The sequence below is a fragment of the Grampus griseus genome (genome assembly GCF_964374135.1).
Source record: "Grampus griseus genome assembly, chromosome: 15".
In the NCBI taxonomy this organism is placed as follows: Eukaryota; Metazoa; Chordata; class Mammalia; order Artiodactyla; family Delphinidae; genus Grampus; species Grampus griseus.
Window position 1 is genome coordinate 8938952 of NC_139009.1, and position 72089 is coordinate 9011040.

At 45.9% G+C, this 72089-nt stretch overlaps 1 protein-coding gene across 1 annotated transcript; it reads left to right on the forward strand.

The window, feature by feature from the left end:
* The first annotated feature begins 16789 nt into the window (after nt 1-16789).
* TRIB2 (tribbles pseudokinase 2) lies at nt 16790-41915 on the forward strand. The gene is made up of 3 exons (XM_082672858.1): nt 16790-17526; nt 22384-22676; nt 39492-41915. Exons 1-3 carry the CDS (start codon nt 17257-17259, stop codon nt 39958-39960), a joined length of 1032 nt encoding a protein of 343 aa, XP_082528984.1. The 5' UTR covers nt 16790-17256; the 3' UTR covers nt 39961-41915.
* The last annotated feature ends 30174 nt before the right edge of the window (nt 41916-72089 follow it).

The following is a 72089-nucleotide window of genomic DNA, read 5'->3' on the forward strand; positions in this document are numbered from 1 at the left end:
TATGAAACATCACTATTACCTAATGCTACACAAGGCAGCACTGACTCATATCCAAAATGATTCTTTTGTCAGTTTTGTCATTTCAATAAAATTGATCCTCTTTGAGTCTAATTCTTTCACTCACCAAACATTGACTGAGCACATTCTCTGGGTCATACACTAGGGTTGCAGTCAATTAGCACAATCTCTGCCCTTAATTACCAAGTATGTTATGCTTCTGTATTTCCCAAGGTACCCAGTTTAATTCTTGTCTATAAAGAGTTTTGAAATATTCATTGATGGCCAAGAACTTTACTGTGCCGTACCTTGAGCATATAGAAGAGGAACAAAAGAGGAAAGGGAGAAAGAGGAGATGGAAGAGAAGTAGGAGGAGAAAAGGAAAAAAGAAAGAAAAAAAGGAAGGAAGGAAGAAAGGGAGGGAGAGAGAGAGGGAAGAAGGAAAGACGGAAAGAAGGAAGGAAGGAAGGAAGACTATTGACTAGTCCCTGAATTTATTAGAAAATGTATATTCTAGTTGGACAGACATACAAACAAATTATTTCAATATAATATGACAGATGCCAAAAAGGATATAATGACTGACTGCTAGAATGCACAAAGGAAGAGCACTTACCTGAATGTAGGGATCCCAGGAAGATTTTCTCAAGGTCATGATGCTGGAGCAAGGTTCCTAAGGCCAACAGAAGTCAACCACTGGAATAAAGAATAGGTACAGATTGAATAAGTACATACTGAATTGACTGAATAAATAATGAATGATTGATTGAATGGATCAATAAGTAAGGGGATGGAAGAATCAAAAATGTGTAACGTGATTCTGACCTCTAGGCTTTTAATTAGCCACTGGAGAAAAGAGATGGGAACACAGGGACTCAGTTATTTTCCCAGAACAAATCTAAAGAGAGCTACTCTGTTCGAATGCTTTCGGCTGCATGTAAGAGAGTACATGACAAAACAAGGCATAAACAGTGTTTTGTACAAATGCTTGTAAGAGAATCTCTAAGGATGCAAATGCTTAAGACAGGAATTTGGTTATTTCACAGCTCAATTTCACAGGCCTCTGGGCAATGTCTCTCCAGTTCTCTTGTATAAAAACAACATTCCAGGTGTATGTTTCCTTCACTCTCACACTACTCCACTACAACACTACTCACTTCCAATGTGTGGTTTGGAAAACCCACACATCAAACAATTCTGTGACACCTGGATGTCATATTATTTAACTTAATTCTGACACTTTCTACCTGGAGATACTGGAGATAGTGTCAGACCCCACAGGTTAAGGGCTCCATCCCACAAGACTACACCCCTCACATACACACACACACACACACACACACACACACACACACACACACACACACACACACACTTCAGACGCCAATTGCAAGTCCAGGTTGTTACCTGTGCTTCTGACCAATAGTCTATAAACTAGAGGCTCCCACCACCCCCTCTTAGGGTTTGATTAATTTGTTAGTGACTCACAGAACTCAGGAAACCAGTCTACTTACTAGATTACCATTTTATTACAAATGATACTAAAGGATACTAATAAACAAATAAACAGCCAGGTGAAGAGATACGTAGGGTGGGGTCCAAAAAGGTCCTGAGCACATGAGCTTCTGTCCTCGTAAAGTTCAGGGTACTTCAATTTCCAGGTACACGGGTGCCTCCTGGTTCAACCTGGAAGCTCTCTGAAACCGTCCTTTTGGGGTTTTATGGTGGCTTCATTACATAGACATGACTGATGCAATCACTGGCCATTGGTGATTGAAATCAATCTCCAGCCCCTCTCCCCTCCCTGGAGGTTAGGGGGTGAGGCTGGAATTTCCAATCCTCTAATCAAGGTTGGTTCCCTTGGCAACCATCCCCCATCCTTAGGGACTTTCCAAAAGTCACCTCATGATCATAAACTCAGGTGTAATTGAAAGAGGCTGGTTACACCACACAAAAGACATCCATTTCACATGTATTACTCAGTTTCAGGAACTGAGGACCAAAAGAAATATTCTAACAAAAAACGCCCTTCGTTCCATTTGTCATGATTTTATCACATGACCCTGCTTAGATACAAAGAAGGCTTAAGAGAAAAAGCATCTTCCATTTCAGGCTCTTTAAAAGGAATTGGATTTGACCATCATAGAAGTGCGGGAGAGCAGTATCAACACACGAGCTAGGTGAATACTAAAGAGAAGACCTGCCAACACGTACCTGGGATGACCCTCTATATCCTAAGATGACACATGTGAACACCAGTTCCTAAATACGAACAGTAAGGGATCGTCATTTAGATGTGTTCTGTAACTTGTAATATGTCTTATGCTTCTCTTATGCATAGGACTGTCCCCATAATAAAAGAAGTGACTTTCTGTTAAAGATGATTTAGATAGCAATGCAGAAAACATCTCTTCTCATTGCTGGTCTTACACCTTATGTCAACTCTAAGGAAATCAATGCCTCCACTAGAAAGATGGAGCTGAGAGCAAGGGAATATCGATTCCATGCCCGGCTTTCTACCAGGAACTTGACACCCATCCTCTCATTCAGTTTTTACACTGATCCTAAGAGGCAGCGTTAAACCGGAACTGAGGTTCGCTGGGTCAAGTTTTTGTCTCAACTCAGAGAGCTGAGTAATGGTAGAGCTGGGTGTCCATCCATGGCTCGTTAAAGAGCATCCCTCTGTTAGAACATGTACATGTCAGGAGGTGATGCCACGTGTACTGAAATATGATAAACATTCTACTTTTGTAGATTCTCCTGCTGGGAATCTCAGCACTGAGGAAAGCAGGAGATGTCTCTTTGAAGCCCCTCTTGCTTATTCATTTAATATATCATTGGGTCTCACAACGTAGGGTCCATTTTCCTAGTCCAGGACGTTTATACAGCTTGTGCCATGAGAACCATCAATCACATTCGAAACAGCTACGGGAATGCCAGTGGTTCGGACTCTTTGCTTTCACTTCTGAGGCCCAGAGTTCAATCCCTGGTCGGGGAACTAAGATCGCACAAGCCACACAGCGTGGCCGGAAAAAAAAAAAGGAAACAACTACAAGAACAAAAATACCAAGGGTTTGCCTGAGCTCTGCAGAACCTATTATCCGAAAGATTATGTAATTTGTTTTGAACCCACACATTCATTATTCACTCAACAGATATTAACAGACCATCATGCCTTGGACACCTGTAGATGCTTATAAACGTGGATTTGCGGTCGGCCTTTAATTCACCAAATATTTCCTGATTATCTCCTCGGTGCCAGGCATTGTGATAGATCCTGATGGGTTAAAGAAATCAGCAAAACCTGGTCCCTGCCCTCAGGAACTCTGTTCCTTGACTTGAGAATTATTCTTCAATCTCTCCAGAAAAAAAAAAAAGATGTGTTCTGCCCTTTTCCCTAATGTAGGCGCATAATCACATGTATAAAGTCGTAGATTATGTGCCGGCTTTTGTGTTCTCGCCCACTCTAGATGCATTCTCTAGCCTTCTCCACACTGTTCCAGTCTCTGTGGCCTGCTTCACCTGGCTTCCCTTGCTTCATGACATCCAGTTGGGTTTGCCAATGAGAGGCACCAGTGGGAAACTGGAGGGGGGAGGGGATAAGATGCAGTTTATTTCTTTTCTGCTCCCTCTTTGTGTCATCATGGTGTGTGTGGGAGGGACTATGTCCCCCCGGGGACTCTGGCTCCCACTGGGTGCCCTCCTCCAGAGTCCTGGGTGGGTTTCTCCAGAGTTCCAACTCTCACTGGGCTTCAATAACACTGTTTTCCTTTCATTCTTTTGGCCGTGGGAGTGACAATGGCTTGTTGCCTTTACTGGTCTCTGGGTGCCTTACTCTCTCTTATTTGTTCTCTTAACCTGGCACAGACATCTATAAAAAGTCCCTGTGTTAAAATCTCCTCATTTGAACCATCTGGGGCAAATGCTGTTTCTTAACTGGGACTCTAGCTAATCAGAATATCGAAGTTGACAACATTGGAAAAAATCATCAGATCTCTCCTTTTCGTTTTACAGGGACAGAAATCAGGTCCAGAGAGCACGGCACTTGAATGAGGTTGCTTCATCCACGGGAAGAAGAAATACCAGCTCGCCTGCCTCTCCAGCCCCTGCTCCTGGGACACGCACCCCAGACCACCTCCCAGCCTGAGACATGTTTCCTTTGTGGGGTCTGATCTTCCAAGCTTTGGACAATGTCCGCTTCTGCCAGCGTTTAAGCCTGCAAGCTAAGGACATGAATGAACTGAGTCATCCCCACAGAGCTTCATTAATTTCAAGGCAATTTAAGATTTCTGAGTCACAGGTTTCAGCCACTTAGACTTTCCCAGCTGGTACTGCACTTGCCCACACACATTTTTCTTTCAAGATTGCATCTGGGTCTAGCTGCGTGGCTTGCCCACTCTTCATCAGTTTGGGAAGAGAAATTGACCTCCTAGAGTGATCCGTGCCGGGCTATGCTTTTTCCATTTGCTGTGTGCATTGGAGTCTTTGCATGAGGACTTAACGGAATTAGCTGTCTGCAGCTCGATCCAGACTCAAACCACAGGAGACACGCACATTTCCACATTCTATATCCAACACGATATTTCACCCAGTCTCCCAAGGAAACTCAGTTATACCATATGGTGACTCCACTCTCTGAATAATATTTAGCAACTTGATGAACAAAGACTGAATCACATCTTAACTATCTTGGCCAAATATTGTTTTATATAGCCACCGTATTAGTAATATATATGTTTTATTTTTTACAGTAGTACTTCCTGCGAAGCCCACTGGAAATGAAGAGCTAGACCTCACTGGAAGGAGCCTGCACGGTCAAGGCATTCTTGCTTATTAGCGATCTTCTATTCAATATTGCATTGTATGCATGATACATTCAGAACCTCTGCTTTTTCTTTTCCTCCAGAACAGCTGCTGGATTGAGCAACAGTCTCCCTGAGTAACACAGCAGGGAATCCTGGGGCATTTCCCAGACGCAGAAAACAAAAGATGTGTATCCATGGGGAGGATAGGGCTGGAGCTGTCGCCCTCCCACCAGGGAGAAGTCCTATAGTCTCAGGATGTGGGGAGGAATCTTAGCAAGCCTCTGTGGTGGGTCCCTGTGGTTAGGTGATCTTAAGGAAGTCACTTTCCTTTCTTAGCCACAATTATACAAGGATAATAATGAACACCTTTGATAAACTGGTAGACAGTAGGCAAGGCCTACGTCAGTCACTTATAATGTGCAGGCACTGTTGAAGCCTTCTATGTGCTAAAATAGATAACCAACAGGGACCTACTGTATAGCACAGAGAACTATATTCAATATTTTGTAATAACCTATAAGGGAAAAGAATAAGAAAAAGAATATATATATGTATATATATGTGTGTGTGTGTGTGTGTGTGTATATATATATATATATATAACTGAATCACTTTGCTGTACACCTGAAACTAACACAACATTGTAAATCAACTATACTCCAATAAAAACATGTAATCAGAAAGAGCAGCAAAAAGAATGTCTTATATGTACAACCACAGGTAAGATGCAATCTATACTTTCAATGAACTAACCAGTTGAAAATAGGAATATGCAGGGATCATTTCAGTGAAATATGGCTTGGCTAAGATAGAGCTTTGCACAGTGGAGACTCTTAGCTCAACCTGAGAATTCCTGAAAAAGCTGGTGCTCAATGTGGATCTTGTCAAAATTTATGGAAGTGAGAAAGGTATTCCAGACAGTCAAGAGCCTGAATCGCAATTACTGGAGAATATGATGCATTGCACAGAGTGGTGGGAATAAGGCCACATTTATATTATTAAGAAATATTTTTTATAATTATTAGAGCATTGGTGGTTTTTGAAAATCAAGAAAGGGATTTCTAGGGGAGTCCTCAAGGTATGATAATACTCTCCCCATATCCATGGCAACTCTTGGGCCCATCTTCATGGGAAATTGTTTGCTCTAAAGTGCTGACCTTCTGAGAATTAGGAGACAGGAAGCAGCCTAATCCATTGTTTTCTGAATGGAATCGCATTTTCTCAGCATGCATATGTACCCAGCACTGTGACAAGTACAGAACAGAGGAGAAGGGAGAAGATGTGGCCCTTTCCCTCGGGGAGCTCCCGATCTATTGAGACAGCCATGTTCACGTCATATAATTATAGCAGATTAATCAGAATTCAGTATATAGTCATTGCCCAATGATGCCATGCCCATCAGGAAAGAGGATATTCTCTAAACCAGACGCATCAGAAGAAGGAGGGCTTGGGAGTCATTCAACCTGTGTTTATTAAGTATCATCTTACAATAGGAATTCTTTTTGTTCCTCTGGGTAAGACTTCATAGAGGAACTGCCTAGCAGACCCAGAAGGATGACTATACTACCTTGTTCCAGTTTTCTATTACTGAGTGAAAAACTGACCTGATACTTAATGGTGGAAAACAACCACCATGGTATTATACAGTGATTTTGGGCAGCAGGTATTTGGGCAGCTGGCAACTCGGTGGTGTTCTGTTGGGGGCTGGTCTGGTCTGGGAGGATCGAGATGGCTTTCATTCTCCTGCCTGGAGCTTTGTCAAGGTTTGGCCAGAAGGCTTGGCTCCCCTGGGCCCCTCTCCCTCTCCATGTCATCTTTTGGGCCTTTCTGTGAGGTTTCTCCAGGAGGGTAGTTGATTGGATTTATTTGGAGTCTCAGGCCTCCAAGAGACTAAGGAAGAAGCTTCCAGTCTTCTCGAAGGCAAGACCTAGAACTGGCCATGCATCATATCCACCATTTTTTATTGGTCCAAACAATCTCACACGAGTTTATATTCAAGGTCAGGGCATGGGACCCCGCCTCTTAATGGGAGGAGTGTCAAAACTCTGTGGTCATCTTTAACCTGGCACATTTATCCCTCGACTTTGGTCACTTCACGTGTGTAAGACAATCTTGGGGAGTTATGGCTCAAGAAAAAATGTGATAGGAAAAGGGAAAAAAAAAGAAAAAAATCTCAGATGAGGAAATAGGGTAGTGCACGAGAGGCGTCTTTCATGATACGGTGAGTTCCCATACGGTCCACTGTGCTCTGTCCAGAACCTAGCATGGGGCTTGACACACAGAAAGTGATCCGTCCACAGAACTGAGCTGACAGGCATTTATTACTATATTTCTAGTTGTGTGAGTGAATTTCTCACACTAAATCTCCCAGGAAATGTGCCAGGGGAATCTTATTGCAAAACTAGCAGTTTATTGGGTTGACAAAGAGAACATTCAATTAAGGAGATTTTCAGAACACAATGGAATCGTTTCAGTTGTGAAATGTGGACTTAAAAAGTAATCATTTAGAAACCTCCAAGAAGCATTTGAAGACTGGATGAAAAGATGCAGCCCCTTTTCATTCAAGCACAGACTGAGGGTCCTGGGTGGGCACGGAAGGGCAGAGGCCCAGGCAGATGTGGGTCAATCCCAGGTCTCTCTGCTGCACTCCCACATCCAGGCTCATTCTACAACACCAGGCTTCTAAGAAATTGATTTACCCAGAAAACAGTGATAACAACCACCATAAATCCATCACCGTCCTAGCACTGTGGGTACAGAGGGAAATGAAAACATGGCGCTAGGTCTCCAGGGCCTCCAAGTCTCTAGATTGGGGCATTCTCTGCCCATTCCTAGATTCCAGGGAAATGCTTGGGCATCTCAAGGTAGATCAAGGTGGCAGGGGGTTGGGCTTCCCTGGTGGCGCAGCGGTTGAGAGTCCGCCTGCCGATGCAGGGGATGCGGGTTCGAGCCCCGGTCCGGGAAGATCCCACATGCCGCGGAGCGGCTGGGCCCGTGAGCTATGGCCACTGAGCCTGTGCGTCCGGAGCCTGTGCTCCGCAACGGAAGAGGCCACAGCAGTGAGAGGCCCGTGTACCGCAAAAAAAAAAAAAAAAAAAAAAAGATGGCAGGGGGTAGAGAGGCTGAGATAGCCCATTGCCCAGCCACAGAGCCACCATGCCAGAGGGAAGAATTCTTGAAGAATATCAGAAGTGTACAAATTCCCTCAGTGTAGGCCGGCAGCTGTTAGCTTCCACCCCTTCCTGTTAAACATAATCATCTTCACCCCAAGATTCTGACATACCACCCGAGAGAATGCCGAGGCAGGCAACTTCCAAAAAGGCTCCTCATGGCCCCTGGTATGCACACCTTGTGTGATCCTCTCCTGTTGTGTGTGCAATGGCCTTGGTGGCTTGCTTCTGACAAGCAGACTATGGCAAAATGATGTAGGATGTCACTTCTGGGATTAGGCTATAAAAGACTTTGACTTCTCTCTGGCTCTTCTGGGGTATTTGCTCTAATCAAGCAAGATACCATGCTGTCAGCTGACATTTGGAGAGGCTCATGTGACTCACAACTGAGGGTGGTTTCCAGCCAACAGCCAGGGAGGAAATGAGACCCTCAGTCCAACAACGTTCAAGGACTTGAAACCTGCCAATACCTAAATGAGTGACCTTGGAAGCTGAAGCTTTGGGGGGCAATTTGTTATGCAGCAACAGATAACTAATACAAGCATATAAAAGACGAAGAAAATTTAACTAACTCAGCTCTTGGTCTAGTGCCTCTTTCTACTACACCATGTGATTTCTGGCTAATAAGGATCTTTCATCTGGAGGACAGGGAACATCTGGTCAGTGGCTGGAAGTCCTAGTATTTTAACTCAGCAGTCATATTCCCCCATGGTCTGACAGTGACCTTGTCTCCCAGTTGTCCTCAGTATCCATAGGAGATTGGTTCCAGGACCCCTCCCCCACTCCCCCTCAGAAACCAAAATCCACAGATGCTCGTGTTCCTTATATAAATTTTTAAAATTTGCATATAACCTATGCACATCTTCCTGTATACTCTAAATCGTCTCTTGATTACTTATAATACCTAACACAACGTAAATGCTATGGAAATAGCTGCTGATGCAGGCAAATTCAAGTTTTGCTTATTGGAACTTTCTGGAATTATTTTTCTCAAACATTTTTGATCCGCAGTTGACTGAATCCATGGATGTGGAACCCGCAGTTAAGGAGGGCTGACTGTACTTTGTACAGGAGCCCTGTAGTCAGGGCTAACCCACACTACTTCCAGGCCCTAAACAGAGCTTCACCCACCTGTCCACAGTCCTCATGACACCCTGCAAGGTCTGTGCTATGATGGTGCCATTTTAAAGAAGCAGAAACTAAGGTTTAGGGATATTCTGTAATTGACATAAGGTCAGAGAGCTACTGAACTTCAGAACAAGGGCTCAGTAACAGCTTCCTGATCTCTTGAATGACAATTGGTTGACTTTTGTATCTAACTCTTTTCTAGATGCGTTGCAGAGTCTGTCAGGGGTCAAGCGCTGTGGTCACTGAGCAACTGTGTGATTTAGAAAGAGAATTACTTCCCTGTAGCAAAATACCTTAAAAGTCAGAGTTGTTAGCAAGCTCTCTTATTAGGCAAATGAAGATAATGAAGCCTGAGGCTTGAGGCACACCCCATATTTAGAACAAAGGACACTATTTCTTCAACCTTCCTCCAGCTTACACCCCCAGGATCATACACCATCCCCCAGGTCCACACATACAGGACACATTTTCTAAAGTGCTGGCTTCATTGCTAGGAGCTGTCCATCCAGGGAAGGACAAGCCTCAACCTTTCTGAGTTCTGGGACACAAATTGAATAATATAAAATTTCATGTTGTCCCAAGGGATAGCAATTATACCTAGATATATTTTTTAATTGCCTAAATGGGGAACAATACTATGAAATTAGTTGTTTGCTTACAGTTTTATATTTTATTAACCCCCAAAGTACTCACGCATATTTGGATGTGAATTGCACAGATATGGGTGAGACATACCATTCATTCCTTCTATGGTCTACTGAGTAGATTGCCCGCTATAGCGCTGAGTCTCCGTGCTGCACACGCTCTACTCTAAGCCCACCTGGGGATCCAGGGCTCACAAGGTGGAAACCACTATTCTATAGATATTGCCTTTTTGTTTAGATACGCTTTCCTGGTTTGCAACTATCCAATGAAACCATCAAATGATATTCTATGCAAGGAGCCCCAGTGTAGGACCTCAAAATTGTTTTAAATTTAAAACAAAATTTTGACACAGAAGGAAAGAGAAGAGAGAGAGGAGAAAGAGGAGGCAAGGACAAGGCAGAGGGAGAAGGCAGTGGCAGGAAGGAGAGCTGTGCCGTAAAATGAACGCAGGATTTGCTCTCAGAAGTGCTGGGTTTGTGCTCACAAGCTAGTGACTTAAATTCCTTGAGACACAGTTTCTCCTACCAAGGCCAGTAATGAACCTCCTTTACGGAGCTATCGTGAAGATTAAATGGCACAAAATTCATAAGAGTGCTTTGTAAACTGTCGAGGCTGTGGCACGTATTAATTCTTAATAGACCTTAATCTGAGCAGTCAGGGCCATCCAAGGCCATGTTGCTAATTGGCCAAGTTGGGGCCCAGATCAACTCAATGTGTCCTTGTTCAGACACTGGTCTACTGGTGACCAGCTTGTTTTTCCCGAACTGAAGGTTGGCTTTTAAAAGCTGAAGAGGGACGTAAATGATCATTTGATTCAGCCTCTTCCCTTGGTAAGGAAATTATCGTTACCGCCACTCCACGATGGGCAGGGGATTGAAGTGCCACTCAGAGCCCCAAAGCTCGTGAAACAGAGGTGGGCGCGCATCTCCCTCGAGGTCTGTCTGTGTGCCAGGTATGGAAACACATAACTAGATTTTCCAGAACACCCTTCAGACTGAATCTCTTTTTACAGTAACCTAACACTCTAGATAAATGTAAATTTGCAACACTTCCTGGACTAGCTGGCTGTTTTCACTTTTGTTTATTAGCTGCTCAGCAATACATAACAGGATGGTAGACAATTTGCGATATCCAGAAAATTCCCATATGCTGGGTTTCCCGGCATCCTCTAATTTAAAAGCAACAACAACAACAAAAATTTCTCCTAGGGCCTGGGGAAAAAAACGGTTCCAAAATGGCAATTCCTTCTGTATTTATACACTGGACTTTTCCTCGTGGACCATTTATCCAAAGAGAAAAACAGACCCCTTACCTAGCCATGGTAAAACAAACCATCACAAAGTCACCTTTTAATAGGTACGGCTAGGATTCACCTTGGACATAAGCAGCTATTTTTCAAACACAAGCTGTTTGGAAAAAATTGAGAAAAGAAATCCCTATTATGGAAGGATTATAAGTGGGCCATTTAAGCCAAAGGTTTAGACATCTAAAAAAGCATGACGACAGGCAACGTGATGTAGTAAACCTTATTCATTCCCCTGCCCCTTTCTTTCCCAGCACACACACACATACACACACACACACACACACATGTGACCAGCATAGCCACTGAGTAACGGGCAACCATGGAAAAAGTTAAAGAGTTTCTCTGGGTCCTGCTTTCTTCATCTGTAAAGTGGGGGTAATAATATCTATTCTGATGGGTTGTATAAGAACCAGAGAGAAGGTGGCTAGTCTAGCACTCAAAAGGCATAATTAAAGTATAATTATTATTAAAGTTAGTAATAGAGAAGACTCTCACAGTAATGGGGCAATTTATGTCATGAAGCTTGGGAGCATGCCACAGGCCTCATCACCACTGGAAATTATCTCTCCATCATGACTGTATCCAAACCCCAGGGTCATAGTGAACTTGGCCAAATGCATCTCTGACAGCTGCAGCAGGGAGGCCGTGCACCCTCTTCCCTGGATCTCTCCCTTCCTCCTTACACAAAGGAATGACAGAAACTCTTCCTAGAGTTAACATGGAGGAATAATTAGGGGCACTTATCTTCTTGGCGACTTTTACTGATTCTGATACTAAGAGATCTGTAGATTCTATCATCAGGAATATCTAGATTGCAACTCATGCATTAACACCACCAACCTCCTCGTTATTGACCAAGCACACCCACGCCTCCCTGATCCTGAACATACCATTTAAAACCTGAGGCAGCCATACAGCCAAATAAGAGAACTAGGGAACATGATCAGAGCAACGTAGAGGGAACACCTTGGAAAGGAGTAATTCCAGGGAAACACAGAGGCACCAACCATCAAGTAGGGTATGACTCAAGTCATAGGCATAGAGGTGGGAAACTGGAGTCCACAAAATGGTGCGAGTGGCCAGTGGGCATGTAGCCAAGAGGAGTGGGAGATGAAGTTGTTGGGAAGTTCTTGAGCGCCAGCCCCGTGTCTATACCCAAGTTTCCAGGTATGGTCAAGAAGATTGTGTTTTGCACAACCCCAGGGGTGCCATTCACAAAGACTTCAGTGGGGAATGGAATGTTCTGGACTTCCAGCGTAACGAATGGAATGTTCAGTCCACAGCCTGCACGTCAGCACATGGTAGCATTCTCTACAGTTCGTCGGGGAAGTTTGTCACAGATTTTTGAGCCTAGGTACGGCCTGCTGTGAGAGTTGTTTAAGAAACATGAATGTCATCACCCGTGGTATACGTCAGCCTTCAAGTGACGTAGTAGTCTTAGGAGTTGTTCTCAGAAACCATTTGATCAACGAACACAGTACTTAGGGCTTCATACTTAGCAGGAAACTACTGTACGTTTGCTAAATAAATGAACTAATGAGTGATGAAGTGAATTAAGGAGCGGTTAAGTACATTTCAAGACAGAGAATGTCTGGAAAGCATGCAGAACAGATGAGTGACCTACGGCAACTGGATCTGACTGGTCTACAGAGTGGACTGCTTAATATTTCCCTGTAATTATATGATCCTTATTTTAATTGGCACATCACCTTTTATCATAGCTACATAATTGTATTTAACCACACCTACAACTGTATATTTAACAACTCCTATACACTTTATCAATATTTTAAGCATTTTGTCTATTATTATTAAAAGTTGGATTGCTTTCTGTGGACATAGTTCAATAATAATAATATTTATTTATGTTACGTACATTATGTTATGTTACATGCAAGACCTTGTGCTAGTTGCCTTATATACATCTTCCATAATTTTCACGTTAGGTAAAATTCAGATCATAGTTCTATTTTATAATTAACTCATCTAATTAATTAATTATAATTAATTCATCTAATTAATTAATTATAATTAATTCATCTAAATTCATCTAAGGTCATATAGCTAAAAAGTGAATGAATGAAGAGTCCCACACAGATCTTCCTACTACATGTTTCTTTTTTTTTCAATCTGAGAAGAATTACTATCAATCCAGGTAAAAAGGTTTAAGGCACTTGCTATAAATTATGTAATTTATCCTGCACTACAGTCGTTTCCAAAGGTCATGAGTTTGGCCTTCAAGAACGGGCAGGACTGTGGCCACTGTATAATCTCATCAGAAGTAATGAATGTATCAATACTAACAATCGTTTACAGCATCGGTTACCCATCACTATCAGTTATTTTCTGTCTCCCCAGGTGACAGTGCTTTCTCTTTCCTTGCAAGTGCACTGATATTTACTCCATGTGACCTCCAGCGTGATCCTTCTAGAACCCCAGTCAACCATGCTACTCGCCCCATTTAATGGTAGCCTGGACTCTGCATCTCTTCTATTCTGGCTGTTCTATCAGCCCCTCCCCATTCTAATCCCAGCTCACTTTGCCCGCCACATGCCTGGCCACTGCCACCAAGCTGCCAGTACCAGAGCCATGGGGAGTTACTAGAAATCTCAGAACATCCCACTCCTTTGCTTCGGCACATCCTTTCTCGCTGCCTGAAATGCCAGTGACAATCTCTTATTTATGTTATTGCATGACTCATAGAACCTTTTCAAGATCCATGAGCACAGGAAAGTACAATTTTTAAATCCTTGTATCTCTTTTCTCAGTGTCTGGTGCACAGTAGGTTTCAATAAATACTTGCTCTGGATTAATTCAAGGTGAAAAAAATCACATGGTCTGGAAAATTCCCTGAAGCCCGGGAAAAGTGGTTCCTTCCCCTACACTTCTTGGATGCCTTGATATCTAATTGCCACATTGTTACACAATGAAATGATGTATTTCCATATGTCTGTCTGAAGCCGGACTAGGAGCTCCTGGGCGTCAGAGACCAAATCTTACTCATACTTGGATTCTTAACACCCAGTGCAGGCCCAGCTTATGGTAAACCTTCATAGATTTCCTGGAACTGAAAAACATCATTCTACAGCAATCACATGAGCTGAGCAGGGTGGGTGTTAGGCTTCTCATTTTACAGTTGAAAAAAGGGGACCCAGGGAGGAAAAACAAAAATGTCTTGACTCAACTTTCATTCAAAAATCAGAGGCCCAGACAGGGCTGGAACAGGGTCTCCTAAACCCCTAGTTATAAAGCGCTGCTGGTGGCCACCGAACAGAGGAGGCTGGCGCCTTTCTTTCTGACCCCTCAGCAGAGAAACAGAGGTCTGTTCCTGAGACAGGGACCAGCCCAGGTGTCTTCATGGGACCAGACTGGGTGAAAGGATACTGCTCACCACTCATGGTGATGGCCTGGGGGAACAGATGAGTCCCCCTAGGGTCAGGGACTGGGTCCTGGTTTGTGAGGAGTAGGTTGGGGAGACCTGCCAGGAGGCATGGGACCACTCCGTGACCTTTTCAAACCCTGAGGCCCTGTGGTGGCCTGTCGTACAGTCTATGTCCTCTCTGGCCAACCTCCCAGGAACTGCTTATCACCAGAGTAACTTGTTTGTGCATAATTATAAATTATAAACATGCTCCAGGGGGCATAATTATACAGAGCTCCCTTTTTTGCTCAAAAGTGTCCTACTGTGGGCAATACATGATATAGTCCCCTTTTCCTCCCCCACTAGAAAATATGCATACATGCATGGAAAAGCTCCAAGAGTCTCGTAAACGCCCCTTTCCCAGCCCCTTGGCTTTTATTTATTTATATATATATTTAAGTTTGTTCCCCCGACCAGATTGCTTGATTTACCAGGACACGTTAGGTTAAGGCCTGGAGGTCCCAGTCTCTGCCTGAGTTCAAGCCCCTTTCCTGACGTGTGTCTGCCTAAGTCAGAGGACTGGCACCTCCTGCAGAAGCTGAGAATAACTGGAGTGAAAAGGCAGCCCTCACCTGATTCTCAGTGTTGAACGCCTTTTTGGTCCACGTGTGCGTCGGGGTAGGGGGCGCCACTCTGGCTAGCGGCCTGGAGCCTCGCAGGAGGTGTGCGTAGGGCATTGAGGGCATTGTTTCACTGGGCCAAGGCCCTCTGGGCACTGTCTTGGGAGAGGAAGAATTAGTGATTACCTTTGGTATGAGTTAAAAGGTGTCTTCAAGCTGGTCTTCTGCAGAAAATACTCAAAGCCTTGGTGGGGGGCGGGGTTTGGAGGGTGACACCAACTAAAAGTAAGCAATCGATTTCTTTTTAAATGGGGAGAAGAGTGTTGGAAAAAGATAACGAAACTAATTTTTGAAACTCCGTGCGGCACCACTGATGCAAGCACATTCTCCACGGAGAAAAGCTACACGTGAGCAGCGGTGTCCTGATGCTCGGAGGATGCCTGGCTTTCTGGGGAAGACGCACGGGTTAGAAAGTCCACTAGCCACAGCTGGAGCTGCTTGGGTACTTGTGACCGGGCGACTCCTGCCCAGCCGCGCGCGCAGTCAGCCTGTGGAGGCGCCGGGACCCTCCCTCCCCGGTCCGGTGCTCTACCTCCCCAGCCCCGGGCCGCGGTTGGATAATGCACTTTGTTTACCTCGCCCGGGCCGAGTCATCCAACTGGGAGGCAAGCGCCCGCGCCCGGGGCCGGGAGCTGCAATGGCAGTGGCAGCCGGCCGCGGGCGCGGGAAGCCGCCCCGGGACTGGCAGAGGCGAGGCTGATTGATGGGCACCCGGCTCAATGAGGGCGGCCCGGGCGGGGAAGGGGCGGGGCCTGCTCTGGGCTGAGCCAGTCGCCGGTGCCGCTGGGGGGGGCGGAGGCGCCGTAGAAATGTGTCGGTGACATTGAATGGGGAGACTGAGCGCGAGCGAGGCGCGCGCGCGCACACACGCGCACACACGGCCCCGCTCGCTCCGAGATCCCCGGCCACGTAAGTAACTATTAATACCGCCTCGCAGAGAGATGCGGGCGTGCTGAGCTCGGGGATTGGCCTCGGGCACCGTCGGCCGTCCCCTTCAATTTTAAGTACACATTCCTCTTACCTCCGGTTGGGGGAAGAACAAAATAAAAGAAGAAGAAAAGCCGTCAATTTTCTCCAAAACAAACCCCGCCAGGCAATTTGGGTTGAGGGTAAGGGGAGACGGAGTGGTTGCAAATTATTCCAAGGCGAGATCCAGTTACCGAACGAGAAAGGAACAGCGCGGGTTGACTGGGCTGGGGGTGCATCCCCTTCCAGGGCCGGGAGGACCCCCGGAAGCTCGGAGACCATTGATCTACTCTTGTCCCTGCCCGCACTTCTCGCTTTATTCGGAGGACGATCTGGAGCGCGAGGGAGCGGCGACAGCATGAGCCGGTGCTGACCTCTGCCCGGCGGGCCAAGCCCTGGGCTTTGCCGTGGTACCTGTGCCCGGACCACAACTCTGTGCCCAGCTTTTGCAATCTTTTGTTGGCAGCGCTGACCGCTCTAAGTTAAATGCTCCCTTGCTATTTTTTTGTCTGTTTGTTTAAATTCTGGAGAGCTCTTGCGGTCTTGGAAAAGCCTCAGACGCCATCTACAGTTAAAACGTAGGTAACTACCCTCTCCGGCACCCCCCCTTCCACGCCCCCCACCCTTTCCACCAAAAAAGGGGGTGCAGCGCGGATTCTGTCTGCGGTGCGGCGCGAGCCGGTACCCGTGCTTATTTCCTTTTTCTTTTTGTTTGGTTTCTAACGCGCTGAGACCAAGCAGCGGCCGTGCGCTCCCCGAAGATTGCACAAACTACAGCCGGGCTCCTCCGCCCCGTCTGCGGTTCGGAAGCCTGCGTGGGGATCGCTTCGGGAGACCCGGCGCTGCAGCTCCCCACCTTAGCAACCTGGTTACTCGTCTAGATCCACGCTGGAAGAAGAGAAAGAGAGAGAGAAACTAAAAGTGCGAAGATTCTGCAAATCGCTGGCGGCTTTGGGGTAACAAAAGGACCCGAGTTGCTGCCGACCGAGGACCCCCGGGAGCCGGGCTCGGAGCAGACAAGGTGCCCGGCGGCGCCCATTTGGGGGCTTCTAACTCTTTCTCCACGTAGCCCCCTTCCCGTCCCCTCCCCTCTCGTTCCCTTTTAAAATCCGTGGCACCGAGGCGCCTGCAGACGCACTCGCCAGCGACTCGTCTCTCCAGCGGGTTTTTTTGTTTGTCGAGTGCGATCCCCACACTCATGAACATACACAGGTCTACCCCCATCACAATAGCAAGATATGGGAGATCGCGGAACAAAACCCAGGATTTCGAAGAGTTGTCGTCTATAAGGTCCGCCGAACCCAGCCAGAGTTTCAGCCCGAACCTTGGCTCCCCGAGCCCGCCTGAGACTCCGAACTTGTCGCATTGCGTTTCTTGCATCGGGAAATACTTATTGTTGGAACCTCTGGAGGGAGACCACGTTTTTCGTGCCGTGCATCTGCACAGTGGAGAGGAGCTGGTGTGCAAGGTAAAGAGCCCGGGGTTTGCTTTTGCTTTTTTTTTGTCTTTTAAGAAGATCCCCCCGGCCTTTTGGAGGGGGCCGGAGGGGGCGGAAGGTTGCCGAGCCCTGCAGTCCGGGGGGGGGGAGGGAGATTCGCGGGATAATTACCCGTGGTCTCGTTAAATGGGGTTATGTATTTATTTGTTCCTGTTCGACTAGTTGCGAAGTTTTTAGAGTGTTGCGGGCAATGCGGCGGGCTGCGGCGGGGGCGTTTTGGGGAGAGCCCGCGGCGGGGAGGGCGGCGGGACTGCGCGGGGGCCACGGCCACGCGTGCTCCCAAGGGCTCGTGGAGCTCCTCCGCGCGACGCCGGGTCCCGCTGCCCGGGGATTGCTCCCTGGGTCCAGCCCCCTCCCCTTTCCAACACCGAGGAGGGAATCCCCCACTAATTTTAAGGCGCTGATGACTTGGTTCCTTTCGCAGCCATTGTTCTCAGCAGCGTGCAGGTGTTGAACCTTTGTTCCGTAGGTGCCCCTTCAAAGAGACACACAAAGGTGTCCCCTCTGGCTGAGCCCAGGGGCCCAGCGCGGGGAAGGAGTTCACAAAGAGCTTGCTTCTGCCAGGAGCCTTGAAAGGAGGGTTGCGGGTGGAAATCAAAGCCGCCAGCGCACCTTTGGGTGCAGGAAATTGTGAATCCTTTGGGTCTTTTCCTCTTGTCTCCGTTCCTTCTCGTCTCCAGCTCTCCGAGCCGGAGCCCCCTCGACCCTGCTACTCCACCCCTCAGCACACACCGTTGCCTGTATGGTTTAGAGGCCAGCATTTGGAGCCTCGGGGATTCACAGTGCTAATGCAGAGATGGGCACTTTCCTTTCCTTTTCGTCTTTGACCCTGAACTGGTTGGCGTCTGTGTTGAGTGTGTCTGTGTGTCTTTGTGTGCGCCCACAGGGCTCCAGACAAGGGGATGAGCAGGAGACTAGTTGCAAAAAAAACAAACAAAAAATGAAGACGGTAGAGCAGGCTACCCAGGAATTGGACATAGATCAAGAATTCACTGTTGCTTAATTTTAGATTTGCTCACTGTTGTTTTTTGGGGGGAGGGAGGTAGTAAGGAGTGGGGACCCCTGATGTCTTTGAAATGGGCACTCGGCACAGCTGTGCTGCAAATAATGCATCACACTTCTACCATCAACCACAGGCTGCTTTGTGGACTTGCTTTCTTTCATAGGGGACTGGAGTATTTCATTGTGAAACATGGGTTTTGTGAAGGGTCTCCAGTCTGTTTTGCAATTGCTCAGTTCAGACCGCTGGGGAAAATCAGAGACTCTTTAAATATTTCTCTCTGCTTGTACTGAGCATTTGGTATTTTGCACCTTCTCCAAGCTATTGAGACTCAGAGCAGCTATTCCCAGTTAACCAAAATTCAGTAGGCTATTCAGAGCTGGATTGAATTCTCAGAAGACCTACAACGTTGTACAATGGGGTAGTCATCCTTTGAAATGAATGAATTCCACAGAGCTGCCACTCTCATATGAAATATGCACAGTCACCCAGCAGTGAGTGTTTTCACTCCTTTTGCTAAACTTCGGTAGAGCATTTTAATATTTTTCAAAGGCTGGAGACGCGTTTACGTCAAGGGACTCTGCCGCCAAATTCTGCAGAAGCATCTTGCCCGCTATTTCTTTGTTTAAAGGCAGAGGTGACTCTGGCTCCTGCTGTTTCTTTCTCCCTTCAGATTTTTCAAGACATATTTCACTTTGGGCTGACCTTATAGTGTCATTCGTAGACTTGCTCTCTGGCCTGAAACTGTACTTAATCGGCTGGTTCAGTTCTTGCAAAGATTGAATCAGCCCCTCACCAATTACCATGCGGCTGCAAGTGGATTTAAGTGCAGTATCATTGTTCTGCTTGACAGAGGTCATCCCTTTAAGACACAGCAGCTTCTGTTTGCCTGCCTTTTTACCAGAGGTGATGTGGGTGACTTCTTATGCAAGCACAGTTGTACATAACCTAGGAAGCTCCAAGTGGTTTTATAAGGCTGCTTCTATGAACTACCCTCACGTAGGCACCGTGGACTTACTGCAAGGCTCAGTGAAATCTACACACTGAATTCCAGTTCCTTTTGACATCTTAGAATATAGAGTTCGTGTCTCCTAGCTCTGTGTTGACCCAAGAGAAAAAGTCTTTGCAAAAACAGATCCAATGTAAAATGCCACTTACAGACAACTCTGTAGAATTCCGTAGGACATAATTTGGGAGAGAGAGACTGGAGGGTCATTTAACCAAAATAATCATGCCTGTTTATTGTCTCCCTGTGCCTACTTTAAGCTAGGCAGATGAAGGAAGGGGACTTTAGGGGGTTCTTAGCTTACTGTTTTCATGGAAATGCTTGTAGCTACTGTGCAGACTGACATAATTACTATCTTGACAAAATGGGCACTTTTTTTTTTTGCAAAGGCTGTGAATGATGGCCTAATCTCTGCCTTATCTGAACTGTCACATTATATAACGAAGGCTCCAAATTAAACATTTAAAAGAAGCTGGCAACCAGGCTTATGGCTTGATTTTACACTTGAAGGTGATGGTTTAAATACCAATCCAAGCCCATAAATGCCTGTTATAGCTACTAATAAAAGTTTGGTTCCTACCCATTTGGGAAAACATAAGTACTTGCTTTATTTTTCATACTCTGTCCACCATCTTGGAATTTAATTTAGTCTCTTCTACAAAGGGTATGGCTGCATTTTGAAGCTGCCATGAATTGTTTGATTTTTTTTTTTTAATTTTAATGTCCCTCCAGTTTTTCAGCAGCAGGACAGGATAATAGACTAAAGGTACTGAGCAAAAAAAAAAAAAAAAAAAAAACTCCTTTTATTTTTTAAAAATGCAGCTCGAAGCAGGAAGTACGTTATAAATAATCATAACTCCATGAGTACTGGCGACACAGCCTGAAGCCTGGCTCTTCAGATCCCAGCATCCTCCTTATATAACACAGTGTTTACATTAGCCACTGCAAAGCCTTTATTGCTCTCTGGGAGATTTTTGAGGCTTTCCTGGGTTTCTGCTGCCTGCAGTCTGGGTGTTAAAGTTGACTCAAGCATTTCAGATTCCTAATTGAACGGACCTCTGAGGTCACCGCTCGCAGGTCATCATTTGACAGTATCAGGGTGTGATTTGTGGTCTCTGGGGACACTGAAGTATTCATTCTTAAATTCTAGGTTATAGTGGCAGCAGCTGTGCCACTTTCCTGAGATGCCTTATTATGGTTCATTCACAACGTTACTTTGCTTCCTCGCCGGGGTTCGCACCAGCCCTCCCGAGGTTCTTAGGAGGCCGGTTTGACTCACAGATTTTTGGGGTTTGTTTTTTGCAGCTAAGAGAGACTTAACTCATGGATTCTTAAGGAGCAGCCTGTGTCCCTGGCTGGGTTTTGGAAAGCCCGTGAATCCCCTTAAGACAAATCCAGTATTATACATGCTTTTGAGTGGTCATTGTCAGCTAAGAGGGGACAGAGCTTTTATCAGATTCTCAGGTGGGATCTGGACCCAAAAAAGGTCAACCATGTTCTAAATCAATGTCTTCAGTTTCTGAAGAGGAGGGAGGCCCAGTGATTCTGAGGGCTTTATCCCCTCGTGCGGGTTATTGGTGGCCAAGCCAGGATTAGATTCTCAGATTTGATTTATTCTAGGCCAGCGTTTCCCACACACACTGCAAAGTGATGATCAAGGAGAGTATGTTCTAACTAATGAGAAAGAAATTTAAGAAGCTAAGCGATGGTGAACCGATAACATTCAGTGTATTGTAAGAGCAATCCTGGCCTCCCATGCTTCCCAGCAAGGAACCGTCGAGCCTGCACCTCACTTCTGCTGCACCAGATAGACTCATCATACTCACATTCCCAGGCGGGTAGGAAAGCCACATTCCAAACCCAGAGATTTGTATCCCTGATTTAGTGGAGCTCTTGAAATGAATGAAGGCGTTTTCTTGTAACCTCAGAAAAATCTCGGTGGTGTTAATTCCTCTTAGATCTGTCTCCAAAAGGTACTGAGGATGGATTTTCTTTCTAAATAACCCCACAATGAGGTGGCATTTCACAGGCTTATTCTGATTCATAGAAAATCATTGCATAACTGATTCATTGAGCTAGATATCTGTGGAGGGAAGAGAGAAAGGAGCGTGTCTGCTTTCTTAATAAGAAGGACTGTGTCCTTTCCTGGCTCTGCCACTGGGGGCTTGATTTGACTTGTTATCTGAGCCTCAGTTTCCACATCTGCGAAATGAAGGTATTGAATTAGGTAACCTTCAGTTTACGCATTTAACCTATTAATTGCTGTTATGTTGTATACTGCTATACAACCCAATTATGCAGCACAAAACATGTTGTCTACAGTTGCTGTAGCTGTGTAGTGTTGGTGTACTTTTTTTTTTTAAGGTAAATAAGGTGTTATCTGTGCAGCTTGTGATGGGTCACTTTCAGATTTTGCCTTAATTTTTCTATAAACACAGGGGATTAGGATAGAGAGAAAAAAATCATAAACTTATTTGTGATTCGTTTTGTGTCATTGTATATACAGTTTGTGTAATACCATACACAACTTGTGATACGCAACTTGTGTATTGTATTACATCTGGCTGAGCATTCTGACCTTCGTTTTCTCCTATAATCCTCCTGACACGGTGAGTCAATCACTTGCCCTTTTGCACACGAGGACTCAGAGGCTCAGAGAGGTCAAGCGAGCTATTCAATGCCACACAGCTGGTAGGAGGCAAGGCCAGTGTGGTCTGGGTCCAAGTTTGGCCCACGTTTCTGGGAGGCATCCACATTCTGTGACTCGGTTGTACAGGATTTGGTTGTACTCTGACTCTTGGTCTTGTTCATCCTGCCCTAGGTGTTTGATATCAGCTGCTACCAGGAGTCCCTGGCCCCCTGCTTTTGCCTGTCTGCCCACAGCAACATCAACCAAATCACCGAAATCATCCTGGGGGAGACGAAAGCTTATGTGTTCTTTGAGCGCAGCTATGGGGACATGCATTCCTTCGTTCGCACCTGCAAGAAGCTGAAGGAGGAGGAAGCGGCCAGGCTGTTCTACCAGATCGCCTCAGCGGTGGCCCACTGCCACGATGGCGGGCTGGTGCTGCGGGACCTCAAGCTGCGGAAATTTATCTTTAAGGACGAAGAAAGGTGAGTCTCGTTCCTGTCCAGGCCCGTGTACTGTAGCAGGCTGCTTAGAGAGGTTGGAGTGGACGTTGTGTTTTGCTGTTGTGTTTTGCTGCCTGCCGTCCAGGAGAGGAGGAGGGAGCGTGGAAAGACAAAGGGAGGTGGGTGTCGCAGTGTTTGAAGTGCCCTTAGAAAGCAAATAGCCGCTCCTCTAAGAGATGTTATCAGATGCTCACAAGTGCCAGATTATTCCGTGACCCAGTAGTTATTTTTGTCTTGGTGTCTTGAACTCTGAAGGTGGCTGCCAGCCTGTGTGGCATTTTCAGTGTGAATAAGGCAAGATTTTGAAAAGCTCGCCTTCGGAAAGCTCCACGCCTGGGATCAGTTGTTTGTCATTCATTCGTCACTCATTCAACAGATATTTCCTAAGTCTGTTCCTCAGTATGAATTACAAGTCTCAGTACCGTGACTATCAAGTTTCATTAGCTAGTCAATGACCTATAAAGGAAATGTTACAGACCCTACATACACTTATGTACTGGGTCAGGTGGGAACTGAGGGCTGGGATGTCAGTTCTGACTAGGAATTGGAGAGTCAAGAAAGTTTTTATAGGAGAGGTGATTTTGGAGCCAAGACTTGAAAGATGAATGTGTTGTAGGCAATGTGGGAAGGACCGATGTTGCAGGTGAGGAACCTGCCTGTGCACATGCCTGGCAATGTGAAAGTCTCGGTTATTTTAGGAGTCGACCGGACAGGATGCTAGGCATCTGGGCTTCATTCATGGTTCTTCCATTAACTCATTACATTCTATTTAGCAGATCCCACTGGGGACCTGCTTTCTCCTCCAGCTGACTTTGATTGTAAAAACTCTTTCAAGTTCCTTTTTTTCTTTTTAATAATGTGCTTTTTTAGAGGAGTGGAAGCAGCTGATTTATGTCCATTGCTGACTATTCCAAGGATTGTTCCAGGGGCTCTGCATACATGATGTCATGGAATTCTCCGGACTGCCTTGGGCATCCTCAGCTCCCGTTAGCAAAGTGTTTAGTGAAGTGAAGGTTCCATTGTCACAAAGCTATTAAGGACCATCTGAATACAAGGCTAGTGCACATCATTCATTCTTTCACTCAGTGGACATTTCGGGGCCACCTTTTATCCGTCTGGAATAGATTTACTATCAGACCTTTCCATCTTCCATTTAGTTGGCCATCGATCCCAGTGGCCTGTGGTGTATTTAGACGACTGCTTGTAGAAGTCTCATGGCATCCAAATGAGAGAGGCCACGTGGTGTGTGCTTTGGTTTTTCCATCTTCATGGTTTGAGCTAATCGGGCAGTAAATGTCTGGGAAGCATTTGGGGATTAGCACAGGTCAAAGGGCCTGTGGTTACTTAACCCAAATGGAATAATTTCATGAACTTTTATAATCCAGCTGAGTATATACAAAGTGCAGAGAGCCCCTGGATTTCCTGGACCCACAGAAGTTGATTATTGTTCCATATTTTTACCCATAAATGAGTATCATAGGAATCCGTGGTGGCCAATATCCCGGTCTCTGACAGTGGATGGCATTTACCTTTATTAACAAACTAAAGAAGGTCGGGGGCGCTATTTGAAAATCTAGAGTGTGGGGCGATGGTTACCTTTCTTTCAGCTCAGGTGTGTCTGCCCTTGGAGCCTGGAGACCCAGGTTCTTATCCTGTTTTTGCCTTTACTCCACTCTGTGACCTTATATTGGTCCCTTCCCCTTGGCCTCAAGTTCCTTATCCTTTTAGTGTCCTGGCTCAGTTCTACTGGCTCTAAGGTCTTCCCGAGTTCCAACACTCAGGCATGTGCTGCTTTGAATATTCTCATATGGAAAGATATATACATCTGACCCCAGCAGAATACTGACAGAGAGGTATCCTCTTTGTCCTTCAGTGTTTCACCATCCTTGAAGATCTAATAACTCTAACTACAAAAATAAGAGGTAATATTTGGTGACCTCTATAAGCTCCTACCATAAGGTTATCATTTAACACACTTAATTCTCTCTGCAAGTTGGAGAGGTGAGTATTAGCATGTCCATTGGGTAGATGAGGGCTCCGAAGTGTAGCATGGCGAAGTCTCAAAGTTACAGACATGAAAGAGCAGAAATAAGGACATATTACCTCTGTTAAGTCAGCTCTCAAGAAATTCATTTGGCCGCCACCAGGAGTCAGGACAATCAATGCTCTCTCTCGTGGGGATCTGCATTTTTAAACATCATCTTTGATTTTGTCTCTTTAGAGAGGAATTTCAGGCATCAGCAAGGACATGGGGTGGGTGACCCATCCAGGCTTAGCACAGCCGTGGTAGACACAGATTTGTGAAGTGAGTCAGAGTAGGCTGGATGTTCCCAGGTCACAGGACATGGGAGCAGAAGCAGACGCTAGAGGTTCCATGCTTCAGCCCTTTTGTTTTGCCACCAAGAAGCAGAGCCCCAGAGGTGAGGGTGCTCACCCCAGAGCCCACCGCCGTCTGGAAGCAGATAAGGGCTGAGTCCGATCTCACATTTGCTGGTGCAGGGATTCTCCCCCAGGCCTGCTTGTCCTTTACAGGAAGACGTGTAAGACTGCTGATCAGTGCACTGTGGCAAAGCCAGAGTCTTTGATGTCGCAGGGGCTGGAGAAGAAATACCCACGCGTAAGACGCTTCCAACACGAGAACTGTGGGGCTCTGATGCTCAGTCTGGAGTTATGTTTGACTTATGCAGAAGAGCAGACCCTTTCTAGAAAGAACTAGAAAGAGGCATCTCATGTGAATGTGAAACCAGGACACCACTGGAGCAGGCGTGTCAAAGCTCAATCCTTTTTAACTCCAAAGAGCATTTTCCTTCTGAAAAAGACAACCCAAGTGACAGGCAGGAAGCTGGTCTTCATCTGTTTGCAGCATGTCTGAGCACCTGAGCCCGAGCAGCCCGGCCTCCCGAAGGACCATCGGGGGGAAGGAGAACTCCCCATGCCACAGGCGAGGCACCTGGGCCACACAGGAGCTAGGTGACCTTGCTCAAGGTCTCACAACCAGTCCGATGATGGAGCTAGCCTAGAAATCCTATCATTTCCTTCCAGAGCTCTTTTTCCGCCCCGAACCATGCTGAGGTACCAACGAACTTGCTGTGCTGAACACGACATGTATCTCTGTCCGGGCAGCTCCGAGAAGGTTGCTGTTTCCTTTTCAAGGACATTCTAAATGTTTTCATCAGTAGCTGACAGGACCTTTTTAATTTTCACCCAAACATCAACTTTTCGTAAAAGATGAATAATGCTTAGTGGCCTTCTTTCATCTTGTTTGGTTTTTAACCTCTCGACTTGGGACTGTGAGATGGGTTTTGTCACTCAGCATATTCTAGTTCCCAGGGGCCACCGAGTTTCATGGTAGAGTCTCTTTGTTGGTCTGCACGGTGGCTGTGTGGCAACCTTGCTTGTATTTCCTGAGAAGAACAGGACTTGGGGGCCATGCTGCTGGCAGCCTTCACTTTTGGTCCTAATCAATAGGACCTAATCCATAGGTATTTCAATAGGACTAAAGCTTCTTCCTCTCTCGACAGCAACGAAGCGTTAGAAACAATGGGTTGAATTTGAAAGCTTTTGAAAAGTTAGGCGACGGCGTCTGTGTCTGTTCTCTGATCCTTAATGCATTGGTCCTATGATGGGGGGGCGGGTCATAGAAGAGACTTAGGAAGCACTGCTTTATTAAACTTCAAATCACCAGACACTTCTTTTGCACTCTATTTTTTTTAATTAATTAATTTATTTTTGGCTGCGTTGGGTCTTCGTTGCTGCATGCGGGCTTTCTCTAGTTGCGGTGAGCGGAGGCTACTCTTCGTTGCGGTGCGCGGGCTTCTCATTGCTGTGGCTTCTCTTGGTGCAGAGCACAGGCTCTAGGCACACAGGCTTCAGCAGTGTGGCACGCGGGCTCAGTAGTTGTGGCTTGCAGGCTCAGTAGTTGTGGCTCAAGGGCTCTAGAGCTCAGGCTCAGGCTCAGGCTCAGTAGTTGTGGCGCACAGGCTTAGTTGCTCCACGGCATGTGGGATCTTCCTGGACCAGGGCTCGAACCCATGTCCCCTGCATTGGCAGGCGGATTCTTAACCACTGCGCCACCAGGGAAGCCCCTCTTTTGCATCTGTCTTCTCTCAAGGATGTGCTTCTTGTTCCTTGATGATCTTGAAAGTGATAGAAGGTGAAAGCATTACGTAGTGATATTGACTGTGCCCCACGTGGTTCAGAAAGAGACCTGCCTCCGGGCTGACTTCTTATGCACAGATTTTCCATTCTGGACCATCTGTAACTCTTGAGTCCATGGCCATCCATGGGAACATTCTTAATGGCACTGTCATCACCGCAAGTCCAGTTTCCCACAAGTGGCTTTGCAGACATCATATACAAATGACACCCAATGTTCTATTAACCCTGATGCTAGGGTGCCTTCTGCTTCTGTGTTGAATCAGCAGCACCTCAGATTCTTCTGCTCCTGTTTTATTTGTTTATTTTTATTTTATTTATTGTTTTATTTGAGCTAGATTCAAATTCTGGCTCTACCACTTATTAGCTACCTGATTAAGTCATTTCATGCTTCTGAGCTGCACTTTCTTTCCTCAAAGCAGAAATAATAATTGCATCTCTGTAGGGTGGTTGTGAGAGTTCAGTGAGATGATTCTGTGACTCACAGGGCAGGGCAGGCACTTACTAATCAACAGCTGCTCCTAGAGTCATTGATAAAATGGTACCGTTACGGGGGAGCAGTTCCCAGAGAATGGAGAATGCAGTAACCATTTCCATGAAGGTGGAGCCCTTGTGATGGAAGGGTTCAGATTTAAGCCACTTCCTCCTCTTTCTTTTCTTTAATTATAATCACTGGATCCGTATTATGAGGGCGCCTGACAGGTCAAGTACATGTGGTGTGGAACCTGATGCTCAGAAGGGCTAGAAGGTTGACGCGATGTACCAAAGGCAAGGTGGACAGAAACACAGGCAGGGAGTGAGGGATCCTGCCCCAACAGGCCTGGACCGGCCACTGTGCTTCTGCCCCCGCGCTGCTGCCTCTCCTCCCTGCCGAGATGCTTCTGCAGGGCAGAGCCTCAGTCATTTTGTTTGTGTTTTGAGGAAGTTAAACCCCTATCTTGGTTGAACTCGCCCTGGACACACCCTTTGCATCCCCAGTTCCTGTCGTAAAATCTGAGATGGTCTGTGTGCATAGGAGGGGCCCCCTGTTGGTTGGGGCCCTGAACCTGAGGGAGAGCAGTGCTCAAATTCCCAGAGGGTGTGCCTGCGTCCTCCAGCCCCTCTCGCCCTGCTCTGGGATTAGAGGGGTCTGCTTGGTCAGTCTGCTTCTTGAGGCCCATGGTTCAATCCCAGCCTCTAAGGGACAAGGCCAGTTATGCCCGTGGAAAGTGAGTTGCTGTCTGGATTCCAATCTCTCCTCTTGCACTTACTCATCAACTTAACTTTGACAAGTTACTTCACCTCTTCTGCCCCGTTGCCTCGTCATAACGAGAGGACTTTGCTCCTGAAATTAAGTGAATTAACGGCAGTGAACCTGATGCTGGGTGCGCAGCTGGCCGTCAGCACGAGATCCCGCTGCTGTCCTTGGCCTCTTCTGCACGTGCTGTCTGGCCCTCTGGGTGACACGGGGCCAGTCTGCTGACTCAGGACGTAAAGAGCCCTTTAAGCTGGTGTATCCTGGGGCTGCAGCGGGGCCACCTGAAGAAAGCGCCAGGGGCAGGGCTTGTGCCTACAGCAGTCCCCGTTTGCCAGCTGGATTTCTCCTCTCCCTTGCCACCCCTAACCCCAGCTCCCTGCCCCCAACCACAGTTCAGTGTTGACATTTCTTTGCCCAGAAATACCCCTTGTGAAGGAGAAGACGGCTTCTGTACATGTTTCTTCTTTGGTTTGGAGATCATTATCTCTTGACGTCACGGGTCTCATTTCCTCTGCTTTGTGGAAGCCGATCAGTGCTGTGTCTGCCACAGGGGACTCTTCGGAGGAACCCAGCGGCCTGGGGTTTTCGGTAGAACAAAAGCCCTCTGCCCAGGCGCCAGAGGACCTGCACCTCCCTGCGGGGTGAAGGCCTCTTCCCTCCCACACCGACCGAGGTCAGTGCTCTCTTTCCCAGGTGTTAGTATCTATAGGAGTCCTCCCTTTAGATCTTCCAGGTTTTTCTCACCTCTCTTGGGGCTCAGTATCTAACAAAGTACAGAGCGCAGGCACTGGATCCCTGGAGACCAGACTCTGCTTTCTGTCATTAATAGTGATTTACGTTAAGTTGTAGGCTCACTGGATTTTAGGGAAACACCTTGCCTTTTTGCTTTGAAGGAGCCAGAACTCCTGGAATTCTCTTCTTCATGTTGACCACTTTGATGTACACGGGGCCCATCCTTAGGGAAAGCTCCTCTCCCCAGATCCTTCTTCTCAGGATGTGTCGGTGACACCCTCCGGTAGCACCCACACTTGCCTCCGTCATAGCGTGTCTCTGTTATTGTCTGTGGGCATCTCCAGACTGTCCTCATCTCCTGCTGGCCTGGGAGCTCCTCGGGGTCAGAGGCTGTCTCATGCGCACGTGGTGGGCACTGAATGACTGAAAATGCCTTTTACTGAGTAGGAGCCGCTCAGATTGGATTCTAATGACAGAGTGAGGGGGGCAGGGAATGTATTGATCTAATGGTCGTCTCGGTCATGGCCCAGATGGGAGCCCAGAATGACTAAAACTTAGGATCTCCCACGTAGACACCGTTTTTCAAGAGAACTGTTTACAGAGCTCCACATCAAGTAACAAATCATTCCCATTTTGATTTAATGATTTATGCAAAAGTGACATTTATCTAAGATACCATTATCCATGTCTGCGGTGGGTGTCATTTTATTTAAGAAGGGCTTCAGGTCACAGTTAGAGGGGAGGGCTTCCTCAAGGTTCTGTGCTTAGAAATACACTAAATAGTGGAAATCCCAGTAGGATTTCTGGCTGGGCTCTTTGCTATTGGGGCTTAATAAATTAGCTCATGGGCTCGACTGGGACCCCTCAGGCAAATGGAGCAGAGGGCACAGCAGTGAGATTTTTGATTCCTGCACTTGACCATTTGACCTTGGCCTGCCTTCTCTGACATGGGTTGGAGATGATAAACTTAGGGTATCCAGCACAGAGCCTGGTGCACTGCAGGGACTTAAAAAGGTACCTGTCAAGAATTCAATCCCAAATCTGTTACACTGAAGTTTAAGCTAATACTTGAGATTAATAAAAACAGCACTAAATTAAAAAAGAAAAAAGATACCTGTCGTGACTGCTGTCCGTCATCCTCTATGGCTGTGAGCCTCATACCCTAGCAACCTGTAGATTCATTTATTTGTTCAACAGATATTTATGGAGCACGTGGTATGTGCCTGGCACTATTCTAGGTGCTGGAGATACTGCAATGCCGAATGAGACAGAAGGCCCGCTCTCACGGGACTTACATGTTAGTGAAATAATATCTAGGGTCCACCATGTACCAGGCCCTGTTCTAACTACAACACTTAAATGAATTTCATCTGAATTAATTACTATATTTAAGTGAAGCCATTTAAACCCAATAAGTGAGTTCTGCTATGGTTATCACCATTTTACAGATGAGGAAATTGAGGCTCAGGGTCATACAGCCAGTCAGCACAGAACTGGGGGTTGTACCCAGGAGACCTGGCTCCCAAGGTTAGGTCCTCAAATGCCACGTTAGCTGCAGAAATAGATGCCACGTAAAATACACCCTTGTGCTCAACCCGTAGAAGGAATTTTCGTATGCAATTAGGCGACAAGTGAACAGCACGAGGACCTGGCCGGCTGGAGTCGAAGTAAAGCTCAGGACTCGGTCTTCTCTGAGCAGTCTTGGCAGACATAGACTCGGCCACCAGTTAACTAATCCCACGGGCAGTCCTAATACGTCCTGTTGTTCCACTTTGCGGAGTGGGTTTGGTTTCCTCTGCAGAACTATAAGCTGTGGTCCATTTATTATTTGGACCCTCATGCCTAGCACAGGACTTAGCATTATAAGTGCCGGTGAATGTATGACATTTGACTCAATGGGGGGATGAATAGCCCCATATACCCTGGAGGCATAAATATTATAAGAAAAAATCCCCTAAATATACTGCTGGAGGAAGACAGTGGATGGAAACGCATTTTAAACGTCCTTTATCCAGCCCTCGTGGGAATTTCTCTAAACCATGCACAGAATCCAGTCTATTGGAAATTTCTTTGGATTCTAGACATTGCAGTTCTTGAGCAGTCATGCCAAGATGCCCTGAGCTCTAGACAGCAGGTTAGAGCTGGGGGCATCTCACAGACACGAGAATCACACTATCTTGCAAACGTTTATGAAGCACCTGTTATGCGCTACTTGCTGTGCTAGGTATTGGGGATACAAGACTCAATACCAGAGTCCTCCCCTAATGGAAGACACAGTGCAATGGTTATTTTTAACACCATGTCAGAGAGGAAGGGTGTGCGTTAGAGAGCTGTCTGCGAGCAGGAAGAGGATATTCCAACAATGGAGTGGGGTGTAGAGAAGGATTATGTCAGGGAGGAGATGGGCTTCTTCACAGGGCTGTTCCGAGTGATGGAGGAGGGAAGGGGAGGGGTCCCGAAAGTGCCAGGAGTAGGTGGGGAGGGACTGCTGGGGAAGGGTACTCTGGGGCGGGGTGGGGGCAGAGATGAGGCTGAAGAGGTCTAGGGCCTTGGCTTCATGCCTGGGACCTTGAACTTGATCTGAAATTAAGGAGGAGCCATTGAAGTTGTTTTCTAGTCAGGGCTGGGCGGGGTCACGTTGTGATTCCAGAAGCGTGTGTGGAGGATGGACTGGATGGGTATCCCCTTCAGGATGCTGAACCAGGACTCAGGCAGTGGGGCGGGGGGGGGGGGGGAGAGGGGGATTTAAATCCAGCCCTTTTATCTTTGCAGCTAAAGAAATCAGGAGGGGAAGGTCCTTCCCCAAAGTCCTATAACGTGTTAGTGACACGACCAAGAGCAGAACCCGGTTTTCTGACTCCCTGAACTTGTTCCATCTCTGCTCAGGCCACCTGGGGAAGCCCCAGTTTAGGACCCTGCCCAGGGAAGCATCCCCGTCCGGCCCAGTGTGTGGACCAGCCACTCACAGCGCTGCTGGGGGTGGCGGGCCTGAAGGGACTGGCCTGAGCCCTGCCCTCACCCCACCAGTGGGGCATGGATAGGAATGTTCTGGGCCCCAAATCATCCGAAACAGCACCTCAGGATGTGCCTGCCTCTTGGAAGAAACTGGGCTGGTGGCCCCTTGGGGCAGCGCTGTCCAGCGTGGAGCAGGGATGATTGCCTGGGAAGCTTTCCTGAGAGGCTCAGTCGACTGATCTGGGGTCGGGGGAGCCTCGGGGACCCAGGTCTCAATGCAGGGGAGCGAGCGCTGGATGGAGTATCATGAGGAGTCTGAGCTGCGTCTCCTCCCTTGGACGTCCTGGCTGTTCCTATGACGACGGCAGGCAGGCTGCATGGGGGGCGGGGGCGGGGTATGGCTTCCCCAATCCCACCACGGCCCTGATGAGTCGGACGCGAACGTGCATCTGCACGCCAGTTACACAGGCTTTTACATCCTGGCTGGGCGGCCGGTGCCGTGGAAACACCTGGGTGCTTGAGTCCGCTTGGGTTTCTCCTCCCAACTGTGCTGTTTCCCAGCAAGTGACTTCATCTTTCCAAGCTGCAGATTTCTCTGAATCAAAGCGGTGCGGGAACCACCACGTCCCAGATTGTGGGGTGGTGTCGTAGGGCAGTCAGAGGATATACTGCCTTCTAGAACTTACCAGCCCTCCCTAGGTCCCCCTCCCCTTAGACTTCTCCCCCCCACCCCCACCCCCGAGTGGTTCCCTTACTGGCTTACCTGCTGCTCTCTTGCTAATTTGTGAGCAGCTTGATCTAAGTGCTAGGTCTGTTCACTGAATCTCCGGGAGCTGGCGCATCGGTGGCTCTCAGAGGTGACTGCTGGAAAGATCTATACACACAAGAAACAGAGGCTCAAGGGAGTAGTGATTTATTGGGCAGTTTAGCGACCTGGGGAGTCCCAGTGGTGGCTGCCAGGCTAGCAAAATGCAGCCCATGGTGCTCAGAGGTCTTCCTTGAGTCCCCCCAGCAGTAGCCCCAGCTGGGACCCTTGCTTGACAACTGGACCGGCAGCCAAGGGTGGCTTTGCACTAGCGGCTGTGGCGGACTGCGGCTGACCTTTCTCCCTCGACCCTTTGCCTGCTTGGACCCACCCCACGGAACGGCCTTCAGTGACTTCCGGACTTCCTGCCCAGGCCAAGCCCACTTGGTCTGGCTGAACTCCCAGCCTGGCCCCTCCCTGGCTGACCCTGTCCTGATCTCTTCCTGCTGAGAGCCCAGGGTGGGTTTTGAGGTTTAAAAGCAAAGGATGATTTGCTTGCGTGTATACCTTTTTTCTATTTTGGATAGAAGCACTGAACATGGAAATCCAGGCTCTGTCACTCACTTTCCAGGTGGCCTTGGACAAGTCACATCTGCTTTCTGTACCCCAGTTTCTTCATCTAGTAAACGGGCAGGTCCAGCTACCACCATCCCCCTCATAAACTATAGCACTTAGATCATGTATGTGATGGTTTTGTAGGTGCTCTGGTGCTGAATAAACCCGGGGCCATATTTGTCTCCATAAACCCAGGGTCTCCCTTAAGAAGTTTCTCTGTCTTGGACACCAAGGAAATCTGTGATGTTGGTGCCAGCGTGTCTTTTGGAGAGGACACTGGCATTAGAATCCTCCTGACGTGGATTAGAGCTCAGTTTTTTCAGCTACTCTATGTATGACCTAAAACATTTCATTCTCTGTGCCTCACTTTCCTTATTTTTTAGGAAGTGGCACATATAATATTTGCCTTTCAGTTTTGTCATGAGAAATAAGATAATGTAGACTGAAAAAAATCCCAGCATTTTATAGATGTTTAATTCGTGGTTTCCTGTTGTTGTTACTACAATTATTATATCAATATCAGGATGGTATAGAGGAAGGGTTGCAGTCCCTATAGCTTCAGAGTTAAAGGAAAGGTAAAATCGGGAAATCTGAGGCTAGAAGAGCTCTTTTCAGGCCATGTACCATTGGTTCTCATTTTACAGAAGGGAAACTGAGGCTGAGGTCGATTCCGTGCCCCACAGGGAGCCACTCAAGCCTCTGCTGAGAGTGGGCAGGACGTCAGGTCGGGGCTTTCAAGGCGGGTGCGCATGCTCTGTGCGGGTGGGGAGTGGAACTGCATCCTGCTGGTTCTGGCTTCCGCACCTGGCTCGGGATCCGAGAACAGGAGGCCTGGCACTGGGCTGGGCCTGCACCTGGGACACAGGCGGCCCCCGTGTAAGCCTTGTTCGTTCAGAGGTTGAAAGCAGAGCAGGCTGTTCCCCGCCTGTGCCAGGGACAGGTTGCAGAATGCACGCAGGGATGCAGCTTGCAGGCCAAATCAACCCTGCCATGGCTCAGGGCTCAGGGCTCTCTCCTCCAAGAAGCTGCAGGAGATAACCACTGTCATTTACAGCTCTTTGGCCACACAAATCTCCACCATCCTCCCTTGTCACTTTCAGGAGTCTCTATTCTTCACGTACCATCTCTGGTCTCATCACCTCCATGCAGCCCATCCTGATTACCTTAGTCAGTACTGAATAATGTGAGCAGGAGTGAGCTGGGCACATATTTGGGGGAAGAACATTCTAAGCAAGGGGAAAAAAAAAAAAAAAACCAAGTGCAAATGGCCCAGGAAGGTACCGGGGCACAGAATTTATGTCCATTTCAATCTTCCTGAGGCTCGTACATCTGTCTTCCCCTCTAGGCTTTGGGGCTGAAGGTAGGTTCCTTATCGTAATAAGAAGGTTAGTTAGTTTCCACCACTTTTTGCCGACTTACTATGCTACGCTCCTTGATAGATGCTGTACTTGCATTGTTTCATTTAATCTTCACAAAAACCGAGATGATGGGTGTGACTCGTCCTGTCTGTGTCTCCCGTGACTAGTTTATTTGAATGACTAGGGCCATCTGATGCTCCCGTTGATTTTTATGAAAATCGATTTCTCTGCCTGGAAATTCCTAATCCCCAGACTGATCAGGAGCCCTCAGAAGCTGGAAGACTGTTCATTCATTTCCTCCCACTCTGGCGGGCGCGGGCGCTCCGCCGGGCACTCCCTGCAACACTCCTGAGAGGAGAGGGCGAGCCCCCCCCACCATCCCCGGGGGTAAGCTGAGCCCCAGAGACCTTCTGAAGGGCCCTGCAGTTGTGTGGCACATCTGTGGGGACCGGAACTGGAACTCCAGCCGGGCTCGGGCCCGCGACCTATGGGCACCCCGGAAGGTCCTTGTTTAAAGACGTAATCCAGGCTTTTTGCCTCGACCCTTGCCTGGGAGTGATGTAAACAAATTCAGGATGTTCCCAGAGAGGCAAGGTCAGAAGCATGCCTGGGGCGCCGCATTTCCTCCCCGTCCTTTTCTAGGCTTCTCTCAGCCCACCCCGGGGGGACGTCTGCACGCCTGCGCAGAAGAAGCCGGCTCCCTGACCCTGGGGCGCATGCGTGCTGTGCCTCGTGAGGGGGCGGCTTTGCAGCCCGGCCAGCCTGAGTTGCGTTCCTCCGCCCGGAGCTGCGGCGGCGCGGGTCTGGCATCCGTTCCCCGCCCGGAGAAAGGCGAGCGCTCAGCCGCTAACTAGTCTTCCCCACAAATGAGCTGACCTATCCTCTCTATTAGACTCGGTGTCCCCGTAAAGGAATAATAATTCTTGCCTTGGAAGTTGATTTTATACATCTTAAAAAAGAAAATATATGCAGATACCTCCTCATGCTTAAATGCAGAGACGGTGTTTGATATCTGGCACTTATTAATTGTCAGAGGCAGCATTTGAACCCGGGCCTCTGACCTCAAGACTTGGAACTGGCCTGGCTTCTGTGTGGCTGTGTCGCTACCGGCCGCACCGAACGCCGTGTGACCACAGATCCGGATGCTCCCAGCCGGAGGCTCGGCCTCTGAAGGGAGGAGGAGGCAGGGGCCGACGGATCAGCTTAGGGGCAGTGGAGGTCAGCGGCGCATGGAGTGCTTTTTGATTAATTAATTTTTTTACCGCCCTCAGAATCCTTAGGTATTTGCATAGCTCCTGAGTCCTCGTCTTGAGTTTGGGGAGGAGAGAGGTGATCTCGGGGAGGGGGTTAATTGACAAGAGGGAGACCCTAACCGTTTTCGAAGGCCCTTGTCCATGATCTGGAGGGGGGTTCCGGAAGAGCGGTGAGGATGAAAGTGGGGTCCCTGCTGCCCATGGGAGGGAGGGGGTGGGGTTAACGGGGTGAAGGAGAAAGTCGGAATCTAGGGGTGTGACCCGGAAGGAGATAAGGATGTAAAAAGGGCTTTAGAATCGGCTTACAGCGAAGAGCTTTAGGTGGGGAAGCCCGTCCCCTGAAAGGTCCTAGACGCCACATCTCCCTCCTGCCCTCACCCTGCCAGGCACCTGAGGTGTTGTAATTTACAAAGCCCGCCCCCCGTAGAACCTTCACCTGGCCTCCACTTAGTCCTGGGAAGGTGTAACTCCTTAACCCGGAGCAGGGGCCGTTGTTCCTTTCAAGGTGAACTCCCGGGCGCTCCCGGGGCTCAGCAGCGTGACTGTCCCTTTTACTCTTCAATCGAGGGATTGAGTGTCTACTGTGTGCCGGCTACTAGTCTAGGGGCCGGAGATACCGCAGGGAACACAGGTGGTTTTCTCCACGTTCAAAGTGACCTTAGCCACCTGCCCGGGAGCCCCTGGAGGTGGGGAATGAGGTGAGGACCCTGAAGCGACCACTGGCATCACAATACAGAGTATCAGTGCAGAACCGTGGACGTGTAAGTGCGTAGTATTCCCGGCGGTGATGACGGGATGCGGGATTCTGGGATGGGGCGCTACTTTGTATAGAAGGGTCAGGCAAGGTCTCTTTAATCAAGTGCATTTATTTGACCAGAGACCTGAAAACACTGAGCGGTGCATCTATCTGGAAGAAGAGCATTCCGGGCAGGAGCCTGGGTGGGGTGGGGAGGACCGTGTGCAGAGGCCCCAGGAAGGACTGGGCTTGGTCGGCGTATGTGAGGACCGGTGCAGGGTCTGGAAGGGGGTGGGGGGCGTGTGGGTGAAGATGGTCGTCCCCGCTTGGACGAGCTGAGACAGCGGCGGAGGGTTTCGGCGGACACACCTGGCTCCAAACACGAACCTTCTGGTTCCAAGTCTCATTCCACCGGACGATAGCCCCTCGTCACACAGATGCGACGGCTTATTATTGTTATTTGCCCTGCAATAATTCTTCCCATAGCTGCTCTGCTGCCAACACGGTGAACCTGGAGGTGAGGGAGCCTGGCTGGTCCCAAAGCTGGGCAGGAGCTGCTGCTGGTGAGGGGGGGCGGGGAAGCTGCAGAGAGAACCCACTGCGGCCTGTGGTTTGCGGCCCTTCCCCTCTGCCCTGTGGGTTTCACTGACTCACCTCCAATTTCTGAACATCTGGTGAGGCTGGTGTGAGTCAGCTCCACCTGCCACCTTAGATTAGAAAAAGGAAAAGGAAGAAGAGATTTGTTTCTAATCCGCTCAATTCCAGATTAGCACATCTAGACCCTTCCTATTTTTACAGATCATCACTAAAGGGGGAGGAGAAGGGCATGTGCACTCCAGATTATAATAGAATATGGGTGAGCAGATAAAGAAGATGTGTTGCTATATATGACAGAAGCCCAGAATGTTAAAACTGGCAGAGACTTTAAGACTGTCTTGTCCAGATGGTTGCACAACTGTGTGCATGTACTTAATGCTACTGAACGGTACACTTAAAAATGGTTAAAATGGTAAATTGTATCTTATGTATATTGTACCACAATAAAAAAAATAAAATTAAAAAAAAAAAGAAGACTGCCTTGTTCGGTACTCTGCTTTAAGGCTGAGAACAGAGAGGTTTAATGACTCACCCACAGCCACACAGCAGATAAGAGACGTAGTATGGCCTGGAATCTGCTCTCCTACCTCCTAGCCCAGCACCTTTTCCAGTGACCACAACTATTTCTTGCTCATTGATGGAAATTAGGACCGGGAAGTAGTCACCCTTTGGTCTTGGAAACTCCTGTAATCCAAATATAGGATCTTAGAGTCAGCCCAGGGTTTCATCAGACCTTTTGCTCTAGAGAGCTCCGAGCAGTTCTCCTTGGAATAACTTGAGCCTCGCCTGCCTTCAGTGGCTCTTAGGGGAGCTGTGGTGACTGCCTGGAAAGGCTAAGACCTGCAGTTGGAGAAAGAAAGAGAAGTAGCAGTGGATGGACCTGAGTCACGGGCTCTGATTTGGGAATAAAGCCATATTGTGCTTTCTCCGAGCAGTTTCCTATTCTCGGCTCATCTGAGCCTCCTGACACCTCAGGGCAGCAGGGTAGATGCTTTGATGGGCCCTTTTGAGTTGAAGGAACCAACTGATAGGAATGATACTGACCTTGTAGGACCTCGTTGGCACTATCCATGCGGTCCCAACCCCTAACTCTAGCCCCTTTTCCCCGTCCCATGTCCCCTTCGTGGCAGACCATCATCAGTGTGAGGGAATGGGATTAACTGAGTTTACAGGGACTTGGCAGTGGAGGTGTTCTGGCCAGGAGAGTGAGAGGAGGGTGTCAGTTTTAAGCACTGAAAGGTTAATAATGCCTAACTTTCCACTCAGAGAACAGCAGGGCAGGGACACAGGAATTCTTGGGAGGCCCCTGGGCTAAGGAAGGGATGCTAGGCTAGGAGCTTGGGGGCACTGAACACATACTTATTTTGTACTTGGTGATGATATCAAGTCCTTCTGCATAAAGGTGAGAGGTCGGTTCCAGGGACTCAGAGTTTAATGCAGGCTTTCTCCACCTCCGTTCTTCCCCATCGTACCCAGGAGAGTCCTGCATCCATCAGCAAGCTCAGTGGTCCTTAACTGGTGGGGGAAAGATTCACACACGCACCCATGTACCCATGTGAGACAGAATCACATATGTGCTGGCGCAAGTGGACTATCTAGTTAACCTGAGTCACATATGTACCAAGTCAAGGACCAGATCCTAGGAGTGTGATGGGCAGGACAGGAGGCAACTTCAACAGGAAATCTTGGAAAGAAGATGAGGATGTTGGCTTTGGAAGGACTAGGTAATGGGATGCACTCCTGATTGAATGTTCCCTGGCTCTGCCTGTGTCCTAAGAGAGGCAGCTTGGTGCAGTGGAAGGAGCATTCAGGTTGACTTAGGAATATGTGAGGTCAAGTTTTCTCTTATTTCCCAACTAGAAGGCTCTGGGCAAGTTACTCAGACTCTCTGAGCTTCCATGTTCTTTTCTGTAAAATGGAGTAATAAAATCCTTTACGTCCGAGTAAAGGGCTGTTGTGAAGCCAAAATGCCGTTGAGTGAAAAGTCCTGCTCCTATGTTGCATCGTGTTCGCCACAAGTTTGCCAGAAGCTGTGGACAGAGCTTCTGTGAGCTTCCCAGCTGGTTGGATCTGAGTTCAAATCTTGTGTCTCCCCATCATGACCCAGGTGTGACTTTGAGAGTATGACTTAATCTTTTTCTTCCTCGTCACTAAGATGGGGCGATAATAGTGCTGTTTTTGGTTTGTTTACTTGCTGAAGGTTGCAGTCCCCCGGTAGATCATAAGTTTCATGCAGAGTCTTTGCCTCCTGGGTCCCCAGCCCTGGAATAGGGTCTGGCACGTAGAAGGTGCTCAGTAGGTAACGTTTGGCTGGGCCAGTGAATGAATGGTCATCGGAAACATGAGATGTAATGATGGGATTCGTGGGTCTCAGAGCACCCTTAAGAGCTCACGTTTTCCTTCCTTTCTTGCAGGACTCGGGTCAAGCTGGAAAGCCTGGAAGATGCCTACATTCTGCGGGGAGATGACGACTCCCTCTCCGACAAGCACGGCTGTCCAGCGTACGTCAGCCCAGAGATCTTGAACACCAATGGCAGCTACTCGGGCAAAGCAGCTGATGTGTGGAGCCTGGGGGTGATGCTCTACACCATGTTGGTTGGGCGGTACCCTTTCCATGACATTGAGCCCAGTTCCCTCTTCAGCAAGATCCGGCGTGGCCAGTTCAACATTCCAGAGACTCTGTCGCCCAAGGCCAAGTGCCTCATCCGAAGCATCCTGCGGCGGGAGCCCTCAGAGCGGCTGACCTCGCAGGAAATTCTGGACCATCCTTGGTTTTCTACAGATTTTAGTGTCTGGAATTCAGGATATGGTGCTAAGGAAGTGTCTGATCAGCTGGTGCCGGATGTCAACATGGAAGAGAACTTGGACCCTTTCTTTAACTGAGCTCACGCCCCACAGTGACTTAGCAGGTACCAGGAGCAAGAGAGGGCAGTGGAGAGGACTTCTTCCAGGGAACACGTATCGCCTGGTTTGGTAGCAAGAAAGACACTGACACTCACAGGCTTCTTGGTTCAAAGAAGGAAAACCGTCAAGGAGCTGACTGAACATGTAGCATGGGGACCAGAGATGCGGGATGGGGGCGGCCTCCGGGGTCCTGTCGGATGGGCGGGAGCCCCCTGGAGCTTCTCTTGCCTAATGGAGCCCCCCCGGAGACTACCCCTGTCAGTTAGGCTGCTTCCGCCTACCCCACTTTCCATTTTGTTCCAAAATAATTGCAGATCCTGATAGAATCAAAACTCTCTGCCTCAAACATACATCTTGGCATCGCACTGTTAGCATTTAACTTCTTGTCATGATTCAGGGAAGGTACCATTGGCCAAGGGTTTTTTTTTTGGTTTTTTTTTTTTTTCATTTTTAAACAAGCCAACCACCTATCTGATAATTCACGGGGTTCGTTTAAAAAAAATTCGGTGCACACAGACTGACATGAAACCTGGGTGCTAAAACTAAAAGAAAATAAAAATCCATTTTGTGTCATTTAATTGCGTTCTTCAACTCATTTCTTCTAAATAAACATTGACTATCCTGATCAGGAAATGACATGTTAATACTTTGGCTCCCTGAAGTGGGAAAAAAAAATCTCTCCTTTAACCCACTATTCTGTTTTGTGTCCATTGGTTTATGGCAGGAAGCTATTAGAAGTCAAACTTCCAGATGCATTACGGCTATCATAGTTTAAAGAAAGAAAAAAGAAAGGAAGACGAAAGGAAAAGAGAAATTCAACTCCTTTTTTTTTTTTTTTTGGTGAACGATGAGGGCTGCGTTACAGGCATGCCTCTTTCCTGAGACGATAGTGTTAGTGTGAGATCCTGGATGCTCTCGGAGTCTGAAGCTTTTGTAACACTCTGATCTCAACGAAATATTTTGTCTTTGTTTTATTGGCAACTCGTGAAACGAAGCAGGTTGTCCCACACGTATAAAATACAGGGCAGCTATTGAGTTTTCTTTACGGAGTATGATCTTTTTTGGCTTGGAAGCCCCTCTGGTTAGGACAAAAAAACCTCAGTCGAGACAAGCGGGAAGGAAAATAAGCTGAAAGCTGGGATGATATAAATAAAACAAGCTCTCTATCCCCATACGTACCTTTGTATTTTCAAGAACTCTTCTATTTATTAAGGAAAATGTCACATTGTGATGTATTAAGCCAGTACTTCAATTACGGGTTAACTTGGGTAACATGTTACATGCTGTAGTTAACATTTATATATATTTTTTTCTCTGAGTATTTCTGTCCCTGAAATAACCTTTTATTTGGCTTTTCTAGCTAGCTTTATTTGATTTCGAGTGGCAAAATTTTTTTTTATGGCTTTTCTATTGCTGTATGATACAGAACTCTTCTGGCATCAATATTTGTGTTTCCAGTACCTCAGTTATTTGGATTTTACTGCCTGTATACGTTTTGTGAAATGGTCATGTTTTTGGGTAGGTGACACGTGGACTCTAGTATGTAAATGTTACTTGAATCTGTGCTTCATTATAGTACGTGGCATGTATGTTCAGACCTTGGATGCTTTATTCCTACTTAGCAGGATCCCGGCCTCACGTTCCCAGGAGGGCGGCTTATCCGTTCATTGTTGGGAGACAAGGAGGCCATGGATTTGCTCTTGATTCTATTTTGGTAATGGAAGATGAAAAGGAGAGAGGGTTTTTTACATTCTGAAGATGGGGCTGAGTCAAGAAGGACCTATTTTTCTTCCCTCTCCCTTATTTTTTAAGTCCCCTGTAGGAGGAAAGATTGGTGACATGCATGGTGGGAATCTATGGCCTCTGGTGCTTTGTCCTGTATTTGGTTTCATGTTTTTGTCCTAATCTCTTCAATCAATAAACTTGTGCGTATTTAACTAAACCCCTGGGGTCTGGCAAATGATGATTTTCCGCTATTTGGGGTTTGAGACCACCTCACAACAGCCAGGAACTCATCTGTTCTCTTAGGTTGCCACTTTTTTATGAGGGAACCACTATTATTATTTATACAAAGCAAAACTACCTTTCTGTCGTGTTTGGGCATATGCTGGCCAAATTAGATGTAATATCTCACTGAATTCACACTTTCAGAGGTGTAAATTATGTTCCTATTACAGATTAGGAAATCAGCCCAGAAAGTTGTATAACTTGCCTGATGTGAAACCACCTTTAGGTGAGTGAAGAATGAACCCATGGCCATTGAATCCCAAGCTGGTTACTCTTTCTAAGATTTTAAAGCCCAGAGTTTCTCAGGGCGAGTGTAATGATAGCTCTGGAGTAGCAAGGCTTACCTGGGACTCAGTGCAGTATCCCACATGATTCCCCAGAGAAAGCATCTGCTGCAAACCTGACAGGAAATCTCCAAGGTGGAGACCACCCAGCTCCCAGAAACAAATGTCCGCCCAGCATCCCTTCTCTCAGTCAGAGATCCAGGGAGTATCAGAGCTAGGTGGGCTCTGTCAGCAGTCCTATCTACCGTACACCTCATTTAAGAGACGTACCTCCAGCCCAGAGAGGGTCAATTCAATCCTGAAACGTTCAGTACGTGCCTCCTCTGTCATTTCAATGCAGGTTGGGGAAACAGACATGGAAACAGACAAAGACAGTGGTGGGTAAACACAGGTTCATGGCAGCCCATAGATGAGTGCCCCACCCGTCTAAATCGGTCAGGTGGTATCTTGGAAGGGGTGGCCGCTGAATCAGTCCAGAAAGAAAAGGCTTTGGGTAATAAAGGAAGAGAAACAGCAGTCCTCTAAGCTGAGGCGACTGTGAGAGAAAAGAATCTAAGACTTGCCCAAGTAAATGTCCCTCAGTGCCAAGCCGTGGACGGTGCTCATCAAAGTCCTTGCAAAGCAGTGGGTTTGTGGCATTTGGGAGGACATGGCTGAAGCGGAGGATTTCTAATCAACTGCACCCATCTTCTAAATTCACAGAATGCTTATCATCCAGAGACATCACCTCTGTATCCCCAGCAGCACCTGACCCCATGCCTGGCTCATGGGGGGCATTCAGTAAACAACTGTTCGTTGATGTTTAATCTGTGCTGGGGGCTCTATGTACCGCTAAATTTCCTTCCAACCCTTCTAAGGGGTGCATCATTAGAAAACAGCCTTTGCAAGGACGGAAGCCCGCCAGTAGTGACTTCTGCTAGGGCACAGATAGGCTGATCCAATTCCTTTGCTCGTTCACTGCCTGTGATTAAGCAGAAGTGGGCCTGCTGCCTAATGAGTGCCTGTTTGAATTGTGTTCTGTCAAACCTTCCCATGTGTGGTTACTGCGGGGAGGGAGTTGCTGACACACACTTCCAGCTTCTATATGAAAGCTTGCACCTTGGTGGGGAACCAGAACCAGCAAGCTCCCTTTTTCTTAACGTCTCAAGGCTTAGCCAGAAGAAATCTTTGATTCAATCATGCCTTTGGGGATAGGTACTTCACCCCATTGCTCCTTAATCCGGTCCTGGGGCAGGGCCAGGGGCCCCTGAAGGCGGGGGCTGGGAAGGTAGAGGACTCGTGCTCTGAATCCTCACACTCATATTAGCCGTGACCAGGCAAATCATCACATTTTTATTAGGACCAAGGGTGTTGTGAGGATGAGCTGAGATGAGGTAGGGCGTGTCAAAGGCTTAGTCGTGAGCCGGGCTGACGTGGTGAGTGTTGGTAACAGCAGCTGAGGGCATAATAGGGCAGAGCTCTTACAACTGGGCAATGGCCCTGGAGTTGAGAACTTATCAAGTGCCGTCAAGGAGAGTGCCACCGAGGCCTGTCCCCCGCCACAGCCGAAGCAGCTCCACTCTTACACGTGTGTAGTTCAAATGTAGACATAGAAGGAGGAAGACGAAGGTTCGGCCGCTAGGTATGCTTGAAAATGATTGATCAAGTCTAACTCCTGATTAAGAGTTGACAAAGCAGCTTTGATAAAGCAACCAAGGTCCAGAGAAGTCAAGGGCATTAGCAGAGGCCACCCCAAGACTAAGTAATGGATCCTGACCTGGAGGACGAAGGTGTGCACGAGCTCTGTCGGTGGGCTGTGCCTTACAGACCTCAGGGGATTTGTTATTCACCCATCTCCTCTCACTTTGACCTTAGGTCCTTCCCAGTGGCCTTTTTCCCTGACTCAGTCCGTTCTCCTCTGCGACTAACCCAGTGAACAATATTTAATGGGTATCAGATGATCATCAGAAATAAGTATGGATTATATATATATCAACATATCAAATGTCTAAGCCAAAGTTTTCGTATTCATTATCTGTGCCTTTAGATGATCCCATTTATACAAGTCAGATAATTGTGCAGTGTTGTAACAACAGATAAAGGCCAGGTAACTCAACTTTGGAGATGAAGTCCCTTGCTGAGCCCATGGACAATCCCTGTTGTGTCTGTGTTATTTCTGTGCATTTGAGTCCCTGGGTGTGTGTATACTACAGGAAACCAAACTCTGAAATGAGAGATGAGGGGAGGGAGGAAATAGGAACCCACACCTCCTATTCAGTCTATCGAGAAGCCTTTCAAGGTAGGCAAGAAGTTTTACAAATGAGTAAAGTGAGCCTCTAAGATATTAATTGAAGGATGTCATCCAGCTAATGTCGAATCTTCTGTTTGAACCGTGGTTTCACAATCTCCAAAGCCACCCAATGCTGTCAGAGGAAACCCTGATGCCTTTCAGCTCAGAGACCTGAATATTAAAATTTGGGAGCTGTGACCAATGTCCCCTCTCCCCTGTTCCACCCATTCGAGAACGTTTTCTTGCAGCTCCCAGAGGTAAGGGACTAGAGAGGAGTTGAGAGTACCACTGAGGCTAAATGAAGTTTCCACCTTTTCCTGAACTTAATCACAATTCAACTGGATGTGGACAGAAGCCTTGGGAAGGAATATCTTTCCTTTCTCAAAGAGAAACTTTGGAGGGGGTGGGAAGGGATAAAGTAAGAGGTTGGATTAACAGATACACACTACTATGCATAAAATAGACAAACAACAAGGACCTACTGCATAGCAGAGGGAACTATATTCAATATCTTGTAATACCCTGTAATGGAAAAGAATCTGAGAAAGAATATATATATATATATATATATATAGATATCTATATATATATATATAGATATATATATATATATCTATCTCCAAGATCCTCCAAGACATAATCATAGCCTTTCTTCACTCATCCTGTGATGAATTGTCAACACCTTACCTCTACATAGAGACCTAGTAGACGTTGTGCTTTCTTTTCCTAAGTACTGTATGAATGATGCAGCCACTGATATTTTACTTTGAAGATGATGTTCCTGACCATTGGACCTTTGAGAACTTTGGTGATGTGGCAGCGCCCTGAATCTTCATAAGGTTTATCTCCCGCTCTTTACAATTACAGTCATCTTAATAGGCTAGCCTTCCTGATCAGCATATTGTTATCCAGGCAATGGGTGAATGTGATGCTCTGTGGGGGTGTCCAGATGGTCCCCCTGTCTTCAGGCTATGTTGTGAAAGAGAGCAGTAGCATTAATATGGCTCTGGGCCAACTGTGAATACTTTTTGTTGTCCGTTTCATGTCAGTGCCATGATTTGGATAAAAAAGAATGCATTTATCAAAGCAATGGCCACATAGTATGTACCTGAGGCCATTTGAATCGCTCTCACAGTGATACCACATCTGGTAAAGCATCTTTGACAGAGGCTAATGATTGGTTGAGCTTGTGGTGGTCCATAGACGTTCTCCAGTGTCCCTCTGGTCCTGTAAGAAGTAAACTTCCATATTATGGAAATGTGAGAAGAACAAACCATCACTCCTTCATTCTTTAGACTCTTTTGGGTAGCACTAATTACCACCATCTGCCTGAGGATGTTTTTGTTATTTACTTTCCAGACTTGCATGGGGTAGGTGGGTAACCAGTTTCAGAAGACTCATTTGAGGGCTTCCCTGGTGGCGCAGTGGTTGAGAGTCCGCCTGCTGATGCAGGGGACACGGGTTTGTGCCCCGGTCCGGGAAGATCCCACATGCCACGGAGCAGCAGGGCCCGTGAGCCATGGCCACTGAGCCTGCGAGTCCGGAGCCTGTGCTCTGCAATGGGAGAGGCCACAACAGTGACAGGCCCGTGTACCACAAAAAAAAAAAAAAAAAAGACTCATTTGGGCTTCCTCACTATGCTGGCTCTTAACCCATAAGTCAAGACCCAATGTGAGAGGGCAGACAGCAGAAGCAAAAAGAACTACAGTTCTGCAGCCTGTGGAACGAAAACCTCATTCACAGAAAGATAAACAAAATGAAAAGGTAGAAGGTTATGTACCAGATGAAGGAACAAGATAAAACCCCAGAAAAACAATTAAATAAAGTGGACATAGGCAACCTTCCAGAAAAAGAATTCAGAATAATGAGAGTGAAGATGATCCTGGGCCTCAGAAAAAGAATGGAGGCAAATATCCAGAAGATGCAAGAAATGTTTAACAAAGACCAGAAGAATTAATGAACAAACACCTAGAAGAATTAAAGAACAAACAAACAGAGATGAACAATACAATAACTGAAATGAAAAATACACTAGAAGGAGTCAATAGCAGAATAACTGAGGCAGAAGAACGGATAAGTGACCTGGAAGACAGAATGGTAGAATTCACTGCTCCAGAACAGAATAAAGAAAAAATAATGAAAAGAAATGAAGACAGCCTAAGAGACCTCTGGGACAACATTAAATGCACCAACATTCACATTATAGGGGTCCCAGAAGAAGAAGAGAGAGAGAAAGGACCCAAGAAAATATTTGAACAGATTATAGTCAAAAACTTCTCTAACGTGGGGAATGAAATAGCCACCCAAGTGCAGGAGGTGCAGAGAGTCCCAAGCAGGATAAACCCAAGGAGAAACACGCCAAGACACATAGTAATCAAAGTGACAAAAATAAAAGACAAAGGAAAATTATTGAAAGCAACAAGGGAAAAATGACAAATAACATACAAGGGAACTCCCATAAGGTTAACAGCTGATATCTCAGCAGAAATTCTGCAAGCCAGAAGGGAATGGCATGACATATTTAAAGGATGAAAGGGAGGAACCTACAACCAAGATTACACTACCCAGCAAGGATCTCATTCAGATTCTACAGAGAAATCAAAACCTTTACAGACAAGTACAAGCTAAGAAAATTCAGCACCACAAAACCAGTTCTACAACAAATGTTAAAGGAACTTCTCTAAGTGGGAAACACAAGAGAAGAAAAGGACCTACAAAAACAAACCCCAAACAATTAAGAAAATGGTAATAGGAACATACATATCAATAATTATCATAAATGTGAATGGATTAAACACTCCAACCAAAGGACACAGGCTCGCTGAATGGATACATAAAGAAGACCCATATATATGCTGTCTACAAGAGACCCACTTCAGACCTAGGGACACATACCAACTGAAAGTGAGGGGATGGAAAAAGATATTCCAAGCAAATGGAAATCAAAAGAAAGCTGGAGTAGTAATACTCCCATCAAATAAAATAGGCTTTAAAACAAAGAATGTTACAAGAGACAAGGAAGGACACGACACAATGATCAAGGGATCAATCCAAGAAGAAGATATAACAATTTTAAATATATATGCACCCAACATAGGAACACCTCAATACATAAGGCAAATGCTAACAGCTATAAAAGAGGAAACCGACAGTAATACAATAATAGTGGGGGACTTTAACACCTCACTTGCACCAATGGACAGATCATCCAGACAGATAATTAATAAGGAAACACAAGCTTTAAATGACACAAATAGACCAAATAGATTTAACTGATGTTTATAGTACATTCCATCTGAAAACAGCAGATTACACTTTCTTCTCAAGGGCACACAGAACATTCTCAAGGATAGATAACATCTTGGGTCACAAATCAAGCCACAGTAAACTTAAGAAAATTGAAATCACATCAAGCATCTTTTCCGACCACAGTGCTATGAGATTAGAAATCAATTACAGGGAACGAAACATAAAAAACACAAACACATGGAGGCTAAACAATACGTTACTAAACAACCAAGAGATCACTGAAGAAATCAAAGAGGAAATCAAAAAATACCTAGAGACAAATGACAACAGAAACACGATGATCCAAAACCTATGGGATGCAGCAAAAGCAGTTCGAAGATGGAAGTTTATAGCAATACAATCATACCTCAAGAAACAAGAAAAATCTCAGATAAACAATCTAACTGACACCTAAAGGAACTAGAGAAAGAAGAACAAACAAAACCCAAAGTTAGTAGAAGGAAAGAAATCATAAAGGTCAGAGCAGAAATAAATGAAATAGAAACAAAGAAAACAATAACAAAGATCAATAAAACTAAAAGCTGGTTCTTTGAGAAGATAAACAAAATTGATAAACCTTTAGGCAGACTCATCAAGAAAAAGGGGGAGAGGACTCAAATCAATAATATTAGAAATGAAAATGGAGAAGTTACAACAGACACTGCAGAAGTACAAAGCATCCTAAGAGACTACTACAAGCAACTGTATGCCAATAAAATGGACAACCTGGAAGAAATGGACAAATTCTTAGAAAGATATAACCTTCCAAGACTGAACCAGGAAGAAATAAAAAATATGAACAGATCAATCACAAGAAATGAAATTGAAACTCTCATTAAAAATCTTCCAGTAAACAGAAGTCCAGGACCAAAACAGCTTCACAGGTGAATTCTACCAAAAATTTAGAGAAGGGATAACACCCATCCTTCTCAAACTCTGCCAAAAAACTGCAGAGGAAGGAACACTCCCACACTCATTCTACAAGGCCACCATCACCCTGACACCAAAACCAGACAAAGATGCTACACACACACAAAAATTACAGACCAATATCACTCATGAATATAGATGCAAAAATCCTCAACAAAATACTAGCAAACAGACTTCAACAACACATTAAAAGGATCATACACCATGATCAAGTGGGATTTATCCCAGGAATGCAAGAATTCTTCAATATACGCAAATCAATCAATGTGATACACCATATTAACAAACTGAGGAATAAAAACCATATGATAATCTCAATAGATGCAGAAAGAGCTTTTGACAAAATTCAACACCGATTTATGATAAAAACTTTCCATAAAGTGGACATAAAGGGAACCTACCTCAACATAATAAAGGCCATATATGACAAACCCACAGCAAACATCATTCTCAATGGTGAAAAACTGAAAGCATTTCCTCTATGATCAGTAACAAGACAAGGATGTCCACTTTCGCCACTATTATTCAGCGTAGTTTTGGAAGTCCTAGCCATGGCAATCAGAGAAGAAAAATAAATAAAAGGAATACAAATTGGAAAAGAAGAAGTAAAACTGTTTGCAGATGCCATGATACTATACATAGAGAATCCTAAAGATGCCACCAGAAAACTACTAGAGCTAATCAATGAATCTGGTAAAGTTGCAGGATACAAAATTAATGCACAGAAATCTCGCATTCCTATACAATAATGGCGAAAAATGTGAAAGAGAAATTAAGGAAACACTCCCATTTATCTTTGCAACAAAAGGAATAAGATACCTAGGAATAAACCTAACTAGGGAGACAAAAGATCTGTATGCAAAAACTATAAGACACTGATGAAAGAATTGAAAGATGATACAAACAGATAGAGAGATATACTATATTCTTGGATTGGAAGAATCAATATTGTGAAAATGACTATACTACCCAAAACAATCTACAGATTCAATACCATCACTATCAAATTACCAATGGTATTTTTTACAGAACTAGAACAAAAAAATCTTAAAATTTGTATGGAGACACAAAAGACCCCAAATAGCCAATGCAGTCTTGAGAGAAAAAAATGGAACTGGAAGAATCAGACTCCCTGACTTCAGACTATACTACAAAGCTATAGTAATCAAGCCAATATGGTACTGGCACAAAAACAGAAATATGGATCAATGGAACAGGATAGAAAGCCCAGAGGTAAACCCACACGCCTATGGTCAACTAATCTATGACAAAGGAGGCAAGGCTACACAATGGAGAAAAGGCAGTCTCTTCAATAAGTGCTGGGAAAACTGGACAACCACATGTAAAAGAATGAAATTAGAATACTCCCTAACACCATACACAAAAATAAATTCAAAATGGATTAAAGACCTAACTATAAGACCAGACACTATAAAACTCTTAGAGGAAAACATAGGAAGAACACTTTTTGACATTTTTCACAGCAAGATCTTTTTTGACCCACCTCCTAGAGTACTGGAAATAAAAACAAAAATAAACAATTGAGACCTAATGAAACTTAAAAGCTTTTGCACAGCTAAAGAAACCATTAACAAGACGAAAAGACAACCCTCAGAACGGGAGAAAATATTTGCAAATGAATCAATGGACAAAGGATTAATCTCCAAAATATATAAACAGTGCATGCAGCTCAATATTAAAAAAACAAAAAGTCCAATCAACAAATGGGCAGAAGACCTATATAGACATTTCTCCAAAGAAGACATACAGATGGCCAAGAAGCACATGAAAAGCTGCTCAACATCACTAACTATTAGAGAAATGCAAATCAAAACTACGAGGTATCACCTCACACCAGTTAGAATGGGCATCATCAGAAAATCTACAAACAACAAATGCTCGAGAGGGTGTGGAGAAAAGGGAACCCTCCTGCACTGTTGGTGGGAATGCAAAATGATACAACCACTATGGAGAACAGTATGGAGGTTCCTTAAAAAACTAAAAATAGAATTACCATATGACCTAGCAATCTCACTACTGGGCATATACCTAGAGAAAATTATCTCATAGTTCTGTGGGTAAGATGTCAAACACAGGTCTCACTAGATTAAAACCAAGGTGCCAGCAGTGCTCCTTTCTTCTATGGAGTCTGGGGAGAATCCATTTCCTTGCCTTTTCCAGCATTTAGAGCCCAACTGCTCTCCTCAGCTAGAAGCTCCCCTCGGCCAGCATCACATGGTTTCTCTGCTTCCAACATCACAGCCCTTTTTCTGACCCTTTCTTGCCTCCCCCTTCTACTTTTAAGAACCTCCGTAATTACACTGAACCCACTTGGATAATCCACGATAATCACCATATTTCAAGGTCGCCTGATTAACCATTCTAATTCCATCTGCAGCCTTAATTCCCTTTTGCCATGTAAACTGACATATTGACAAATTCTAGGGGTCAGGACTTGGACATCTTGGGCTTGGGGGTCACTATTCTGCCAACAACAGATAGTAAACCTTATACCCAAGGAGAGTGTCCCCAGGTCAATATGGTCTCCCGATGTACTTTTAGGTTCTAATCCCCTTGACCAAGAATCTTTAAAATCCAGGACTGCAAACACGCATTCCCACCAATACCTGCTGGCTGATTATTGGAGCTACCTTGGAATGTAGTACCCTTTCTCCCTTACCGGATGCTATGTGGAGCCATGATGACACTTTGGGTTTCTGGATTTCTCTGTGAATCCTACCATGTGACCAAAGGTCCTTGAAATGTCTAGGAAATCATTATAGTACATACTTATATGGGTTGTGTAGCTGGGTCCTGCAGCTACTGAACACAAATTATTGACATGGTATCTGAAAGGGGACTCTTGTCGTGCAGTGTCTCCCACAGAGGAGGGGTGCTGGCTTTTAATAGGAGAGCTTGCTCTCAGACTGTGAGACATCAGGATTCTGGCAAGCCAAAATCTTTGGGGGAATCCACTAAGATATAACAGGGATCCAGATTTTCCCAAGCAGGGCCTTGACCTTGGTATAACAGAGCTGTCTTGGCTGCATGTTCAATTGCCTTTGAAGCTCTACACTAAGGATTACACCCTGAGTTTGAGCATTTTCTGTTCTCCCACGAAACCAAATAAGACCTTCTTTGTAAGCTACCAAAGAGGCCCTCTGGTCTTCACACTCAGTTTTAAATGGTTTGTCAACTGTCCTCAACTTTCCGTTGTCCCTTTGAAGTGCAGTGCAATGCCACTGTCCTTCCTGGGCAAGGATGTTAATCAGTGTCCCAAAGCTGGCCTCATAGAGCAAAGCTCTTCATCTCCCGCCTCTGCTTCCCAGGGCACCACGGGAGCAGTAGTGCGGGGGGTGAGAAGATGAGTATCCGCGATACTCATGAGGTGGGTGGATCTCCTCTGGCACCCTTTCAAGGCACCCCCAGCCACCCCAGGAAATCCTCCCAGGCCACCTTTCTAGATTCCTCTAGAGCCCCAAGCCTCTGCCTCCAAAGCCAGGGTGGAAGGGGATCTGGAGCTTCAGAACCTGCCAGGCCCCATAGATCTCCACTTCCTTCCCAGAGGAGGAAACCTGGCCTAAAGAGGTAACCCATTGTTTCTCCTTCCTATGGGTGGGATGTTCCAGGGAGGATGTGTGCTTCACTATGAAGTCAGAATTTATTTCTTCTTAATGACCAGAGAACTGGGAATCCCACTGGCTCTGAAAATGTAATGCCTTAAAGGCATGTTTAAAATATAAGCTCCTTATTAATTGTAAAAATGAACCCTCATCTGAAGTCTTTTACATACCTTCCAGCGTACGGGTTCTATCTTTACATATTGCTACTTGGTTGGCAAAGAAACAAGAATCATCTAGTTTGGTTCCGCACTTCTATGGGTGAGGAAGGACACTGAAGGCCAGGGAGGGATAGAAACATCATAGCTGTTCTCACAACATCATCCTTCAAGACACAGCTCTGGGGTCACCTCTTCCAGAAAGCTGCGTGTGCTTGAGCAACCACCCTTCCCATGGGCCCTGCTCCACTTCTGGACTGTGGTCTCCTTGAGGGCAGGGTTCTGTCTAATGTGTCTCTATATTCCCAGTGGCCCACATGGGTCCAAGCACAGAGTCAATATTCATCAAATGTGTGTTGAATGAATGAAGATGGCCCAGAGATGTCCTCAGGGCCAAACCAGAGAGACGTGTCTCACATGGTGATTCAGAGCACAGGAGTCTGGTGTGAATCTCACAGCCAAGATGATTATATCAAGGCAGGGAGGATAGTAAGGGAGGAGGACAGGAAGAAACAACTGGTGAGCTCGAGAAAGCATCCTTTCTACAAATTACCAACCATTTTCTTTATTGCATAAGAAGCTTCGTAGTTTTTTAATATATTGAATCCAGCTGGCAGCTGGGGTGGTGGGCAAAGTCCTACAGACACTATCTGATTGAATGTTTAAACTCTTTATGCCATTTAAGGGACTGAAATCTAGAATACAGGTCTCCTGAGCAGGTACTGCTTTTATTACATATTGTTACATGCTATTAAATATTACACAATATTATTAAACACTTCTTTATTACAGGTATTCTTGAACCTTCATATAGAATCTGGGAAGTGACTGGCCATCAACGAATATTTGCAGAAAGAATGAATAAGAGGTTTAACAGACTGCTGGATCTTCAAAAAGGTGATGCAGCTTGGTATCATTTTGCCAGGGATGGTATTCTGAAGAGTAAATTAGAAGCCATCTCAATGTGAGTTCAATTCTTTTCTATTATTTTGACAATGTTCACCAGTTTCAGTATGAAATCTATGAAGCTGCTTAGAGAAATGGCCTCGGTAAGTTCAATACACATATGAGGCTGCTCCTGGTAGATAAACCTTTGAAAGGATGGTCCGTGCTTTTTGGGGTAAGTTTGGCAATTTCTGCACCCCATCCATGGAGCTGGATTTTCCAATATTTTCCCCAAGTGTTTATCTTCATCTTATTCTCATGATGAGGAAGCTGATTTTGTCAAACTTTATTTTCTGTTGTAAGTATATTTTTTAGAATGCACATCTCTCATTTTCTAAATATAAATTTGCTATGTTATTAAATGTGCTTTTTTTTTAAGCCACACGTATATCATCCAGTCCAAATGTGATTCTGACATTCCCCTGGGGAGACTTCACTGACCAGATCTCGAGGGCAGACCACTGGACTCAATGACCCCTACCATTGACTCCCATAAAGTTTTCAGTGGCCCTGGGCAATTAAAAGGCAGTGTGATGAATGATAAAGGAGAAAATCATGGCTCAAATTCCAACGCTGGGGCTCAGGGCATAATGGGGTAGCTGACAAGACTGGGCCCTTGCAATGCCCCGTGAGCACCTCTGGGATAGAGGTAAACTTGAGGAGTTGTAAGGCCACTTAATCCAGCCTCGGGGGGGGGGGGGTAAAGAAGGACTCACTGAGGAAAAATATGGCCAGTCTGAGTCCTGAAGGAGGAGTAGGAATATGTGAGGCAAAAAAGGTAGCGTCATCAGAAGGCCCATCAGTATACAGTATAATATATGCATATATTGGGACTTCCCCGGTGGCGCAGTGGTTAAGAATCCACCTGCCAATGCAGGGGACATGGGTTTGAGCCCTGGTCCGGGAAGATCCCACATGCCATGAGCATCTAAGCTTGCGAGCCACAACTACTGAGCCTGCGCTCTAGAGCCCATGAGCCACAACTACTGAGCCCACATGCCACAACTACTGAAGCCCGTGTGCCTAGAGCCCGTGCTCCACAACAAGAGAAGCCAACACAATGAGAAGCCTGCGCACCACAATGAAGAGCAGCCCCTGCTCACCTCAACTAGAGAAAGCCCGCGCACAGCAACAGAGGCCCAACACAGCCAAAAAAAAAAAATATATATATATATATGCATATATATATATACTGTATATAGACATATATAGAAATATACTCTGATATATTTCTGACTGCTACTGTCCAAAGCTAAGCACAATTGGTTATGAAATGCAACATGTCTGAGTAAATAAAATGTATTAATTAACAAAAACACACTTTTCCTGCCATCAAACTCTGAAAGCATTTTTTCGCACATGTTAGAGAGAGCATACAGTGACGTAAGCAATGTTTTCTTGATCAATTTTGTCACAGACATAGATACAGACTTTGCCTAGTTATGTTTCCATTCCCTAAAAGTCCCAAGGAGTGTGTGCTGGACATTGAAATGGTGGCACAACCTACAGATATAATAAAAGGAGAGAGTTCCGTGGGGACTGAGGCCATCTAGGAAGACTGGGGCAAGAAGCCTCTAGATGCTAGCTTTGACTGATGTCCTAGGATTAAAATTTCTGCCAGAGGGGGTTATGAATGACTCTTGCCACTGGCTTTGCTGAAAGCCGGGCCTCCGCCTCTAGTTTTGCGATGCTCATGTTGTTGAAGAGCCCAGGAGGACAGCCCAGATTAGGCTGAATCAATGCAGGAGTGTTTACAGCAATCCCATCCCAGGCCATCTGCTCAGAGAGTTAAACAGAACTTCAGGCACTTGGGCCTTTTTCCTTCTGGATCCCAGGTCTCACCCAATAAATGACCTGCCTTCACCAATACTCAGTTTACACTGTCAATACTGTACCAGTTGGAGAAAACAATTTCATCCTGTTTTTAAAAAAGCTTATTTTCTCGCATTTACTAGAGGAAAACATAGCTTCATAGGCCTATAGACATAGTAGGGGTTGAAACACAGAAATGGAGAAAGAAATTCTGGTTCCACCTCTTTGAAGCAGAGTAATATTAGGCAAGTTTCTTAACTTTCCTGTGTTTCAGTTTCTTCATCTGTTATTTGGGGATGATATTACCTACTTCATACGTCTACCGTGATAGTCACAGGGATAGTACATGTGGAAGATGCAATAATGCCTCCTTATTATCAGACGGCCACTTTCAGTCTTTCTTAATTTGCTTCCTGTGAAGCCAAGAACCTCGGGGATCAACATTTGCTTAGAGGAGAGAGAAAGGAAATATGATAACCAACTGGCAGTGAACGAGTCCACCCATGGGCTCCCTGGGACACCTTTGGAAGGGAGCCCATGTGTTCCTCTCTGCAGCTCAGTGCAAAGGGTGTGCTGGTCTGGGTGGGGCAGGGGCAGGGCTGGAGGTGACCTCAGGTGTCCTGAGGCATGGCAGCTAAATCACTCAGTAGCCATCCTATGGAAACAGGGGTGGGAATGCCAGGAGGTGTTGCAATATTATTTTAGAGGATTCATCTGCTTAGTATTATAGTTCCCCTCATTTAACCCTCAGAGGTTTTGGACTCTGTCTGGTGTGAAAATTTTTTTCTGTTTAGAAAGAGTTCCGCACATTGCTCATTACTTTAGCAGACTGCACATCGTGAGAGCTTGTTTATTCTGCTAAGTGAGTCATCAATATCCTCCTCTACACTCAGCCGTGGAATGGGAGACTTGGAAGAGAGTTGAGGGCTCAGCTAGCTCAGCCCTCTCAATTGACTGATGGGGAAATGAAGGCCCCAATGGGAGAAGGGTTTGCGTGAAATCACATCGTAATGGGCCTAAACTACGGGGCTCCTGATTCCAAGTCTGGCATGTATTCTACTCAATGCAACAGACTTTTAAAGAGTTTTGGAGGGAATCGGTGGAAGAAGAATCATGTTAAATACTCTACCTATTGTGTTCCAATTAAACCTCTCAGCAGCTCTGGAAGAAAGTCATATTTAGGAAGGGAATTATATAAATCTCCCATGTGAAAGGTACCCTCCCTGCATTAAGAAGTAGAGAAACATCCTCATGGCCAGAGGTAGGGAATTCAGGGTCAAGAAGTCTCTACAACAAACTGCTTAGATTCTCAATTGTCATAAATGCCTTGTTTCTTTGTCTAAAAGGTATGAAAGCTGCCTGCTTTGGTCGCTTCTTAGGTCTCATATCTATGAGACCTCCATAAATATGAAATTAAAACTTGTTTTTTTCTTCTGTTAAAAAAAGAGAAGAGGATTATAGCAGTTAGTTAAGGAGACACAAATAGAAAAAAAATTACATCATTCATTCTACATAAAAAATATCCTACATGGAAAATACTTGTGTACTTACTCCCCACTCATTGTGCTAAACGCGGAGATGTGGAAGAGAGTAATACAGATCCCATCCCCGTCGTCACTGACTTTATAATCTAGCGAGTTCTGGAGTCTGTACTACACAGGTAGTTTTAAAAATTGGTTACTTGGAGCACTCAGGTGCCACAGAGATGGCTCAAGGTTTAATTGCGGCTGCACAGAGGATCACGCTGGGGGCCACACCTCTCCTCCTCTCCCCATTCCCGCGACAACTGTCGAGATGCCATTCTGTCTCTTTCTACACTGGGACTTCGTGTAAGATTTTACTTGAAGACAGGATTCCTCCACTAAGCTGATTCATGCTGCCTCCTTCTCTTATTCAGAAAATCTTCAGCTGCCAGTGCAAAAACTCAACTCAGAGTATCTCGAGAACAGAAACAATGGAATGTACTGGAAATCCTTGGATACATCAAATTTGAGGTTCAGCCAGGTCGGGAAGCTTAAACATTGGAAGGGGTAGCCCCGCCCCCTCTTGTTTGGCTTCAGATCAGTTCAGATCTAAGAACTTGAATAAGAACATCAGATTTTGCTCTCTCTTCCTTTCTTTCCTTATCTTTCCACTTAGCTTATCTCTGCTTGACTTTATTAGTCATAAGTTACCTCCAAATAGCAGATGATATGGCTGTTGGAAGCCCCCGATCTGTAACCTTCCAGCAGAAGGAAACATTTCCTCTCTTTATATCCACATAGTCATCTCAAGGAAGAATATTATTGGTCCTGTTTGGGTCCAACAAATCTGTGGAGCCAAGGGCATAAGGATACTCTTGCTGCTCAACACATGCTCAGGTGCCAACCCTGGAGGAGAGGGTTGGGAACTATGATTGACAGTTCCACCACCATCAGAGAGAATGATGATTAATTTATAGAAAGAACGGTTGAGAAGGTGCAGGTGGGAAGACCAATGCTAAGGTAGCATAGTCTATTTTATCCTTCCTTCCTTAAGTTGATACAGATATATTCTTTGATAACCTATTGCTTTATTCTACTTATTGTATTTTCTTTAATATTGACTAATTGCAAAGATGATTCTAGACAACTGAAATTAAAGTATGTACAAGAAAGATGAAACTCAAACTCTTGAGCTCAAGGTAAAAGGTGAAAGGGGGTGATCGTAACACTACTTCCAGATGCCCTAGACATACACGTTAAGAAGAAATCTTAGCTTTGAGTGTCCAGTTTCCTTCCAAAAAAAAAGGAAGAGTGGGTTCATAATTCTCATTGTCTAATATTAGAATCTAGTTGCCAGGGGCTAACAAACTTTTTCCTGCCACTGAGATCTGAGTTTAGTTTGTCACAGACACTTTTGTCTATAAGATATTCATGTAGTTTTTTTTTTAATTAAAAATTTTTTTTCAAGCCAGCAAATAAGCCTTCTACCCAGTCTCTACAATCCTGGATGGTTCTTTTTTAAGCCTTTTGTGAAAAATACATACAGCCAGCATCTTTTGAAGATGTCATTCAAATGAGAGCACCATGCTACTAAGAGAGCTGGAGAGTGTTGAGGAAGAATGGCCCCGCTCGGGACCAAATGATCCATTTAGAGCTATAGTCATCACTTCAGAGGGAATTATTTCCTTTCTGTCTCAATAAGAAGATGGGAACCATGAGAATCATTGGAAATTAGCACAGTTTCCTTGAGAAAGGCACTGCAAAGGAGTCACACTTCTAGAACATTTTGACGTCGACAGTGGTAATGCCGGGTGCATTAATACTGCATTATTGTTATATGGACGAGCGATGAAAATAAAGAGAAATCTATTTTCCAGGTAGGAGAATGCATGCAAAGTCTACAAAAAGGCAAAAAGAGCTTGGTGCACATAAAGATTAATGATCCTGAGAGCCAGGAGATCTAGATTCTGTTTCTGGCTCTGTCCTTATTTGCTGTGTGGTTCTGTGAAAATCCCTTCTTATTTAGACTTCATTTTCAAAATATGCAAAATACAAGAATAGTTTTATGTGATTACTAAGATTTCTTCTGGCTCTAAATGTCCATATCTAGATCATATTTTTAATAATACAGATTCTAGAAAACTATGCCTGTTTGATTATTAAGTGACAATATTGTTTTCCACATGTAGCTTTTGGAAACTGGTCCTGTTAATTGGCAGAAAACTCTCACATTGCCAAAACACTCTTGTGTTTCTGAACAACACTTATATTTTGCTGAGAAAGATTTTGAATATTTCTTGCTCTTAATAGTTTTCTTATAGAGCTGCAGATGTAGAGAGCAAACGTATGGACACCAAGGGGGGAAAGCGGGGGGGGGAGGGGTAGGATGAACGGGGAGATTGGGATTGACAATATATACACTAGTATGTATAAAATAGGTAACTAATAAGAACATTTTGTATAGCACAGGGAACTCCACTTTGCTGTACAGTAGAAACTAACACAACACTGTCAAAAAACTATACCCCAATTAAAAGAAAATAACAGCGATTAAAAAAAAAAGTGAAGGAGAAATAAAGACTTTCTCAGACAGAAAACAAACAAAAAATAGTTTTCACTTTGTGAGCAACCCTCCTCCACAATATACAGAAAACAATGAAAAATTCAAAGTTTCCTTGAAGCTCTTTATCTCTGTTGCTTCTCTTTATGACATACACTAGCCTCTGTTACCAGAGAATTGTTCCACCGACCCTGCCTTGTAAGAGGGCATCCCAAAGTCAAGGTTAGCTTTTCCTGCCTCCAGAGAAAGGGCTGGAGATTCCTATTATAAGAGAGAGAATTAACATTGGAAAATTAGTTCTACCTAGAGGAGGGTGTGTAGGAATGAAAATAGAAATGGAAGATTCCATCTAAGAAGACTGAGACTGAGATTCTTCCAGTTCTGCCAATAAACTAAATATATAAGAATTGCTAATACTGATATACCGTTCTGCAGTTTACAATATACTTTCATACGTATTATTTCACATGATTCTCACAAATACTCCTGCACATAATCGATACTCATTGTGTTTCCTAGATGAGGCAATGGAGACCCCTATGGTTTAACTGAAGTGACAAGACAGCTAGTGGAGAAGGAGGGGACCAGGGCCCGCATTCAGCTCTCATCAACCCAGTGCAAGAGCCTGGGCTACTGCTTTGCAGCCCTGGGACTCAGTCTCCCGGCTGGTAAACCAGGAGTCATAACCCCAGTCTACCTAATTCACAGGTCTGCGTGTGTTCTGAGGAAACACAAATGCCATTCATTTCTTACTGACTGAACTCCAAGTCTATTTCCATAGCTCAGAAACATGGTCAAATATCAAAGACCTGAATTTAGCAACTTCTAAAGTCAAAACAAACCAAACACCACACAAACTCTGCCTTCTCCTCGTAACAAGGGAGTAGTATTAAGCCCAGAGCTGACCTGGGATTCTCTCCAGTGGGACCCGAGAGGGGAGAAACAAACCTTACATTTGCAATTTTGGTGTGGTTTGAGACTCCATCTGCAAAAAGAAGTTACTTACGAAGGAGGAGAAACATTTTTGTGGATGCAAAAACTGGAGACAAGACAGGAAAAAAAAAATCATAGATTTGAAAATCTTACAAAAATAACAAATGAATAATTTACAGCTTTCCCTTCATTTATTGAAAAACATTGGAACGTGTTCTTACTCAATGCAGCTCTTGGGTTCTCTTCCTGCGGCTATTACTCAGTCAACTTCATTTCTTTTCTTTTTTTAAAGAGACATTTATTTGGTGACTTGTTCCTGGCTTTCCAGATACCATCTGAGCACCATCTGTATGCTCTTTCCACCCAAGCCTTCAGAGACAGTGTCTATTTGCCTCTGCTGTATCCCAGACACCCTGCCACCCATCACACACACAGTCTCTCAGACCCACCCTCCCGATGCTGTTTCTAGCCCCCCATGAGAACCTTGTGAGAGTCCCTAGCCTCAGATCACCATTCATTCACCTTTAATATGAGCCTTTGAAAATTCCCGTGTCTTATTCCTCTGATTCAGAGAGCCTTACACCTTACATATGTTGGTCCCTGTAGTTTCCCTAGGGTTGCCAGATTTAGCAAATAAAAGTACAGGGTACCCAGTTAAATTTGAATTTCAGATAAATAAAAATTTTCAGTATAAACACGTCCTGTATACTACACTTGTGATGTCACACTGTTAGGAGAAGCGGAGCCGGAATCACTATTTCCATTTCTATGGAGAAGAAAACTGAGACCCACAAAGGTAAGAGAGATTGTCAGAGGTTGCACAGCCAGCAAGTGGTATCACCGGAATTTGAATCAGGCTGGCTGACCTCAAAGCCCAGGCTTTCTCCATGGCAGCGGGCTGCCTCTGATAAATATAACAGTGTATCTATGGTACCTGACAGTTTTCAAAACACTTTCAGATGCACGATCTTAATTAATCTTCCCAGGAACCCTTTGAGATAGGTGCTACAATTCATTTTTTCTAAGACACTTTTTTTCCTTTTTAACACTTTAACATCTCTGATTGCAGAATGTATTTCATTGTCAGTAGTGTGTCAGTCTAATTGGCAGTATTTTTTTTTCTTTCTTAGAAGGGCTTACCTAGTGGCATCTTGGATTCAATTAAATGCAACATTATGTATTTCCTCAGGGAAGTCTGGTCTCTAGGCTAAGGTGGCAGACACTGTAATTAAGCCTGTCTTCCTGACCTACTACCCTCATGTTGAAAAGAAATTATACAGACTTTCTCCCCAAGACACACAATGGAACCAGGATGGGTTCAGTGAACTCCGCAGGTATCACACTTCTTGCAGGAGGGTGGAGGTGTGTGCTCCCTCTTTGCTAAATTTCCCTGTAAACTTAGAACTGAAAGACTAGGCAGGTGAGATGAAGAATCTGGCAAGGAATGGCTCCCCCCTCTTTTGTCTAAATCTTCCAGGGGAGCTACACAGAGAAAAAACACAGCTCCCTGCAATGTCACACAAGTGAAAAATTCAAGGAAACGGGAGACAGAAGCTGGCCTTGGTAAAGTCATCCCACGGCGGGCTCTGCCAGCTGGAGAGCACTGTCGACAACACGAGCTGCTTGCTCCAAGCCTGGGTCCCGGCCCAAGTGCTTAATGACTCAGGCAGCATCTCTACCACCGCTTCCCCTTGGAGCCTCGGTCTACAGTCTAGACTGAGCTGGAGGCGCTCATTCTTGACATTGGGCCCACATTTCCCAGCACGTATTCACAGAATCTCATTCCAAGTGTTGTATTCTTGGGCTCTGAACAGCTAATATCAGGAGGGAAACTTCATTAGAAGAGAGAAACACATTGTACAGGAAAAAGGAGGAGGAAGAGAAAAATGATACATTGATCGCAAGCGGACGGTCTGAGATTGAAGCGATTTACACTTTCAGAGTTTAAGGCACGATGAGCATCTGCCTGAAAGATGATCATTTCCGAAGAGAAGGCATTTGAATGGTCTTTTTTTTTTTAAAGTAAAAGAGCTTATAACTGGAAGTTCGTATGGATGTAACGTACAGTGCGGGGATTATAGTTAACGATGCTGTATTGCGTACTTCAAAGTTGCAAAGACTTAAATTTTTTTCACTACACACACATAAATGGTACCTGTGTGAGTGATGGATGTGTTAACTCACCTTATTGTGGTATAATCACTTTGCAATATATACGTATATCAAATCATCTCCTTGGACACCTTAAACTTATACCGTGTTACATGGCAATTATGTCTCAATAAAGTTGGGGGGAATCAATATAAAAAAGGAGCTAATTCTGTATCAGAAGCCTATCTGCAGATTGCCCTCCATGTTGAGAACAGTCAAATGCATTTCCCTTCCCTAGGCTCTCAGGAATAAATCACATCACTTAAGCTTCCATCAAGGCTGTAGGGTCAATGTCAATGTTCTCATTTTAGAGACAAAGAAACAGAGGCTCAACGGCCTCAGTGACCTTGCTGAAGTTCACAGACTATTCACGGCAGAGCTGGGAGCTGAGCCCAGATCCTGAGACTCCAAAGGCTGTGTTCTTTTTGCTCCCTGCACCCGTAGCTACTGGTACCTCAGTGAATAAGAGAAGAGATCAAGTTTGCTTGGGCGAACTTGGGAGAAAGTTGGGGAGGGTAGAGTGGAAAGAGAGTGATAGATTCTAAAAGGGGCTTAAGAATTTGCCTTGCGTCCTGGCAATACTGACCTGATGGAGTCGTTAGAACATATGAAGAGGAAAGAAGGGGTTAGCATCGGGAAACCCATCTCTGTAACAGAGCCTTCATGTCAGAAGAGAAATGTTTAGTCTGGGGAGGAGGTCCTAGAATAAAAGGCCTTTGATGGTGAATTAGAGGGCTTTGAAGATCATTACCTCCTTACTCCAAGAATCTTGATACAAGAAAAACAAAATTTTTAATGGCATCATCCTTTTCCAATGCAGCCAAAGTTGCTCAAAATGGTGTAACGAAAACAAAATGATCTTTGGAACCAAACACAATTGGGTTGAACCCAGGCTACACCACTTATTGATTTTTGACCTAAGGCAGGGCATTCAGCCTTCCTGAGTATCAGTTTCCCCATCTGTAGAATAAAGGTGAGATTACCTCTCTCAGAAGACTGCCAGGAGATCCCTCATTTAACTCTGATTAGCTCACTCCCTTCGTGGGTTCCTTGAATCTGACACTTGCTCTGTTACAGCTCCACACACCATATTCTAATTTCTTTTTTTGCTGCTGTCTCCGCTTGTACTCTCTTGGATCCCTGGAGGTTTCACCTAATTGTATCTCTGGCATCAGTGTCTGGCAAAGGAGCCGCTCTCAGAGTCTCCTCAAAGAAAACTCCTGGGAGAGTAGGAAGCAGGAAAGATGAGAAAGAAGGGATTTAGTCTAACAAGCTCCAAAAATTTAGAATGTGTTCCCCATTTACTCTGAGACCTTCAGCCTTCTCTCTTCTCCCAACCTCCCAAGCCCTTGTACCAGCCCCTGCCTCTTACACATAAGCAGGTGAAGTCTAAAAGGAACAGTTGTAGGGTAAAATAGAAAGTATCTTTTCACTGGGGGGTTAGTAAGTTTACAATAATTAGATGTTGGTTTACAGTGGACAGTGCTCTTTCATCTCCATTATCGCCTCTTTTGAGGCTGGCTATAACCCTCTATGGTAAGATGGGCTCACAGTATTAGAGATAGTCCCTGACTAGCGATGGTTCAACTTATTATTTTTCAGGTTTACGTGGTGCAAAAGTGATACGCATTCAGTAGAAACTGTCCTTTGAATTTTGACCTTTCCCTGGCTAGCACTTTGCGGTACGACACCCTCTCATGATGCTGGGCAGCCGCTGTGAGCCTCAGCTCCCAGTCCCCACGTGATCACGAGGGTCAACAACCGATACACTTCCAACCATCTGGACCCAGACAACCATTCCGTTTTTCACTTTTAGTACAGTAGTCAATGAGGTACAGGAGATATTCAACGCTGTATTATAAAATAGACTTTGTATTAGAGGCCTTTGCCCAACTGTTGGCAAATGTAAGTGCTTGAGCACACTTAAGGCAGGCTAGGCTAAGCTATGATATTCTTTGCTAGGTCAGGTGTATGAAATGTGTTTTTGACTTACAATAGTTTCAATTTATGATAGACTTATCAGGACAGGAAGTAACCCCATCATAAGTTGAGGAAGATCTGTGCTTCACTGTACCAGTGAGGAAACTGAGTCTCAGAGAGGTAAAAAGGAAGCGAGGTCACACAGTTGCCAGTGACAAAATCAGAACAAGGAGGCAAGATGACTCCCTCTTTCTGCGCCTCTCCGTGCTTTGTCTCTCAAAGATAATGCAAAGCTAATAAGCCTAAAAATAATGGCAGGAGAGAAGTTTCCCTGCCATCTCGGATGTGTGTAGGCTCTCCCAGAGCCTCGCGTGGGGGTGCAGCACGGCCTACATTTCCTGCTCACTCATCAGACAGGCCGTCCAGCCCTCAGAGCAGAGTGGATCCTGCAGAACTGGAGCAGGAGCTGAATCACCGTGAGCCTGACTGTTGGATGGGAAGTGATGGCGTGGGTGGTCGCATCCCAGACAGAAGACGCTCTGCCAGATGGAGACGCGCCTGGAAGCTTGGATGGGGCTCCAGTTGTTGCCAGATCCCTGGCGCTGCTCTCTTTTGACTGAATAGGTGGCCGAGGAGGCAGCAGCCAGGGAGCTCCCCACCACTCATGGGGTCCCTGGACCCCCAGGTCGGGACATGTCCAAGGGTGATCAGGGGCCACACCAGCCAGAGGGAGAGGCGAGGGCACCAAGAAGTGCCGACACACCTAGTTCTTGGTAAGGAGATTTGGGCAGTAACGACCCTGTGGCCAGGATGCTACTTATACAACACCCATCTGGTGGGCGCTCTGGGCGCTTCCCTCCAGACACACAACCTGGAGACAGCAAGTATGCTGAAGCTAAGGGCTCACCCTGCCATTGCTGAGCTGCATGCAGGAGTATTCTATGGAGAGGACTCCCACGTAAGTGGAGGAGTATTTGAAACGGCCCTCCCTTTCTCCTCCATGGTGATCAGGACAATAATCAGGACAGCTACAATTAACTCTACACTCTGTGCTAATCACTTCTAGTCTTTATCACAATTCTGCCAAGTGGGTGTCATCATGCTCATTACATATGTGAGGAGATTCTCCAAGGTTAAGTAACTTACCCAAGGTCACCCGGCTGTGAGTAGTGGACCTGGGGCACTAAAGCCAGTTGACTAGTCACTCAGCTGACGGGTGACAGAGTCGGGTGGGAATCGGGTCTCTCTGACCTCAAGGCTCTGTGCTGCACACCGTACACCCCTCACTTGCCATCTCCTTCCTGCCCCCCGCCCCAAATCCCCAGAGGAAAAGAGCCCCTGAAAGTCACCTCCAGAGGGAGACAAGAAGACAGTTGCTCTCCTTGGCCCAGCACTGAGCTTTTATAGGGCTTCAGTGCTCTGGAATTTGTAGGCAAATGTTACTCTCTTGTCTCTGGCAAATCCAACGGCACATTTTGTATTCACAAAGTCCTACTCAGACACACGGAGGATGGGGGGCCGCTCTTCCTACTACCCCCAGCTTCCCCGGCTCTTTCTCTGCCCGTCCTGTGCTTTCTCAGGAGCACGTCCAGGCAACGCCAGCCAGCAGCACGGGAGTCAGAGCAGGACCGCGAGTGCGCTTGCCGTCACCATGCTCCTCCGGCCTGTGGCGGGGAGCCCTGGGGAGCCCGTCAGGATTGGAAGAAACTCTAGGAAGTTGTTTGTTTAGGTTCGCCCCCAACCCTGTCTGGGGTGGGAAGAAAAGGGCCAGAGAAAGGATCTCAGAACCCCTCTGAGTGCATTTTTAGACATAAATGAAAAGAGAAAATTATAGATCTATAAATCTAACCAAATTTGGAAAAAATGCCAGGAAAAGAAGCACTAAGTGCTTATAAATTACTTTAATCCGATGAGAAAGAAGGAAAGGAGGGAACAAGGGAGGGGGGAGGGGGAAAACGGATAAAGGAAACCAGTGTTTACTGAATACACTTATGTGTCTCCCACGATGGTGGGTGCTCTGAGACCAGAATGGAGGCGGGTTTTGTTTTTAGTTCAGATTCATCATTAAATGATGTGTGACTTTTGGCAAGTATTTTCCCTCTCTGGGCTTTGGTTTTCCATTTCATAAAGGGTTGAGGTAGAGGATCTCTAACTCCCATCCAGGCCTATACATCTAGAGATGTAGTCTTTATAGACCAATGCCTCCTCCTATATCACTGGGAGTTCTCAAAAGCAGTATCCAAGGTCTCACCATGTCATATGCGAGGGCAGCTGGAGTCCTGGAGTGTTTGCTCTGGAACTCAGTGCTGGTGCTGACAGGGAATGCCTCTTGTCTTTTTGTTCTAGCGTGGTATTCTTTCTTCTTCTCCAGGACAAGGATCTGGCCACTAGACCAGGAAGGCTACCGTATGTCACTGGTAGATCTGAGCTAGGATAAGGGGAGACTAAGTAAGTGAGTGGAGGTCAGGTAGAGATGGAGAAGAGGAGGAGACAGGATGTGTGAGGTGGCAGAGAAGGAGAGTTGCCAAGATGTGTCTTTATGGTAGGTCTGTGGCCAAATCTCCCAGCGAGACCAGCTGGCTTTCTTGTAGGGAGATAGCGGAGTGCAATGGTCTAAGATAGCAATTATCATCAAGGGACTTGGGTGCTAGTCTTAGTTCTGGACTAACTGATGCACACTTTTCCTTTTCTCTGATTCTCTAAGGTGAGGGCTGTGTAGGGGCCTCCTCAGTGACACTCTTCCACAGGAATATCTTGGTCATGTACCATGCATGACACCCTACAGAAAACCAGGACCGCTCAATGTGCACAGCTCACTTGACCTTGATGATTTTCATATCTCAGCTTTCCCTAGGGACCCAAGTCATTTTCAACAAAGGGTGTTCATCTTAGAGATGGCTGCTTTCAGGAGAGTCACCACTCTTCCAGGAAGACCTGGGCGCTGTGCTGAGCTGCCTGGCCCCTCACCTCCTCCACTCTTCTCTACCCGATCGGAGGTCCTGACCACTATTTGGAGAACGCCTGTTGAGTATGTTGCCCACGTGACTCCTGCATCCACTGAGAATTGAACTAGATGTTCTCTGAGATTCCCCCTAATTCTGAGCTTGAGAGACCTGTATTTTTTCCAGAATTATGAGAGCAGGACATGGCTTCTAAGAAACCAAGATCTTCAGGATATTAAAAAAAGATATACATAATTAGGCCTTATTTTATTTTTTGTAAAACTATGTAATGTGCTGTGCTGAACACTCTAGTTGTAGGGCCTCAGAAGGCAAGGAAGCAAGCAAAAAAGTAGAAAAGGATGAAGGAAGGGAGGAAGGAAGGCATGAAGAGAGGGAGGGAGGGAGGGAAGGAGGGAGGAAGGAGGGAGAAAGAGAACTTGTAGAGAAGGATATAAGAAGGCTGTACGTAAAAGATGCCAAGAGGAGAAAGGGGGAAGAGAAAAGAGAAAAAGAACAGAAAAAAGAAGAAAGAAGAGAAGAGAGAGAGGAAAGGAGACCAGAGAGATGGACATGCTCCTTGAGGACACGTTTCCAGGCTGCAGTCCTGCTGCCCGCCGTGCACAGGGATCTGCCCCCTGCCCCCCACGACTTCCTCTGAGCAGGAACTTCTGTAGCTGCGGAGCAGATCAGGCTGCCCTGGCTGGTTTTCAGCACAGTCCCTGCTGTTTCTGAAGGATGCTGGAGGTGGAGTAATTAGCACTTGTTCCTGTGCCAGTGCTATGCCGAGGAATGGGCTGTTGGAGAGCACTGCTTGGCTGATGGAGAGCACTGCTTGGCTGATGGAGAGCACTGCTTGGCTGATGGACAGCACTGCTTGGCTGATGGAGAGCACTGCTTGGCTGATGGACAGCACTGCTTGGCTGATGGATCGCTGGCCTCTTGTGCTGCCTGAGGGCTTGTCTGTGCATTTGAACTTCTCAGCAACCATGGAGGTAATGTGGGAGGAGGATGCTGGGACTGCGCCCTCCAGGCAGACTTCCCGTGGCTGTAAGGAGCCCGAAGAGACTAAACAAAGTAAAGGAATGGTGAAGTAGAGACAGTTTTGAGAAGGAAGGTAGCAGAGCCCGGAGCAAATTTCCTTCAGAATCATCTTTGTCAATTTTTAAAAAATGATTCAATCATCTTGTTTTGAAATAAATGAATCCTGAGCTCTGGCATCGTACAGCCCCGGATGTAAATTCCACTTCGCCCCTTCATCTTGAGCAACCAGCTTAACCTTTCAGAGCCTCAGTCTTCCCACCTGTATAATGGAGGTGCCACTTGTAGAACAAGGATTTGAGATGTTCTGGTTGCTTCCTGGTGTGTTACCTGGCATTCAGCAGGTGCTGGGCAATGTTTGCTCTCATGCCCTTCAAGCATCTAATTTCACTTCTTTCTTCATATTTCCAGTCCATTAGGGACACCGAGGCACAGGCATTGCTAGAAACCAATCATTGATTTTAAAAAGCAAAAGAAGATTCTATGTGGCAAATATATTCAGGAGGAAATAGTGATAATGAGGAACCAAGGAGGCCTCATGATGTCTGTTCATTCTCTAACAGTGGTCCCTAACTTTTTTTGGCACCAGGGACCAGTTTCTTGGAAGACAATTTTTCCATGGACGGGGAGCGGGGGGATGGTTCAGGTGGTAACGCCAGCAGTGGGGAGTGATGGGGAGCGATGGGGAGTGATCGGGGTAATGGGGAGTGGTGGGGAGCGATGGGGAGCGATGGGGAGCGATGGGGAGCGATGGGGGCGATGGGGAGTGATGGGGAATGGTGGGGAGCAATGGGGAGTGATGGGGAGCAATGGGGGCAATGGGGAGGGATGGGGAGCAGTGGGGAGCGATGGGGAGCAATGGGGGGCAATGAGGAGTGATGGGGAGCAGTGGGGAGTGATGGGGAGAGATGGGGGCGATGGGGAGCAATGAGAAGTGGTGGGGAGCAATGGGGAGCGATGGGGGCGATGGGGAGCGATGGGGAATGGTGGGGAGCGATGGGGAGCGATGGGGAGCGATGGGGAACGGTGGGGAGCGGTGGGGAGCGATGGGGAACGGTGGGGAGCGATGGGGAGCGATGGGGAACGGTGAGGAGCGGTGGGGAGCGGCAGATGAAGCTTCACTCGCTCGCCTACTGCTCACCTCCTGCTGTGCAGCCTGGTTCCTAACAGGCCACCAGCCTGTGACCCGGGGGTTTGGGACCCCTGCTCTAAGAGGTTGAGGTACCTCAATAGCCAGTATTATCTGTAGTGCCAGCTTTTTTTGTTTTTCTGGCCACGCCACACAGCACGTGGAATCTTAGTTCCCTGACCAGGGTTTGAACCCGCAGCCCCTGCATTGGAAGTGCAGAGTCCTAACCACTGGACCACCAGGGAAGTCCCCCTAGAGTGTCAGCTTTTTGTGCATTTCCTTCACCTGCAGTTTTGCTTGTCACTCCCCCTGGTACCTCAGGCATTGTCCCTTATGCCTTCTCTGAATACTTTTCCCCATCAAGTTGAACTGCAATAATTTGTCTTCTTAATGCATAGTTTTTACTCTCTTCTGAGAGGATAATTTTGATTTCCTCTCCTGAAAGTTAGACATTTATTTTTGTATTCTTCTATTTCTTGCCTTTTCTTAACTATTTCTCTAAGGAGATTCAGCTGTTCATACCATCTGGCCACAGCCTCAAGAATTAGAAAAGCGTGTTCCATGATAAGAAAGTTCATCTTTACGTGCTTCAGGTATGCAGGCCGGAATGGAGATTCAGAGAACAAAACTCATGCATCATCCTGTTGTGTGAAGCTGTTGTTTCCTACAGGAGAGTTGTCTGAAGGTGGTATCACACAACTGTGCACACAGATGTAGACACACCACACGCACACGCAGAATATACAACAAACCAGGAACGAGGAGACCACACTTCTAATTCCACCTTTGCCACCATCTTGCACTGTGACCTTAGAATAACCACCTAATCCTCAAAGCAGATCATATTATTCCAATTTTACAGATGAGAATACTGAGGTACAAGGTTATTTTTTGCTCAATATCACATTTCTATTATAAAATCCAGCAAGTATTAAAATTTAGCTTTCTTGTTCCCCAAATCAAGAGCTCAGAGTTTAGATTTGAAAGGAGGACTGTTCATGTCTCTGTGTCCTTAATTCCATGTCTGCCCTGGTTTGACTCCTTTAGGCCATACTGCCCACTTCTCTTGGTATGTACCTAGCCTCCAGAATAGAAAGTCTGGCGTATCAATTCCACCCATGGCCTCCACTCCTGGGCTCTCATCTTACCTTTCCTACACTAGGGGGTTTACCTTCTGACACAGAAACACTTAACCTTCTAAGACTGCTGGGTCCCCTTTCTTCTCTGGAAACTTTTCTCTTTCTGAGCTCTTAGCTCCTTTTCCTCTCCCCTTCCTCCCTCCCTCCACCCAGCCCTTCTTCACTAAACTCTATTGTTTGAACTGATTGCTCAGAGCCAGGTGTGGGGTGGAAGCGCACTGACTAAAATAAATTTGTGCTCAAGCGTTGGTGAATGAAAGCCTCCCGTTTCCTAGTTTGTATTTTAAAAAGAAGCATAAGGAAGCCCAACTGACATTCTAATAAGTTATGGGTTCTTCAGATGATGTGAAATGTGTCATGAACAATCCTGGAATTAGTGGAGTGATGTTCAGTAATTCACCACCAGAGAACGGGTAGAATATCTGGCTTAAAATTACCACCAGGGACAACTCCGCCATTTCTAAGCCTGGTCCTGCTCATTTGAAAGCTGCTTCTAGAGTCTTTAATTATAAAATGTGAGTGTCTTTAACACTGGAAGAATCTCCCTCAATATGTATTTTATCAAGAACTATAGATGTTTTTTTTGCATTCTTGGTGGGTTGGTGGAGGGTCCAAAAGCAACGCTGGGAGGCTGAACATGACAAACAGGAGGATTCAATTAGGAGGAAAAACTCAGCATCACCCGCTGGGACCACACTGCCTCATTCCTGCACTAGATTCCATCTTTGAAATGTCTTCCGTACAGCACTCTCACCCCTGCCCCCCTCCTTGAAATTTCACAGCTGCAATACAGAGGGACTTTGAAGGGCGGAAAGACAAGAGGGATTTTTCCTTTCTCCATGGTCATATTTAACAGCCAGTTCCCAAATGGTATTAATAAACATTTCAACTTCAAAAACCGAAGTTGACATTTCTACATCCTTTCCATTGTTGCTATGTTTTTGTCTTTGTCATTACACAAATGATGTGTATGGTACATGTGGGACTAAAACGGGTTCACATGTCTCTGGGTTCAGAAGTGTGTATATTTGTTGAAGTGTCTATAGGTCCCTGAGAAGTACTGGGGTAGTCGTTGTTATCCTAGAGATAGAATAACATCTAGCGCTGTGAGTCCAAAGATTGGAAACTCCAAGATCAATATGTGGGGTACAGAAAGTGAAAGTGCAAATATTCTTTTGGCAAAAGGGCTGAATGGGATGGGACAGTGGTACAATGGGTGCCAGGGATCAACCTTGCATTTGAATCCCAGCTATACTACAGGCTATCTGAGTGATTTTTGAACAAGTAATTGAATCTTTCTGCCTCAGTTTTCACTTCTGTAAAATGAGGATAATAATGCTTTCTTGCAGAGTTCCTTGAGATTTAAATTAAATGATAATGTATTGAAATGACGCCCACATAGTGAAGTAATAAGAAATACCTTTGTATTGGTCTCTGCCCCAGGTTCCTGACACAGAGGTTCTAAAGCCCTTATAAGTAAGGATGCTAGAAGAATCTTTTGTGCTAACATTTTAGTCTTG

Excerpts from the sequence above, each read along its gene's own strand:
- TRIB2 (XM_082672858.1), top strand. The coding sequence starts at position 17,257 with ATGAACATACACAGGTCTACCCCCATCACAATAGCAAGATATGGGAGA. Across the intron at positions 17,527-22,383 it reads GAGAGGAGCTGGTGTGCAAG|GTGTTTGATATCAGCTGCTA; the intron begins GTAAAGAGCCCG and ends ATCCTGCCCTAG. Across the intron at positions 22,677-39,491 it reads ATCTTTAAGGACGAAGAAAG|GACTCGGGTCAAGCTGGAAA; the intron begins GTGAGTCTCGTT and ends CCTTTCTTGCAG.